This window comes from Typha angustifolia, chromosome 11 (assembly GCF_048772165.1).
Source record: "Typha angustifolia cultivar Huaian chromosome 11, ASM4877216v1, whole genome shotgun sequence".
NCBI classification, from domain to species: domain Eukaryota; kingdom Viridiplantae; phylum Streptophyta; class Magnoliopsida; order Poales; family Typhaceae; genus Typha; species Typha angustifolia.
Genome location: NC_133249.1, coordinates 12,630,007 through 12,692,398, shown reverse-complemented (window position 1 = coordinate 12,692,398; position 62,392 = coordinate 12,630,007). Strand labels below are relative to the sequence as shown.

General features: G+C 35.5%; 7 protein-coding genes across 7 annotated transcripts; all 7 read left to right on the top strand.

The window, feature by feature from the left end:
• Window positions 1-1,931: 1,931 nt before the first annotated feature.
• LOC140769571 (protein DWARF AND LOW-TILLERING-like) lies at window positions 1,932-5,000 on the top strand. The gene has a single exon (XM_073110308.1). The coding sequence runs from the start codon at window positions 2,702-2,704 to the stop codon at window positions 4,730-4,732; it is 2,031 nt and encodes a 676-aa protein (XP_072966409.1). The 5' UTR covers window positions 1,932-2,701; the 3' UTR covers window positions 4,733-5,000.
• Window positions 5,001-6,928: 1,928 nt separating this feature from the next.
• LOC140770613 (uncharacterized) lies at window positions 6,929-7,885 on the top strand. The gene is made up of 4 exons (XM_073111867.1): window positions 6,929-7,115; window positions 7,247-7,311; window positions 7,411-7,455; window positions 7,736-7,885. Exons 1-4 carry the CDS (start codon window positions 6,929-6,931, stop codon window positions 7,883-7,885), a joined length of 447 nt encoding a protein of 148 aa, XP_072967968.1.
• A 6,310-nt stretch (window positions 7,886-14,195) lies between these two features.
• Window positions 14,196-17,921, top strand: LOC140770003 (F-box protein PP2-A13-like). The gene is made up of 3 exons (XM_073110945.1): window positions 14,196-14,877; window positions 15,091-15,209; window positions 17,232-17,921. Exons 1-3 carry the CDS (start codon window positions 14,557-14,559, stop codon window positions 17,626-17,628), a joined length of 837 nt encoding a protein of 278 aa, XP_072967046.1. The 5' UTR covers window positions 14,196-14,556; the 3' UTR covers window positions 17,629-17,921.
• A 1,829-nt stretch (window positions 17,922-19,750) lies between these two features.
• LOC140770001 (lysophospholipid acyltransferase 1-like) lies at window positions 19,751-27,209 on the top strand. The gene is made up of 8 exons (XM_073110944.1): window positions 19,751-20,108; window positions 21,337-21,392; window positions 23,718-23,938; window positions 24,052-24,460; window positions 25,207-25,292; window positions 26,175-26,238; window positions 26,450-26,568; window positions 26,791-27,209. The coding sequence occupies exons 1-8, from the start codon at window positions 19,819-19,821 to the stop codon at window positions 26,932-26,934; spliced, it is 1,389 nt and encodes a 462-aa protein (XP_072967045.1). The 5' UTR covers window positions 19,751-19,818; the 3' UTR covers window positions 26,935-27,209.
• A 5,613-nt stretch (window positions 27,210-32,822) lies between these two features.
• On the top strand, window positions 32,823-34,558 carry LOC140771361 (BAG family molecular chaperone regulator 1-like). The gene is made up of 4 exons (XM_073112870.1): window positions 32,823-33,278; window positions 33,359-33,615; window positions 33,704-33,850; window positions 33,969-34,558. Exons 1-4 carry the CDS (start codon window positions 33,047-33,049, stop codon window positions 34,266-34,268), a joined length of 936 nt encoding a protein of 311 aa, XP_072968971.1. The 5' UTR covers window positions 32,823-33,046; the 3' UTR covers window positions 34,269-34,558.
• A 6,839-nt stretch (window positions 34,559-41,397) lies between these two features.
• LOC140769457 (peroxisomal membrane protein 11-5-like) lies at window positions 41,398-48,180 on the top strand. The gene is made up of 8 exons (XM_073110141.1): window positions 41,398-41,570; window positions 46,658-46,867; window positions 46,963-47,037; window positions 47,183-47,257; window positions 47,343-47,423; window positions 47,499-47,573; window positions 47,678-47,851; window positions 47,940-48,180. The coding sequence occupies exons 2-8, from the start codon at window positions 46,676-46,678 to the stop codon at window positions 47,973-47,975; spliced, it is 708 nt and encodes a 235-aa protein (XP_072966242.1). The 5' UTR covers window positions 41,398-41,570; window positions 46,658-46,675; the 3' UTR covers window positions 47,976-48,180.
• An 11,806-nt stretch (window positions 48,181-59,986) lies between these two features.
• On the top strand, window positions 59,987-62,099 carry LOC140770355 (protein DETOXIFICATION 49-like). Its single transcript, XM_073111508.1, has one exon. It carries the CDS (start codon window positions 60,388-60,390, stop codon window positions 61,960-61,962), a length of 1,575 nt encoding a protein of 524 aa, XP_072967609.1. The 5' UTR covers window positions 59,987-60,387; the 3' UTR covers window positions 61,963-62,099.
• The last annotated feature ends 293 nt before the right edge of the window (window positions 62,100-62,392 follow it).

The following is a 62,392-nucleotide window of genomic DNA, read 5'->3' as shown; positions in this document are numbered from 1 at the left end:
ACTCCCACTATTTTCTCTTATTTTCTATATCCCTCCATCATCTTTCCTACCTCTCTCTTCCATCGTCGTTGTTGTCGTCGCAACAACCTTTCTTCATCTTCCGCTCTCCACCTCCTTCTCCTCCTCCTCTTTTTCTTCTTTTTCTATTTTGGGAAGAGAAAAAGAGGATGAACAAAATAGGGATAATTTAGGTATTTATAAATTATTTTATATATTATAACATAATATATCTTTTTTAGTATGGTCTAAGCTAATCTAGTGTGTTAAATGAGAATTATAGAGAAAAAGGAGGAGTCAAAATCCACAAAGACGGGAGGCATGAATCACAAAACAGGTAAAATGTAGGGTGTGATTAGTAAAAGCCCATATATATACAATGTATATATGGTCGACCCGTTTATGACCCGAGGGTCAAATTTTGCCACCCCTAATATACATCCATTCAATATTAAGAAAATGTCAAATTGCATTAATTTCATTAATCTTCAACATTGGATTCTATTTTACGGATAATTCCACTTAGACATCTGAATTATTATTGTTTTTCACATACACTCTAAAAGAAGAAAAATATTTATATATACCCCTTTCAATCAAGAAAAACAATAATTATATGGACCTCCGAATCAAAAACTTGTTGGGGAGTGTATGCGATAAAAAAGAAAAGATTAGAAAGTGTACGTAGAAAATAGTGATAGTTTAAGAGGTTTACGAAAAACTATTTTTATATTTTAGTACAAATTCACGGGAGAGATAGAGTGACTGACCTAGTAGAGAAAGTCTACCAGAGCCGGCTACAAAAATGCGCCGAGAATTTAATCCCGAAAAACCATCACAAAACTATAAAGCTACAAACTCTAATTGATTTATATATCATTTGTAATTAATTAATATAATAATCTTGGATATTCTGATTTATTTGGCCTTTAAACTCATACAAATCCATAATAACATTTAACAAGATAACACTATCAAAATCCTAAACCAATTAAAGATACTACCTATCTTCCTTGATATCAGATAATGAAATAGTAGAAATTATTTTTACCACCACTATTTGTAGGTTCATTTTTTAATTAAAATAAATTAAAATTTATTGAATATAACGTCTAAGAGTAGACAAAGGTGAAATTTAAGTTTCTTTCTAAAGTTTGGTAAGCTTGTATTAATGACAAAAAAGAAAAGAAAAAGTTTTAAGTTAATTAGTTTCTCTACTCTTTAAAAGGGTATTTTAGTAATTTCATAATTGTGGGCCAATTAATATAAGGTGGTCTATTGATAATACTCAAATACCACCACTAAATCTAGTAGACGATTCCTTTTCCTCTTTCATTATTAGATTTAGATTTAGATTTTAGAACGCATAATAATAATAATAATAATAATAATAATAATAATAATAATAATAATAAAAAAAATAATAATAATAATTATTATTATTAATCCAATTATACGGACGGATAATTACTCATGAGGGTCCTAACTCCCTACGAAAGCGCCGAGCAATGACCGGCTTCCGTCGGATCGGCCACTCTACCACGAACTCGAAACACCAGATACACTGTTTCAATTACGTTACGTGGCGTCCTTTCAGTTGTAGAGCTAGACAGCGTAGTACAGTAGCCGTGCAGCTGATCCGGTCCTAGTATCTCGGTGGGAACCCAACGGTCACTAGGAGGACAACCGCCGCAGGACGTCACGTGCGAGTCACGGCGGGTTGGGGAAGTTTCCCTCCCTCCTCCAACGGTCATATTGACCGGGGGGGGGGAGTAATTAAAGCCCAACGGTCATATTCCCACCGTACCCTCGCCGTCGGATCACGATCGCACGGTCCGGATGCGAGGGCAGGACTGTCCCAGGATCTCCCCCTTTCTACCGTCATCGTTTTCTTCGTGCTCCGCATCCGTTCCGTGGCATTACTCGACCTTACACAGGAGAGGAGTAGTGAGGGTAATGGGAGGGGAACCTAAGGAGGACGAAGAAGACACCAAGATCTAACCTTTTTCTACTTAAAATTCCATTCTTTTAGACTAGTAGCGAGAGGACCCATCCCCTAGTTTGCAGCGTTTCCCCATGAGACCTCTCTAAAGAGTAGCATAGTGGTCAAAACGAAGCTCTAATGGAGGTTTTGCGTCTGTTTTGGAACGGTTTAGAGTCGTCGGTAACCGAGGAGACCGTGCGAGCTTCGGCGTGGGATGTCCATGGCCGTGTGCTCGAACAATGCGGCTCTTCCCGGTAAAGTCTTAATTTTATTTTCTTTTTTTTTCCCTCGTTCGTTTCATTCTTTGATTCTTTTATAGTCGTCTTCAATTTCTTTAAACTTTCCTCCATATTTCAAAAAAAGAAAAAAGAAAGGAAAAACGATTCTTTGGCGCGCTTTTAAAACTTTGTTATACATACATCAAAGCACTCTTCTTTCTATCTGGTTTTAATGAAAGCTTGAAAGGAAATTAGATCAGCAATAGGAGTGGGAGTGTGTGGGAGTTGGGTGGGTATTTTTTTTTTATCTGGATTTTTTTTGATTTTTTTATAAAAAAATTATAAGGGAAAGAGAAAGGGGAGAAAGAGAGTGTATAGAAGTAATAACAAGAAGATCTAGAGCAGATACATATAAGAAGGAAGCAAAGAGAAGAGAAGATATAGGAATAATTGCGTGTTGGGGGGAGGAAAGAAGAGATCAAAAGTTGGAAGAGCGTAGAGGATGTTGGCTGGGTGCTCTTCGTCGCTGCTGTCGTCGAGGCACCACCACCAATTGAGGAGCGATTCATCCGCCGTGCAGTTGCAGGAGAAGCATTGCTCTTTGCACCAGAAGATGGGCACCCAGCGCTTTGACCTCCCCTGCGCCTTCTCCAAGCGAGACAACCCTCGGGTCGCGCTCTCCCTCGACACCGCCGGCGACGCCAGAAGTACTACTAGTTGCTCCTTTAGGCAGAGCAACCCCGTCGGCCCACCTTCTTCGCAGTCCTTAGTAGCCCAAGCAGCGCCGCCGTGGGGAGCAAAGATCGAGGCCGATGACAATTGCTTGATCTGGGATCGAAGTCGGACGTCCAAGAGATACCGCGAGAGGGTGGAGGAAGGGGAGGAGGAGGAGGAGACGTACCTTGTTCGCGCCAAGAGGACAAGGACAAGGACAAGGTCAAGGACAGTCGTAGGTACTAATCAGTTCGTTGCAGGTGGGGATGATCTCTGGTTCCCTCAATCCATCGAGAGGCCTCCATTGGTGGAAGAGGAGGAGGAGGAGAAGGTGTTTCTCGTGCCCAATGCCGCGTCTTTTCCATTCTTAGCGTCGTCGAGCAACAACACACTGGTAGTAGGATCCTTTGAAACAGAGAGGGACCTGGATAACAACAACAACAACAACAATAATAGCAAGTCGCAGTCGGATTCGAGTTCGTCGTCTGGTACTAATGGTTTCTCGTCATCCAAGCCTGAGATTGATCCAGAGACAGCCGGGTGTGGAGTGCATTACTCGTCTGCGATTTCCGAGGTAGGAGGAGGCTCACAAGGCCGCCACCACAGCGCCGAGCAAGGGGTGGAGCTGGTGGATTTGCTTACGTCCTGCGCCGAAGCCATTAGCTACGGCAATCACGAAGGTGTTAACTATTTCTTGTCTAGATTAGGAGAGCAGGCGTCCCCTACTGCTGCAACCCCGATTCATCGAGTCGTTGCTTACTTCACAGAGGCACTAGCTCTTCGAGTTGCGAAGCTCTGGCCTCACATCTTCACCATTACCACCCCACCGAGGTCAAGGGGGGAGCTGCTCGATGACGACGACGGTGACGCGTCTGCATTGCGGCTTCTCAACCATGTCAGCCCAATACCCAAGTTCCTCCATTTCACGCTCAATGAGAGATTACTGCGAGAGTTCCAAGGCAAAGACCGGGTTCACATCATAGATTTCGACATCAAGCAGGGACTCCAGTGGCCCAGTCTGTTCCAGAGCTTAGCTTCTAGGCCCAATCCCCCGAGCCACGTCAGGATCACCGGCGTCGGAGAGTCGAGACAGGACCTTCAGGATACAGGAGTTAGGCTAGCGAGGCTGGCGGAGGCCTTGAACCTTCCCTTCGAGTTCCACGCAGTGGCTGACAGATTGGAGGATGTGAGGCTTTGGATGCTTCATGTCAAGCGGGACGAGTGCGTCGCAGTGAACTGCGTCCTCGTCATGCACAAGGCGCTCAGCGATGAAGACAGTGGAGGAGGAGGAGGAGGAGCTTCGATGACGGATTTCCTGGGACTTATACGGAGTACAAAGCCATCTATACTTGTTATGGCAGAGCAAGAAGCTGATCATAACAAACAGAGCTGGGAGATGCGGTTCGCCAATTCACTTCAGTACTACTCCGCCTTGTTTGATTCAGTGCACTACTCTTGTCTTCCAGAGGATAGCCAAGCGAGGATCAAGGTCGAAGAGATGTTCGCGAGGGAGATACGCAACTTAGTTGTCTGCCAAGGGAGTGATAGGTTCGAGAGGCATCAAAGCTTCAACAAATGGACACAGCTCTTGGAGGATGGCGGCTTCAGAAGCGGCGGCGCCATTGGAGAGAGGGAGATCACTCATAGTCGCATGATCTTAAGGATGTATTCATCGTCGTCGAACAATTACAGCGTCGAGAAGGTAGGGGAAGGCAGTGATGGCCTTACTCTCAAGTGGCTAGATCAGCCTCTATACACAGTCTCAGCATGGACACCTACTGATGTTGCAGGAAGCTCCTCTACATCTCAACCAAGTTAACAATCTGGCTATTCTGCTACTACTACTACTACTACTACTATTACACTTGTTTCAGATTATTTTCTTCATACCTTTCTGACATTCTTTTATACCTTCTAAAGAAGAAAGATCTAGTAGTTTTCTTTTTAGGAAAAAGATAGGAGACACTGTTCTTTTTCATTTAATTTACTTTAATTTTTTTCATTTTGTTTCCCCCCCCCCCCCCATTTGTTGTTCTGTAATTCTTTATTCTTTCGCTGCTGAGACACTGCAAGAATTATGTTAGACAGAAAGGTTTATATATGAAAGATTCAATTTAGTCCTTAGCAGATGGCTTGCAGTCTTGAGTTGTTACTTGTTATTACTCTTTCTTTTGTTCTTGTTTATGCTCTTAGAGGGAACCAAGATTAGATGGCATTCCCTTCTTCTGCTTAGACGATGTTATGATCCTTTGCGGCGGATTGTTTTACATGAGAAATGGCTTTGTTTCGAAGATGTCTGCTCGCACTTTAACTGCCTCCTGCTCTATGAAAATTCTGTAGTCTAGTCTACATTCTTCAGCACACTGCAATGATCTTCTTGCCATTTGTTCCATAATGTACAGCAATTTGCTCTTCACTAGTGATTCCATCAATGTGAACCAGAAACTGAAATTTGTTTAGAATTCGAGCAAAAGAATGTTTCAAATATAGGTTAGTTCCAATAAGTTTCCATCCAGCTTTTGTGACAAAGCAACCTACAAATCTCCAATTGCATTTTTTTGTCGCAATTTGATTAAGGGACTCATCACAAATCATGCTCAGCTGTGAAGAAAACTATATCTACAGCATGACCAATAAAGAGATTAGACTAAATTAACTTCTCTGTCTATATTCCATGAGCTGAATCTTATAGGTGGAAGTAAAAGATCTATTCTACAACTCAACCATCATAACTAGTTTTATGGAAAGAAGCATCATTGTTGAAAAGATTAAAGTTGCCGTTCTTTAATAATTTAAGCTTTTTGAGTAACCATTAAGTTTTACTTCTCGAATCCCCGCTAGAGTTTTCTATCATTTAAAATATAAAACCTCCACTGATATAATTAAAATTCATTTGCTAAGCCTAGTAAAAATGTCTCGAGACCGAAATAAGGAATGAGTGATGAGTTAACAAGTATGAACTCAGACACATTTACTTATCTACAAGACAACAAACTATGTTTTACTAGATGACTACATAGTCTTTTGCCATTTCTTAAGCTCTGAACCTTTCCTTTGAGAAATTATCCTAATAACCATTCTGTAAGTAGAAAATCTGAATCAACAAGGAAACTATGTGAAGCTGATGCAGGAGTTGTTTAGTGGAGTAGATGGCTTCTGAGTTAACATGGAAGAAGCCCACAGATTCCAAATTTTTAGAAGGATTTGAGCTATCACCCTAATAATAGCATGGCATATATTTTTTTAATCTCTAAATCTCGAGGATAAAAACCTTTCCTTACTTAATAAAATACTCATCCCAATCGTATAATTATGCTTTTGGCAATTAAAATGGTTCTATTTAGGAAGGAAACTAATGATTTATGGAGACGATTTTTTATCTCCAAAAGTGACCCAATTAGTGATTTTAATAGAAGGATGTTCATAGAATAATAGAAGAATCTTTTTTCTAATCATCCTAGCCGTCAATCATGATCAAGAGAATCACAACTTTTAAAAATCTCAAGATTCTCATTTAAATTTTAGAGCCCACCCGAGCTTAAGAAGAAGAAAAAGAGAAGAGGAGGAGGAGAGAAGAGGAAGAAGAAAAAGGTGCGTTCCTTTGTTATTCTTTCAGTTTAGTCCTTAATAATTTTAAGTTAGAATTTTTAATGTTTGCCTTTTCCACCTTGAGATGTTGTCTTATATTTGATTTGGGTAAGTATTTAGATATATTGGATTATAAACATCCTACAATCTTACATCTTTAAAGAGAGTTTTATGTTTGTCAAACTCCTTTACACATATTATACTTGTTATTAGCATTATACTTGTTATTAAATATGTCTCTGTTAGGAAAGATGTTCACAAATAACATGCTAAAGCCTAACATGGATTCAGGATCATAGCCATTATTCTGTGTAAGATTAAAATTACCATTCTTTAACAGCTTAAGCTAGCCTTTAGAGCTTCTCATTGTGAGGCTTAATTAACTTTGTGTAGCAAATCATCACAGGGAAGTGTCCATTGGTCACCAATGGCAGAAGGTTGGGATTGGCTTGACATTTTCAGAGATGATTATGGCCATGAATATGGCAACGATGGCGGTAATATGACAGGAGTTATCGACGTCAAGGAACAAATAGCATATGATGAAATTTTAGCTGAGGAATTGCAAGAGTTGGAGAATTTACTTATTGATTCATCTTCCCATGAATTTACTGGTATTGCCAAAGAACATTCTTTTCCTCTGTGTAAAATTGGAAGTAGAAGTACAAAGAAGAACATAATCTGGCCACTCCTTTTACTTGCATTGCTGATATCATACTTTCGAATGGTTTAACTTCAAATTTAGATATGGCATACATGGGTTCTTCCTCAATGACCGGCGAAGACGCTACTCATGACTATGAAGAAGAGGTAAAAGATGCTATTTTCCAGTGTATTCCTACTAGCTTCTCTGCTGCCACAATTGTTCTGCACATCTGAACTCAAGGCTTCTGGGACTTTGCAATGTAGGTCACAAGGCAAGATCAGGTTGATCCAGACAATATGACATATGAGGTGCATAATTCAAAGATAGCATTTCAGCCTTCTTCTAAAGAATACTGCAAGATTATGTCTTGATCATTCTAAATCTACCTTAAATAATGAGAAATATTTTTTATTTATGTCGCAGAATCTTTTAATATATCTTAAATATAGGCAAAGGATTCTTAGGCATTGATTAGTTGTATTCTATGTGCCAATTATATGTCTAATTCCATAGAATTTATATATCGTATCTTTTGTGTTAATATTCCTATACCATATTTCTTAGCTTAACTATCTTCCTATAATGCAGGAATTGCAGTCATTAGAGGAAAATGTCGGTAATGAAAGCAGAGGATTATCTGATGAGGTTATCTCCACTCTACCATCATCAAAGTACAAATCTGGTTTCTTTTCAAAAAAGAGGGATCATACGAAGTATGTCTCGATTCTGTCCCTCTAGTTTTCATGCTTTTATTTTTAAACAGAAAATTAGATAGAGATATTTCTGTCTTTAGATACAGCAAATTTTATATATGTCTTCTAAAATTCAATCATATAATAGTAATTGCCGTTGTCTTAATTGATTTTGTGAATGTTTTATGACATCCACTTGTTAATACTTCACGGTTTAGGGCAGAGCTTGGTAGAAGCTGATGTTTCCATATTGTATTTTATCAGCATTTCTATAGTTCAAGTAAGCTGCATTGTTCTTCTGAAATATCAATCAGCATCATTAAATGGAAGTCAGCTAACTTCGATAATTTCTATTGTCAAATTCCAATCTCCATCACTACACCAGCATTCAGCTAAGTATTATCCTTTCTATCCATTTCAAACTGTAAGAAATGAAACCAGGACGTTTGTCCAAACTTATTTACAGAATGATATTTAAATGCCTCTTCATCTACCGGTTTTTAGATATCAGTTTTAGTCAGCAACGACGAAGCAAGAATGATACTGAAAGAACTCATCTGAACTGCCTATTTCTTTGTAGAAAAGCCGATCACACTATCCTACTTGAGCATTTTTTTTATTCTAATCATTCTTTCATTCAACATTCAAGGCATTTCGGCATATATTAGGAATGACATTCTTAAAAGTAACATTTGATTCTTGAAGAATTGTTTGGCTCTTTCATGGTTTCTAGTTTTCTCCCTAAAAACTTTTCACCTTGCTTGCATACCTTGATCATCTGTTACCTATTGGTAACCGATGATTGCTTGAGAGCATTAAGAGATAAGTTCTTCTGATGATGAGATTTTCATGATTTGCAAAAGTGAAAACTATGAATGATTCTCCTATTTGCATACTATCCACTTAAAATTTGACATGTTGTTCCACCCTTTCTGTTTTAGAAAAACAGAAGCATGTCAGCTTGATATGCAAGCGACTTAGAAGTGTTATATATATTTTTAGTTAGCTATCAAACCTAATCAAAATAAAGAGCATCTGATAACCTAGAACTGATTCCTAGGTTGTTTTTTGTTTCAAGTAATGAAAATATATATTCTTCCTAGTAATAATGGATCTTTTCCTAAATGCAGTTGTGTGATTTGCCAAGCAGATTACAAGAACCAAGAAAAGTTGATAACTTTGCCATGCCAGCATTACTTCCACAAAGATTGTATAACTACTTGGTTGAAGATCCAAAAGGTGAAGTTCATTTCTCTTACTAGTATGATTACTACAAGAAGAAAAGAATGGGAAACATCTTGTAGTTTAGATACACTTATGAACACTATCAAAGGAATCTAAATTAAATTGCCAAAATCTAGAACTTTTAAAATCAATTGATCTTTGGATTTGACACCATTAGAATGGTTATGAAGATAAGACAGCAAACAATTTAAATTTGCGTGGAGAATTGATGCAATGAACTTAACTATACGGCACAAGAACACTGAACCTTGGTAAATTTCACTGTTAATGGCTAAATAAAGATACAGAAAAGATGAAAAGTTAATCAATTATGCTAACGAACATACTAATTATGCAGTGGCTTTAATGCAAAATCTTGACCCCCAACTAATTAAAGGATAATAAAATCATAAGTTACCTTCTGCACTCTTTCAATATCATGACTATCTTTAAATGTGTCTATTTCAAACCACACTCAACTGTTTGATAGATAGTTATTATAATTTATCCCTACCAGTAGGTTAACTTAATTACAGAACCAAAATTAAGCCTCTAAAACAAACTAAAACACTGGAATTTTATAAAATAGAATTAAGCCAAGCCTTTCAAACACCAAAATCGCATCCAAACACTGAATCTCACAAGATCAATGAATCCAAGAATATTGTCGTTTAAATGACAGAATTGAAAATTCAAGAAGGAAGATACTCTAAATTTTGGTCTAACCACATATGTTTAATTATATTTTCCTGCAAATATTTACAGCCATTTCTTAGCAGATGAGAGCTTATTAACTCTTGTTCTGAATCTTTTTTCTCATCAGACATGCCCTGTGTGCAAGGAGGAGGTATCTGGGTCTTAGACAATGCCTGGAGTTGTGAGTGATCATCAGCATGCACACATCCTGGAGTTTTATTTAAGATTTACTGATGCAGCTTAGAGAAATAATCTTCATTAGAGTAGCACTAATCTCAGTTTATCTGAACACTACTTTTCTTGTAATAGTATGAAATGAATAGTCTGCATTTAATCATTTCTAACTTTTTTTTATATCTTCTACCTGCTTAGAAAGAATCACTGATGCTTTTCTCTTACATTTTGTTTGATCAATTAGCTTGTTCATTGGGCTTCTCTTGTGTGCATGTATACTGTTCTAAAATTGATATTTGCATGTATATCTTCCTTTAAACCCTTATTATTATTTACATGCATAATTTCAGTTAAGAGTATTAATGTATTTTTCTCTGTTAAATTATTAAGATCTTACTTAAAATTGTGAAAATTAACCTGAAGAATTATGAGTTTTATTTTAACTAAGAAACTTTTAAGAATTTTCCCATAGAAATATATGCATTGGTCCCTTGTTTATAATGAGATATTATGGTCCTTAGTTTGCAGATGGATAAATTTACTAATGGATTACACTAATTTAGATTGATAGATTAAAGGAAAAGTACTTGAGATAATCACATTGATTCCCTTATGATCTGTTCCTCAACTTATCCTACTACTTGACAATGTACTTATTAATTGTTATTATGCTAAGCTAATCACAACTAATCTTGGATAGATGAGTACAAGGGTACCCATGTGGCATTATCCCTTGCTGACTCAGATCCACATTACTACATCTGGATCCTGACTCAGCTTACAACTAATCAAGGGCTGCCAATTAATCATATATATATATATATATATATATATTGGATAAAAGAGCTAATGTTGTTTGATACATAGGTTGGTCAACCAAGTCAATCCTTATAGAGGCGGTCATAACCCAAATTACACACACACACACACACACACACACACGAGTGTTTGTGTGAATCTCTTACAACATAAGAATCAAACCCATGGTTTTTGTCGCAGATCGGTATAACTCTAGACTTCGTTTATTTTGAGTTTATAAACTCTCTGAACTGGTTCAGAAACTCTTAAATTGGTTCAGTACCCAGACATCTTTTTATTTTTTTTATATCTAATCAAGTTTACACTCTAAAATATCAAGACTAAGAAATGAAACTAACTAATCGAGCTTGAAGCTTAGTCTCAAACCAAATAATGCCCTAGCGAATATATATTCGGTATAAGCTAATATGTGCAAGTTTGTTCTAATACATTATTACTGCGTTGCAGCATCATCAATCACACACATCAGACCACTATGGATACCCAAAAGCACTATGTGCAGTAACTAAGAAAGAATGATCTTAGCTCCACCATCAAGGTGGAATACCCATAGGCCATAGCAGTGCTCCAAAAAGATTTATTCCTTGCCTTTTTTTAACTCTTATAATTGGAGTTGAAAGCTTCATATGGCCTACTTGATTGATCATTGAGGAATTCCATGCCATCCTATCTGAGAGGGCACAAAGTAGAGTGCAATCTTATTGATTGGCACCCATAATTAAAGCAATAATGCCTCTTAGCCAACATCCTTTTGTTAACATAACAGTGGTTTGGTTCTCTGCTATAATTTTTGTGATGACAACTTAGTCTTAAGAAAAAATAAAGGGGATAATTATACTTAAACCCTTTTAATTATTGTCCATTTTTATATCTGGCCCTCTTGTTTATTTTTTGTGGCTCATTGAATCCTTTAATCATTCAATGTATTAATTATTTAATTTTTTTATTAAAAATTTATGTGATTAACTTTAGACATTCTGGTTTTAGAAAAATAAGATAGAGAGAAATGTTGATGATAACATAGTTATTTGATATATTTTTTTTGTTACACTACGAGAAAGATGAGAGATATTAGATAGTTAAAAGAGTCGAAGTATAAAAATAAATAAAAGAGTCTATATGAAAATGACCAAACAATTTAGAGATCTAGATGTAAAGATTAATTTGGGCTATTATTTTGTTCTAATTTGCAACTATTTTCACCAAACATAAATCAACACGCTCTTTTAAAAATATCATCCCATTAGCTAAACCTAAATAACCATGATTAAAACCCAACTTATATTAAAAATATATATATTTTTTCCTTGCATAAATTATTGAAATTGATTTAAAAGCTCTCTAATATTTTATCTAATATCATATTACAATGGAAAAATATATTCTTTTATGCAAGACAAAATTCGTTGATAAATATTTTACTCGCAAAACTTCTAGAAAAAGAAGGTATTTGGCTCATTTATTTGTGTTTGTTAACTTTAATAATGCACACCAAATAATATAATTAGGTATACAAGTTCCAAACTTAGCTATACATTATTAATTGAGTTTGTAATTTAGCTCTACCATCATCCTGAACTTGTTTTAGAGATAGAATGTTGTCAAATTATCCAATCCTAGTTTACAAAACTAAAAAATATAAGATTTGTATGTATAAATTTTTATAATTAGAGATTAAATTCTCATACACATTCATGGTAGGTATTTAAGCTTTTGTATAGTCTAAAAATATAGGGAAGTCATAATAATGCACCAAATATTACTCATATATACACTTATTAATGCAAATTTTAAGAGCATTTCACCTTCGGAAGATTAAACGTAGAGGAGATTATCTTGGTGGGACCTCAGTATGGTCTCCTCTGAGTTTGCGTGCATATGTGATCATCAGATATGCACGATTAATGCATTAGTTTGTTTGTACTAACTCAAACATATTAATCGCTAGCAAGTACTTGTTTGGAGTAACTACTCGATCCAAACCACATCCCTATCTAAAATCATGCTCAAACTCATTTTTCTAAAGTGTGAGATTCAGTTTGGGCCGATATATGCTGATTGGTCTATGCTAAAAATGAAATGCAACGAGTTGTAGGATTTGAGCGGTTTTAATCAAAGCTGTTGGATGCACTTGATCAGATATTAGTATAAGGTTGGTTCACACCAAATCTCAAATACGTTATTGTGCTAAGTGGTCAGCCTAATTTTCACAAACCTTTGAATTCAAGGGTTTTTCATTGTCAAAAGGGTTCATGTGCTTAAAAAAGATAATGATGTTTTTACGTGAAAATAAACATTACTTCGAAGAGTCTAGATATAATTTTTCTTGAATTTTGTCGAGTTTTTAATCAAACTAGGTCTCCTCATAAACCTATTTATCAAAATAGTTACCTCGAAAACTTACTATCTATAATAATTTATTTTTGGCAGGTCAACCAAAAAAAAAAGGTCCCATAGAAAAATGTTGCATTCTTTAGAATTTCATATAAAATATAAAATATTGATATAGTTTTTAACATTTTATTCCAAGTATAAAGTATCAATCATATATATATACGTGCGAGAAATATATGAATACATAAATTTTTTTGAAGAGAATAAGAAGATACAATTCGTATTTATTTTATTTAAATCTAAATACAATATTTTCTCTAATTTGTCTAATTTTAACATGATAAAACTATCTAATTTGTCTCTAGTTTATCAAATTAATAAATAAATATAAATCAAGATATGATCTTCTCACTTCTATATTTATATTAAAGGGCTAAATATATTAAAATTTCACATTTAGAATAAAGTGCTAAACTCACAACTCAAATAAAACACCTATCAATTCAAATTATATTTTACTAATGGTGGTTAAGCTTAAATTTAATTCACCTCTCTATAATTTTATTCGTAACTTAGAATAAAATAAAATAATTATTTTTTCATCAAACAATTCATAGATTAAATAAAATATTACATAAGATTGAATTAAATTTTCCAACATATCTAAATTTATACCGTTCAGATTTTAGATAATAACTATATGACAGAATTATATTTAAATATTATTTTTTTAAATAATAAAAATAAAAATTATAAATAAATAAAATAAAATTTTTCATAAAAATATTTAGGTACCTCTTCTATGACCAAAGAAGTTATTGGTTCGACTCCAACTATAAATAATATTGTGAAAAAAATTGTTTAATGGTTTGGTTACTTGGCTCAATTCGATTGATGATTCAGTAGTATGGTTAGCTTGGGGAACAGCTCGGCAGCGCAACGACTCGGAGCAAATATATGATTTGAAGTCTAGATTAGACAGCTGAAAGCTCGGTGAAACTTAAGTGTCTCTGTATCTATGGAGGGTTGGCACTTTGTTATGCCTATATTTAGCCTTCGGGACAATGAATGATAAAAAAAAACTAAATTAATAATTGTTCACCTTTCGGTTGCCGGTGGGGTGATTTGACAGCCACCAGCAAAGTAGAGAGATTGGAATGGAAATTCTCAGGATTCAGAGCCGTTTGGTGGGTGCTCTGCTCCGTGCTCTCCTAACACCAACAAATCTAAGCATTAATTTTCAGGAATAAATTTATCCCACCGTCCTCCTCTAGCCTCTATCCATATGCCTCCACACTCCCACATCTAATGCTTATGCTTATCCACGAAGAAGAAGAAGAATAGAAGAGAACCCAAAACCGCACCCTTTATCGTGCTCCCCGAATCTAAATGGTTCGATCACCACCAATATATCTGCCTCGTCTTCAGCGCCCTCGCCATCGCCATCTGGCCTTGTAGGATTCGTCCTCCATGGGCGCCGTCGTGTCGAGTATCGTTGGGTCGGACGCCGACGGCGGGGCCCGCGGGACGGCGCTAGGGGACCTGCCGGAGAGCTGCGTGGCGGAGGTGCTGATCCACCTGGATCCGCCAGAGATTTGCCGGCTTGCGAGGCTCAGCCGCGCGTTTCGTGGGGCGGCGGCGGCGGACGCCATTTGGGGCGCGAAGCTGCCGAGGAATTATGGCTACTTGATCGTGAAGGCGTCGGGGGAGGCGGATCTCGAGTGGGTTGTTAGCAAGAAGGAGATTTATGCTCGGCTTTGCCGCCGCAACCCGTTCGATGGGGGCACCAAGGTTAGTCGATGCTTTCTGGTGGAAAGGATAGGGTTTTTGTTTCTTGGGCTCGTGTTTCTCGTATGTAGTTAAAGCTGTGATTTTTAGTAGTCAGGAAGGAACAGAGCCTAATAGGATTCGGATATGGTAGTTAGAGAATAAAATTGCCCTAATTTTAGGGTGATTTGTTGTTCAGCTTGATGATGGATGGGGATTTCGTTGCTGATGATGTAGGAATTCTGGCTGGAGAAACAGAAGGGTCGTATCTGCATGTTGATTTCTTCTAGGGCATTATCGATTACGGGGATTGATGATCGGAGATATTGGAATTACATTCCTACCGAGGAATCCAGGTATTGCCCCTCTTCTGTCATTCTTTTCTAGATTTTGGATTGTCTTATCTAATGGTATCTTTTAATGATCTCTAGTTTAATTATCCAATGTTAATATTAGACAATTATTGTACTGATCATGTTGAGTATATATCCTGTTGGAATTTGGAACTCAATAACGAATAGAAATAAGAATTTTGTTAGTTAATTATGTGCCATTTTATGTATCCAACTTATGTAAGCTTCACTTGATTTTTCTTATTTTGGAGCATCTCAACATTTCCGAGCATCGATTAATGTTATTTTGTTTCTAACTTTAAGACTTAACTTATTTGTGATATTCTGCTTTTTTTTCTACTGATATGAGTTCTTTTTTTTCTCTTCTATTGGTTATGTAGTTTACTTATTACTTTAAAGATTCATTAGGAACTTAAAAAAAAAGATGCGAAATGCGTAATTGTTTGTGATTTTTGCCAAGATATTCGATGTATGCATTATATGCAGGTTACCTATTTGGACAAGAAGTGTAAAGTGGCACTTTAGTATTTGTGAGCATACTAAAATTAAACAGATAAAGTCACGGCATTTGTTTACTTCTTTACAAAAAGTAATGTAGATTGTGTAGAATTTGGTTATATGTTGCATCCGGAGACTCTCTACTTCAATTCCCTTTATAATGAAAGGTCATAATGACACCAATATTTCAGTTACTCTTGAAGAGCTATAAATATTAGGAGCTGCAGTTTCCAAATTCGGAGCCTTAGATGCTTTTAGTGTTCTTTTTGTTCAGCAAATTCTATCCCTTGTTGCTTCCTGATTCTCTTGATGCGATCTCCCTGTCTCCCCCCAAGCACCCACATTAATCCTATATGCTTCCTTTGGCAAACAACCTACCAGTCACTTTTATTTGGTCAGACTTATTGTTTCCTTGCTATATTTGTTCTAGGGTCTTCCTACTTACAACAGTTTATTTATTTCTAAAGATCGTTCCAGGATCTACGTAATCATAATCTTAGGGGCGCTTATGGATTGGTGGATGAGTTAGAAATGAAAGAGATCAAGTGTACTATCTTTGTTCAAACATCACCATCTAAATTGACCTGTTAAAACAAATAATAATAGCCCATATTTCCCATATGGCCAGACTTATAAACATATTGCAGGCTTGCAGCATTCCTTAACTTTTTAATCATGAGATTCTGTGCTTGTAAATTTCTTTGAGAAAGATGTTTCTGCATAAGTTAACACCAATTTTCATATATCTCCTGAACATTAAACTAGCATGCATTTACGAGTCAATGATTGAACTTTGTATTTTGTAGGAAGAGGAAGTTGATGTGTGTGCATTTCAGTTGTGTGTGCATTTCAGTTAAGAATGGTACCATGTATTTGATGAACGTTATTAGTTGGGAATACAATATAACTTAGGTTTGTGAATGTATGCGATCTTTAATATTAATAACGAAATCTGTTTACTGTTTATTTGAAACAGGATATGCTTGTACACGTTACAGATCAAGCATTTTCTTCTGATTGATTTTTATTCAACTGGTGAACATTATGGAAAATAATTGAATAAGCAACTGATGAAAATTTCTAGCAGGAAGATCCCCATTTGGTTGATTATCATAGAAAATAATATGATATTTTCTGTCAGGATGATCCGTATTTGGTTGATTTATGTAGTAAATAACATGGTTTTGTCTGCCTGAATAAATGTTTTTGTAGTTAAATCCCTTTATTAAATGATCGCATTGAGTGTCATGCAAATGTTTGAAAATATTTTGTTGAACTTGTGTTGGCTTATTGCCAACCTGTTGACCTGCTGGAATCCAGACTCATAACCTTCTTTACCAAGGAAACGTAAGCGGTACAGGAACTGTTGAGATAACTTACTGTTGTCTAACTGGAAAAGAATGTGCATCAATTGATTCAGTCTGGCTTTTGTTTTGAAAAGTCGTTCTTTCTACGATGAAGTCACCCAAGGCCCTAAAGGTTTTGTGGAAGAGGGAACTAATATTTAACTCAAAAATGTTCTTGCAGATTTCATGCAGTTGCATACCTCCAGCAGGTCTGGTGGCTTGAAGTCAGAGGAGAGATTGACTTCTTGTTCCCAGAAGGTACATATAGCTTATTTTTTCGGCTTCATCTCGGTAGGGCCTCTAAGCGACTGGGTTTACGAGTCTGTAATCCTGTGCACATCCATGGGTGGGATATAAAACCTGTACTGTTTCAGTTATCTACTTCAGATGGCCAAGAAGCCCAGTCAAAGTGTTATCTAGATGAGCCTGGGGTGTGGGTCCACTATCACGTTGGTGATTTTGTTGTTAAGGACTTTGATGCACCATTGAATGTCAGATTCTCAATGACTCAGATCGATTGCACACACACTAAAGGGGGTCTTTGTGTTGATTCTGTGTTAATACAACCCAAGGTTTGACAGCAAAAGAGATCTTCCTTTTCATCTTTCTATCAAGTGAAAGAAAGTTATCAGACAGCAAACAGTTTATACAGGAGATAGCTTTTTTTTTTTTCCTTCGTTTTTTTTTTTTGTATATCATTACTCAACCTTCTAGTATATGTACATGCTTTTTTATTTCATGTAATACGAGGGAGTGAGTGTTGTTGAGGTTTCTTTTTCTCCTCAACAATATGCTTGACATTGTAGGGAAACATATGTGTGTTGATCTGAGGCTTGACATTGTATATAAATTTACATTGCAAATTGATCAAGCTGCACAGTCTAAAGAGCTACTTCTGGGTATATGATTCTTCTTTTCAGCTATTATACCAACCTGACTATTGGTGAACACTTGCATGCATCAGGGAGAATTCCTCTTGATGGTTTCGTGACCCTATCGAAATAATGACTTGTTAATGTCAGTATGGTCTCTTTTGTTGTACATTATCTTCTTTACTTGTAACTTGGAACTCTTTTCCTCAAGGTGGAAGTAACTTAAGAGGCAGATTGGACTCCTTTACCTAAATGGCTATGATTTTCTTAAGAAATGCTAGCTAGCAGCAGGATGGAAGGTAAGGTTGTTCACAATGGTTGGTTGGCTTTTCTTTTGCTCATTTTGATTCAACCTGATCGTATCATCTGTCCTTTGACAAAAGTATTGCAGAACTTCTAAAGACTCAATGTAGAATTTTGTTCATTCTTTCTACTGCAAGGTTCTTTTTTACTTAATAGAAATACTCCAGAGGTAAGAGAAATTATTCATTCTAATCAGATGATTACAAGTCCCAGTTTTTGGCTTAAAACATCAATACAAGAAGAAAAGTATTATATCAAGCCCAGAAAGCACACAGAAATAAAACTAAAGCAGAAAGAAAGAGCAAAGAAGAAGAAAGAAAATAAGGGAGGAGGAAGAAGACTAGTTATCCATTTTATAACAGTAGTAGTTAAATTAATATTATTTTAGGTAAGTATAAGGTAGAGAGAAAAGAAATATCACAGGATTTACACGTTGTGAATCTCGAGGTGCATTTAATGGTCACTATTATCAAATATAAATATAAAGATAAATTATATTCGTCTTGAAAGAGATGGAATAAATGAAAATAAATATAAATCCTTATTAAGCCTTTATCAATTATTGACCAACAAAACGAATGCCATAAAGCTCTTGAAATGGCTCCTCATTAAACCATTTTCAATGAGTTGGTAATTACCTTCCTCTTAATTAAGGAGGATGACGGGTTCGACTCCAATTCCAAATAATATTATGGAAAAATTGTTTGGTGGTTTGGCTTGATTCGGTTGATAGCTCAACAGTACGATTAATTTTGAGGAATAGGTTGACAGTGCAATGGCTTAGAATAGATTTTGACGGTATTTGATTTAGAGCAATTGTTTGGTGACGCATACAGCTGGAAAATTAGACTAGATAACTAAAAGCTTGATAGAACCTAAGTGACTCTGTATCTAGGAAGGGTTGACTATTTGTTAAGCCTCTATCTAGCTTTCAATTTCATAAATGATTAAAAAAAAAAGAAACTAATGCCATAATTGTTATTATTAGTGGACTGGACGTGTACAGGAAGCAGAGAATTTACCTACCAACGAACCAACCTAAAACTAAACAAAGCTAACATACCAAATCCAAGAAAAAAAGAGAAAATTTGGACGGAATCGTACCAAACCATTCGTACAGCCCCTTCTTAAATACCCGTAATCCCAACTACACACCTGCAAACTCCAAAGAGGAGGCTGCCGAGTCAGCGTATGTACGGAATTCTTACAATCTGGGAGGCAGACGTTGGTATCGTCTTCCTCGGCCTCATTAAAGACAACGGCGGGGAACGCATTGCCCGTCACGTGCTAACCTGCCTCTGCTGCGGCGTTGTCGTCGAGGTTTCTTTTTTTTTTACTATGTTTTGGGGAAATTTTGAATCTAGCACCCTGGTGTTAATGAATTTTCTGTTTTAGTCCTACGTTTCTATTGTTCACAATTGTAGTTTGTGAAAAATGATAGGGTGGTCTGTGTAAATAAGCCGGAAATGAACTTAGTTGGGGTCTTTTATGCAACTTTCCCTTGTTCTAAAGTTATGTTGCTTGCGGTCGAATCATTCGTAACTTGAAGAAACCCTTCTCTCTCTCTCTCTCTCTCTCTAGATTAAGGTGGAGATGGAGACGATGGCGGCGGCGATAGGGGTATCGGTGCCGGTTCTCCGCTTCCTCCTCTGTTTCGTGGCGACGATTCCGGTGAGCTACGGATGGCGGTTCGTCCCCGGGAACCAGGCGAAGCACCTCTACGCGGCAATCTCGGGGGCGTTTCTCTCCTACCTCGCCTTTGGCGCCTCTTCCAATCTCCACTTCTTGATTCCTATGGCGGTTGGGTACGCATCGATGCGGCTCCTCCGCCGCTACGCCGGCGTCGTCACCTTCTTCGCCGGATTCGCGTACCTCATCGGATGGTAATTGGCTTATTCTCTTGTTCGAATTGACGTAAAGTTTTGTCATTTTATGGATCTTAGGTTGGTTTCTTTGGTGGATTTTTTTTTTGGTTAAAGAAGTGATTTTGATGAAAGATGAGTTTATGGACTAAATTGGTTTGCATGCAATTGGACCTTTCTCTGTTTAAGCGTGAAATTCACCTGTATTTCTAATATTGTGATTCTCTTTATATTCGTAGCTTTCCACTTTTTACTACAATGTTACTATTTTTATACTGTTCTCTGATCTATTTTGATGCTACTGTTGCATGCTATGCCAAGGGATAGTTGAAGGCAGTAGTAACAAAGGAGAGGAAGCTTCTCTAGTATTCCCTCGTGGTAGCTCTCTCTTATGTGAAGAAACCTCTGTTTATGTAATGCTCAGTGGATGTATTTTGTGTGGATGTCGCATGGCATGTTCAAGTTTTGATCCAAATTTGGAATATTAAAGCTGTCCAAATTAAATTGCATGTTGTGATGCATTTGTTATTTGATTTAAGATTGATGGCTTTTGTGTAATTTGAGTATGAGTTTTTGGGCGGTTTCAATAACTTAAAACAACTAATAAGTTTAACCAATGATGTTATCTATAAACAATGAAAAAATTAGAACAAATGATAATTTTAACAAATGAATGCATGAATAGAGGTTGAGGTTGTCTAATAAGTTGTAATCATGGTTCAAAATTTTGGTTTGGAGCCATGGAAAATGAATATCTTGGCTGAGAGTGATCAGTTTTAGGCTTTTAGCCAATTGCATTTTGAAACTAGGGTTGAAAGATTGCTGATTTTGGCCTTAAACTGTGAGTTTTGGCCTTGTTTCTGGATCGGGCGTGTTGGTTGAAACCTGAAACAATACTTACATGACTATTAAGTGTCAGCTTCAGTTAACACTACAATAGATGTCAGCATAAGTGGAGTGTATGTTTTGCTTGGTTGGATTCATATTCTATTTATCTACTTTACTTTTGTTCATGCTTCAATGTCTAGTATTGCTTGGTTCGCTCTGATATGCTTTCAAGCTTCCAAGATCAATTTAAATAAGGGATCCAATATCCTGTACATTATCTTACTGTCTTCTTTGTGTAATGTAAAGTCTGTGTTGCAGTTTATTTTGTCCAAGCAGAATTTTTAACTTCTGCATTGTGTAGTAATGGCACCTACAATTTCCAACACATATATTCTTATAAAATTTGGTACTCCTTTTGTAGCCATGTATACTATATGAGTGGGGATGCGTGGAAAGAAGGAGGCATTGATGCAACCGGTAATATATATATATATATATATATATATACATATTATATGATTTTTTTTCTTCAAAATGGTACATTTATAAGCAATAATTGGATTGCTTCTGCAATTGTCAATTTTTAGATGCATATGTTATTGGGTTTGTTTCTACATGGTTTTGCTTGCTCTACTATTTTAAACTTTTCCATCTTGGTGCAATTGTGATCATAATTAAGACTTTTGACTCTTAACTCTTTATATTTATGCATTCAAATATTGATATTTTCTAATTCATATTTGTTACTTTCTTGACCTCAAAGATGATACTTGTCTCTCACATATTTGTAACTCTTCTTGCACTTCGCTTTAGTATGATGGATATTTGCTTTGCTTTTCAATATTCTTAGATATGGATGGAGCCTAGTCTCCTTTTGACCAATGATGGTCGTGCCACAGGCACGGACTGTGTCGACAACCGACCGGTATTGCACGAGCTGCGGTACTTGCCGGCCGTGTCATAAGAGGAGAGAAAAAGGAAAGAGATATTCACCTTCGTCTTTGTAGTTGCCGTTGCCATCACTCGCCGCTCGTCGATCGCTGCTCGCCGCTCGTCGATCGCTGCTCGCCGCTATAGTCGCTTCGTCAGATGCCCTAGCCCGAAAGAGGAGATTAAGAGAGAGAGGTTAAAACTTAAGTTATGGATCTGGATTCGGCGAAGCGACGACGACGGTGAGCGGCGATCGGCGATAGGTAGCTCAACGACGAGGTCGATGGTGAGCGGCAAATTATTAAGAGGGGTGCCGTATGGCACCCCCCGTGCCACATGCCAGTAGATCGCCGGCATGGCCATCCATGCTTCTGACACATTAGTTTTCTCTGCGATATGAGAAATATGGAAAGCATAATAAAATTTTCGAAAGATTGGAGTTTTTGTCAAACTTCCTTTATAGCTTTGAATATATGATGTTTAAGCCAGCTTGCTATTTTAGAGTCTCCAATCCAATTATTTGAGTTGAAAAGGAACTGTTGTGCTATGGGTTTTCCTTTGTAGATGTTGCTAGATTTTGGGTTCTAATAGCTTACTATGGTTGGCAGTTGACATGCAGTAATTTATTTTATTGATAGAAATTATCAATTTTAAATATTTTAGTTATTATTTATTTTATTTGTTTATTTTTGAGCTGTGTTGATTCTGGATATTTTCCTATGCACGTACCTAGTAGGCATTTTGTGGCGAAGGATATGTTTAAAACTTTCACATCAGCTACTTCCCTCATTATATATATATACACACACATAGTGTTTATATGTTGGTACTGTAATGTAAATTTATATTTTCAGATTAAATCATGATAAATTTGAAAACTAAAGCATAGTTGAAATTTTCTTTGAGGGGTGATCGAACACATTGAAATTCTATTTGCAAAAAATGAGCATATTGTACTTACTGTTTTTAAAAAGAGATCCATGCACCCACATATGTGGCCACCTATGTGTTTGCAGCTCCTGTGCCGTGTTGCATAGGGCTAAACCCATATACCCTAGATATGCCTTATTGGTTATGTTTCTTTTTCTCCTTTTCCCCTTCAATCTAATGCTAGACATACACAATAACTCCTTTACCCCTTTTATGGGGAAAAAGGTCTAACTTCCATGTTTCTCATCAAAATCTTCTGTTTCTCTATATTTCCATGTTACTTGGCATATATTTATCAACATAAATAGTGTTAAACGTCATATGCATATGCTTCCACATTTGTTTGCATAATCCTGGGTATACTGCGAATAGGAGAAGTAACATGAAAAGAAAGAAAAGTGGTGATTTGATGGAAGTGAATTTTCGATCATTGAGAGCAGGATTGAATTGTTATCAAGTTGTTGGTGTTAAACTTAATGTTCATGTTTCCTTTTTCTCTTTTTTGTCATGGAATTTTGGATGTGGTTTTTCATATACTGCTCTTTTAGGTTATGCAGTTATCCTTGTACATTTGCCCCCTTATGTATGCTTGGACAGAAACAAACTGCAAGTCATTTCATGTTTTCTAATATTTTGATCTTGGATGAAATGTTATGCACTCAGCTAACTGCCAGTCTATCCCTCTCTACTGGAAAGTGTGCACTACATCCTTTTAACTGTCTGTATGATCTAAAACCACATAATCTCTTTCTGATCCATCTAGCATATTTGAGATCTTTAGCGAAGACAGTAATTATTTAACTAGATATTTATTTGTTTTCTTATTGTGCCTATCTTAGGATCTTGTCAATATTATGGTTTTGTAATCAAACATAAAAAAGTTTTCTTCTTACAACATATATTTATCTAAGTCCTGACAACTGGTTAATTTTCACATTGTAGGGGCTTTAATGGTGTTAGTTCTTAAAGTCATTTCATGTGCAATAAATTACAGCGATGGATTACTAAAAGAGGAGGGCTTGCGTGAAGCGCAAAAAAAATATCGGCTGGTCCATTGTCCCTCTATAATTGAATATGTTGGTTACTGTCTCTGTTGTGGCAGCCACTTTGCAGGACCAGTATTTGAAATGAAGGATTATCTTGAATGGACAGAGAATAAAGGCGTAAGTGCATTACAAAATCACTCATTATACTTTATGAATGTTGTCATAGATATCTGTTGTATATTAAACTGCAAGTTTCTTTTTATCAATTTTCTCTTATCTTTATTATCAAGATTTGGGCTTATTCCAAGGATAAATCATTACCATCACCTTATGTTGCCACATTGCGTGCTCTTGGTCAAGCTGCAATATGCATGGGATTATACTTATACCTGGTTCCACATCACCCACTTTCACGGTTTAATGAGCCTGTATACTCTGAATGGGGTTTCTGGCAGCGGTTGCGCTACCAGTACATGTCTGGGTTTACTGCTCGTTGGAAGTATTACTTTATTTGGTCAATATCAGAGGCTTCAGTTATCATATCTGGTCTGGGTTTTAGCGGCTGGTCAGATTCTTCTCATCCTAAACCAAAGTGGGATCGTGCTAAGAATGTTGATATTCTTGGTGTGGAGCTTGCAACAAGTGCAGTTCAGTTGCCTCTTGTCTGGAACATACAAGTCAGCACTTGGTTGCGATACTGTAAGTCTGTATGCTGCTCATATAAATATTCTCTCATTGTATGCCTCTCCTTGTGTTAATGAGAATTCTGACCTGTTTTGTGAACTTTGAAGATCTAAGGGCTTAATTAGTCCTTAAGATGTGGAGCCTAGAATGTCATCAATGAAAATGATATCCTTATGCTTTTCATTTTGCACAGCCAGTTTTATGGTTTGTAGACTCCAGATATTTTTTTACATTTCTGCTTTGTCTTTGTCTAGGTAATGACATATAGCGCAATTTGAGCTGCTTATGCGTGGTGTGATGTGTATTTGTCCTATGCCCATGTGCTTCTTTTGCATGCATCCAGTGCTTTAGTGATGGCTGGTGTTTTTCCGAGGTCACTTTTTCGATTTTAATTACACTTTTGGTTTTGGTAGCTTATGAAGGCAATTTAGCATGTTTTGCACTGAGGCTTCTATGAAATCTAGCAATGTTAACTGGCCTTTCTTGAAGCAGTTGTCTTTTCTATTCTGTGTAATTTTTTCACATGGTGTTCGGGGTTGCATGTTAATACCAATACTGATAACCATAAGTAACATGAAGTTTGTACATTGATTTTCACCAGTTTAGTTCACTGGGTTAAGAAGGAAAATCAAATTAGTCTTGCCATGTTCCTGCAATTTTTAACTTGCAGATGTCATTACTGTTTTGAAACTTATGAGTTCTGCATGACTGACAATTTTATTTGCTAAACTTCCTTTATATGTGGGTTTTGTTGTTTTTAGATGTCTATGAAAGGCTCATTCAGAAAGGAAGAAAACCTGGATTCCTTCAGTTGCTAGCTACGCAGACTGTCAGCGCTGTTTGGCATGTAAGTATATTGTTGAGTTTCTACCAATTAAAATATTATATCTGTCTATCTGGTATTACTAGCAAGTAGCGGTTCCTCTATTATTAATGTTCTAATTAAAATTTTGCATGGTATTATAAAATTACTAATTTTCTTGTACTCTTCTATAAGAAGATTTTTCTAGAAATTGTGACAATAGTAGTACCACTCAAGAATTGCCGTGCCAACAACTTGTCGTCATCGACCCATGGCTCATGCTGGTCGGAACGCCCCATGCTACTTGGGCACTCCCCAATATGCCACTAGCACACTTCTACAATGTTTTTTATGATTTGTATAAATATTTTAGGTTCTATTATATGTATTAAATCCTAAATTAGAGTGTTTTATCTCTAAATAATGTTCTAAATGACATATTTTGTTAGAGGTTCAACATATTATATGATTGAACACATTCATTAATTGATATAGTTCAAGAATTTGGAAAAAATAATATTATCAACTCATATAGAGTTAGTTTAACATGTTCTACATCTATTTTCACCCAATTTGAATGAATTTGATATATTAATTTTGAATTTCTTAAACTTTGGGGTAAAATTGAGGGAAATCAAATTTCCACTATGATTGCTTCATTTTGAAGAGGCATGGCACATGCCGGTCAGGCAATCCTTGGTACACTAGCAATTTAAATTTAGGTATATCAATCTAGTAATTCCTTACAGAATAAATATCTCTGGGTTCTTTCCGTCAGATTAGTCCATCTCTCTCCGCTGCTTATCCATCTCCTCTTTGTATCCTAAATATTATACAAGGATTGAAATAATCTTTTAGATGTGCATTTCTCATATTTCTATCTCAGTATTGTGTTGTGCATGTAATGACTCTTCAATTCTATAACAGGGATTATATCCTGGATATATTATATTCTTTGTCCAGTCGGCTTTGATGATCTCTGGCTCACGAGGTATTTTTCTCTGAAGTTCTATACTTCTATTACAAGCTTATCAAAGTAACTTTCTCGGATTCTTGTTTATTCATTCTGCTGATATAATATGCTCTGAGATTATGTAACTGATGTCACCGCTTCTTTATACTATCTAAATAAATGTTTATGGAATGCCTTGTCTTTTTCTTTCTATCTTCACTCATATCTTTCCCTCCCTATTTTTGAGCAGTTATCTACAGATGGCAGCAAGCTGTTTCTCCCAATAACTTCTTGCTTGGGAAGATACTAACGCTGGCCAACTTTGCATATACGTTACTCGTTCTTAACTATTCCTGCATTGGCTTCATGGTTAGTTTCTCTTTGATGCGGTTTATCTGCTTGTTTTGATTAATATTATCTTATAAATTGCTTGGCTTATTTCATGTTTCTTGTTGTCATCTCACTCTTTAATTTTAGTTATTTTAACATTCATGTGGTTGTTCTTTGAGATATGATATTCGGTGCTCATTTATCTTCTCCTAGTTTCATGGAACATGTTGATTTTAAGTTCTTTTCTTGTTTTTGTTTTAGGTGCTAAGCCTGCAGGAAACCCTGGCTTCCTACAAGAGTGTATATTTCATTGGCACCATTGTACCTATTGTATTTATTCTACTAGGCTATGTCATAAAGCCTGCCAGGACCGTCAAGCCTAAAACTCTTCAGAAGAGCCAGTGAGACGGCGGCTTCTACTGTATCGGATAAAAGAGGTGGAAGGGTTAATCGCTGAATTTTCACTGGCAATTTCTCCTTGATAAATTTCAATATGTCCTCCAATTAGTAGAAGTGATCCTTTTTTATATATACCAAGTGTATCATCACTCTCTTTATGAAATCTGACAACTAGGTGAGGCATTTGAGGCTAATTTTTTTTAACCTGTAGTAGCTATCTAATGCTTTTGCCGATTTGTCCTGGTTATTGGCTGAATGCAAGTGATTATTAACTCGGTCTTCTTAGCAGTTCACACCAATCTGAAAATTGTCATTTGATTTGGTAGCTATAGGCTATCAGGAGAGGATTATCAAGATTAAAAAGCTTGTAGCTGACTGGAATATAGGATTGCTGTTGAATATTGAATGATGTAAACCATATCTGCCTAATTCTTAAGCAAGCAAATGAGTGTGCCCTCAATCTTTCACTATGAACGCATTGATCCTATGACTTGCTGCTGATGTTTACTTGCTTTAGATATGTGCTTCGACTTCTTAACCACCATTATCATTTTCTTTTGCAAGTTTGGTAGGTGGAATATCTACTATTATATGATGTTTTTGCACCCATGCTGCTAACTTGCTACTTCATTGCCAATTTATCATCTAGTCTCGTTCCCTCTTGCTCATTGTTGCTTTCCTTTGTTTATTCTATGGAAATTGATAGTTATTGAGCAACTAATACTTGGACCAGAGTAGAAACATGTCATTATATATAGGGATAATTACATCTAGACTCTTGCTCGTTGTCTTGTCTTCTTTTTTTCTAAATGTTCTTTTCGTTAGTTGCATGTGTGATTTGGGAGGTCAATGTTTGATGGACAGAGGTGAAAGATGATTAGCTAACCTTTTTTTTAATTAGAAATGAGGGGATGTATGTGAAATCGGACAATAATTTAAGCACAAATAATGCCCTTGCCATATCTCGAAGGATGGGGATGTTCACTTTGGGGGATTTATACTAAAAATTTCTTCAGTTTTTTAATCGGTAGAAATATGTCTCTCTATTATCGAATTATAAATTTAGGTATTTTTTTAATTTACTCTTTCTCTAACTGAATATAATTGATTAATCTCGATACATACATCGTTAAAAATTGGAGCATAGTTTTAGCATGAGTGATGCATATAAATTATATAGGTGATGCCTATTATTTTCATTAACAAAAAAAACTTAATGCGCACGTTGTTGAAAATTATAGTGTACATTTTACATAAGTGATGTGTTAGTTTTTTTTTTTGGTGAAATCTCGACATGTATATTGTTAAAAGTTAGAGCGTATATTTTATATAGGTGATGCATATAAATTACACAAGTGACGCGTGACGTTTTTTAGGACACAACGATCTTTTTAAGATTTGTTAGAGCTTAATCATTAAAAAAAAGATTCAAAATTATAATTTGATAATATATGATAGGTGATACATTCAAATTACATAGTTGATGCCTAACTTTTTTTAGGACACATCGATCTTTTTAAGATTTGTTAGAGTTCAATCACTAAAAAAAAAATTCAAAATTATAATTTGATAATATATAACCTATTTCTACGAATTAAAAAATCAAATAATTTTTTATTACAAATTGCCCGTCCACTTGTGGAATAACTTTTACATTAATTTAGTTATGCTCATTTTTAAAAATTTATATAAAACCTTATTTTGGTTTAGATTGTTATGGTGTTCGATTGTAAATTAATATAATTGTCTAATTATTATACTGATGTGATAAAGAGTAGAAATATTTTAGCAAATAACTAAAATATCTTTTTATTATGGATAATGATAAGTTAATTAAAGTGATATTCTATTAAGAGTAAAATAGTTATCGATAAATATAAAAATATTAGACGAAAGAGAAAATAATAAAAAAGTAGGTATTAAGAAACTAAGTATTAAGACAAACAATTATTTAATTACTATGCTAGTATAAAAGAGGGTTATGCTGAAATGAAATAAACATAAGCTTATCTCCCTCCCAACTGCTTGTGAGTATAAATTCTTTTCACCCTAGTAAAGTGTATACCTTCATTTAAGTCAAATGCATTTATGAGGCATATCAGACTTGTTCCTTCTTCTCCTCTCTCCTTGGTCCATAATAGAGAGAGGAGATCCTAGTGTTTCTTGTCTCAAATATCCTTAAACTCAACATGCATGATCTCTTTCTTCCATTATATCCCACCCTTTACCTAACCTTCCCATGGTTTTCCATCACTGATCAAGATGGTCTACCAAATGAGATGAGAACTCATGCCAAATAATTTTGTGCCTACCTAACTTAATTATTCTTTTTGGTTTTATGTTTTTGAGTATCTTTGATTCTTAATTAATTAAATCATTATTATTTATCACATTGTAGTACAACTACATTTTTTTTTTGAAGGAGTTGTATAGTCTTTTCATTTTATTTAATCATTGTTTACTTGATAATAAAGATTAAAATATGACTTCTAAATCCTTTCTTTTATCTCTAAGTAGGTCCAAAAATTGACTTGCTAACATCCTCCTCTCATTATCATATGTAGTTCCCCTTTCAACTCATACATATTATCTAAGGTTAATTATTTTTACTTTATTTTTATATACACAGTTTAGATGAATTTTTTTTAAATAACTATTCAATCTTAAGTTTCTTTCCTCCTTCTTACTTGGAAACAAAGATAAAGTATATTTTAGAACATCTAAGATTGATTATGTCACAGAAATCTCTTTTCAAATCTGTACTAATATAAGTCAGTGATTGTAATGATGGATTAATGCAAACATTATATCAGCTTTCATTCAATTTGATCACTTTACATGGTCGCGATCGGTCATATTTCGACGGTCATTGTGAGTACCAATAATTTACGTGACGCAGGATCCAATAATCTCGAAAGAGAAAGAGAAAAGATTAACTTTTAATTTGCCCTTTTATAATGGAAAATGATGCTTGATCCTCTAATGTGGACAGGGATTAGGTGACTTATCACCGGCATTAACACTGGCTACTGATATCCCACCATCCACCAAGAATGAAGGTTATTGAAAAGGACTTGTGATCTTTGGACCAAGCAAGGGTGATTAAGCTTAATTAATCTTGTTGCTTAATTATTTGCTGCATGACATGCTCGTGGGTTTAGATATATATAATAATAATAATAATAATTAAGATTTGAATTCATGATCTATGAAGAGTAATTTGTCACGTAAATTAAGTTTTTCTAATTAATAATTATTTTTTTCATCTCTTTTTATTTTTAAATCATTTTCTCAGATTTTTTATTTCAACATTTATTAGAGCGTCACATATGGCCTGATAAGGGCCCCACGTAGTTACCGCATCCCTTTCCCGCCACGTGGCCATGACGGATCGTCCGCGCTGGTGGCGCCACGTGGAGGCCTCTCAGGGCTGTCGGTGGAGCTTGGGTTAGGCCGTCCCGCCCGCAAACCGACCGCGGAATCAGCGTAGGACACGTGGACCCTTCCGTGGGCCCCGTCTCTGAGCGGTCACTGTCGGCCGACACGTTCCGTTCTGGTGTCGGTCGCCTTTCTGGTCTCCCTCTCTTTCGTGGTCCGGCAGCTGTGGAGGAGTCGCGTCCGCATAGAGAAAAGTATGCGGAGTCAACGCGTTGCGAGATATCACGAGAATGCCATCCGTGGTCAGCGGAGTTGTTAATAGAAGGAACCGCCAAACGACGTGGTTGGTAATTAAGACGATGGAATAGAATTTAATTTAATTAATTTTTTTATTCTTTGAAGGATTTAAAATTTTAATTATACTAACGCAAGTCCATTTATTAAATACATTATATAAGTTAGATCTAAACAAATTATACATATTACATGAGTTGACATAAAATTAGACTCTGTTTAATAATTTAATTTCGATTATAATGATATAAACTTAATTAGATCATAAATTGCCACCCTTAATATTTTTAATAATATAAAATGGACTCTGGATAAATTAATCTAATCGTAGCTAATAAAATGATAATCTAGTTTTAACCCAATATTAATCCATGGACTTCCTAAAAAAATACTAAAAATTAAGAGAAATCCGAACTAATTTTAACGGCATAAAAGGGGGAGAAAATGGAAAAAGAAAAAGAAAAATAAAATAGTGGCATAATAAATGATAACGTAACGGCGACGGACAGTATAAATGAAACCTCGTTACTTTGTACAAATAGGGAAATAATTATAAAACACGCTCACACCCGCATGATGCTTTTTGGGGGCCTTTTTCCAAATCGGGAAATACGTGGAGGTGTTGGTGTGATGAACAGAATATTATATATGAGGAAAGAATAGGGAATGGAGCAAAATATATATATATATATTTTTTAAATAAATAAAAGAGTAATAATATATCCTGAGATAAATCTCAAGTATGACTAATAATTTAGGGTACTCTTAGATACTTTTATTTTTATTTTTATTTAGAGAAATGAGAATTTAATAGTTTTTAATTAGATCAATGCCGCTGGGTTTGAATAAAACAATATATGCTTTTTTAACTATTATTTTTAAGGTTACTAAAAAAGAGTAAAAGATAAGGGCAATACTTGTTTGAACTTATCTTAATACATCACTAAATTATTTTGAATTATCTTACTACAATATTTATTTATTTATATATTATGAGAGGCTAACACTCTAAAATCTAAATACATATATTGGGCATCTCGATCATTCATTCTAAGTAATAGTTCGGAATGAAAAAAAATTCAAAGGCACTATCTCGATTACTTGTCGCGGGGTAGCATATTCCGCTACCATTGCCCTGCAGCGATGATTAAGAATACATATTTATTTAACAAAAATAAGATCATTTAAATCATATATTTGACGTAATATTTCAGTTAAAAGTTCAAAGACACGTGGTGAAATAAAATACACATAGTAGATTTGCTCGTGTAAAAATAAATCTAAGTAACAAAATAAACAAGTTAATAATAGATATATAAAAGTTCTTGGGTCAAAAAAATAACATTATATTGTCTATGTCTAAGATTAATAGTGCTTAGATAATTAAAGGAGATAAAATTCTAACAAAATTAGTTTAATCAAGATATTATTAAGATCTCATTTCCCTCTATCTCTCTCTCTCTCTCAAAAAAAATAAAAATAAAAATAAAAATAAAAATTAAAAATAAAAAGAAAAAAAGAGAGAAAGAAATGGTCCATGTTGTGTATGCTTGGCTGGAATCTCATGGTATGCTAGTATTTATGCAAGATCTAATGGTTTAGTTGAGCTGCCACAACTTCCAACTTGCTTAAAACAAAAGGAAAAACATTCACCAAATTAGCCCATAAAAAACATTTCGTACACTGAGACCCTGCAACCAATATTTCATCCCCACTAATTAAACTTGTCTTCTTTTCTTCTTCTATCCCAAGATTAAAATTATAAAGAGATAGTTGAGTTTGGAAATTATCTAGAGAAATAAGTGAGTCATTATATATATATATATGTAATCATTTTCACTGAAAGTGATTGGGTTTAATCGACTAAAATTTGAGACATAATTATATCATTCTCATCATCTTTATTTAGTGCATTAATTTGTAGGCAGTTTTATATACTAATTCTTTTACGTGGATTTTTAATATAATTATTAGTTTTGAGCTTGGATAAAAAGGTGATGGGGTTGTCTAAAATAGCTTGGGAATCAGATTATGTAACATATGATATTATAATTACTTCTTCTATAGAAAAGAATTATTCTACAAAAGAAAAATTAAAAAAAAAAAAGATTCTTTTTATTTTTTTATTTTTTATTTTAACTTTTGGTTTTATTCCGTAATTTATTCCACATTTGCTGTTTAATAATCGACGTATAAATTCGCCTGTCCCCCAACTGCTCCCCTTCGCCTCTCTCAATTCTCTTCTTTCTCTTCCTCCAATCTCGTCCTGCTCTCCTCTTGATCCTCCGTCAAGAGAGTAGAGGGAAAGGAGAGGAAGAAGAAGGGCGAGTCAAGCTTGGATTTTGGATCTTGGGCAACGGTTTGCTACTTGAATTGATGCGCCGAAACTGACAGATCTCGAGCTTCTTGAGGTGGGAAAAGAGCAAATTTTTGAGGAGAAAGATCGATGCTTGAGAAGAATATGATGCGATCGAAGCCGAAGGCGGCGGCGTTTGTCCCGGCGGCGAAGGATCCTGATGCAGAGAAAAAAGAGCTGGAGGTCAGGCCCGGCGGCATGCTCGTGCAGAGGAGAGACCCCGACGCCGACGCCGACAGCGTCCGCGTCCCCACCATCCGCGTCAAGGTGAAGTATGCTGGCGTCTACCACGAGATCTACATCAGCTCGCAGGCCTCCTTCGGTAAGCTGACGAGTTGGAGGGTGATTTGTACTACCTACTAGATGCTCGATGAAATGACTGAACGAGCGGTTGCTTCGCAGGTGAGCTGAAGAAGGCGCTGTCGGCGAGGACCGGGCTCCACCCCGATGACCAGAAGCTAGTCTTCAAGGACAAGGAGAGGGATTCCAAGGCGTTTCTCGACATATCCGGCATCAAGGATCGATCCAAGATTGTATTGCTCGAAGACCCAACAGCGAAGGCCAAGCGCCTGCTTGAGATGCGCCGGACCGACAAGTTGGAGAAGGCGGCGAGATCCATCTCGCGCATTAGCCTCGAAGTCGACAAGCTGGCTTCCAAGGTAACACAAGGTCCTTTTTTTTTTTTTCTCTTTTTGCTTAGCTAAGCGAATTTGGCCATGAAATGATTTGGTTTATGTGAACTAGTAGGTATCGGCGCTGGAGACCATCGTGAGCAAAGGCGGAAAGGTGGTCGAGAACGACGTGATTCATCTGACGGAATTGTTGATGAATGAGTTGGTTAAATTGGACGCCATTGTTGCCGATGGCGAGGTAAAGGTGCAATGGAGAATCCAGGTTAGAATTCATCGTCTTACTGCTCTGTTTTGCAATCAAAATTCTATTGATAAGAAGCTTTTTTGTTTAAATTTTTTTACATTTTTTTAATAAAAAAGAGATCTTTTTGTTGGTGTAGGTGAAGAGGGTGCAGAGATATGTAGAAATGCTTGACGCGATCAAAGCTAAGAATGCGACGGCAAAAGCCAATGAGCAAGCTAAAGCCAATGGGCAAGCTAATCAGCAGCAGCAGAGACAGTTCCAACCACCGCGCCAAGTGGTGGTGACGACGAAATGGGAGACGTTCGATCTGCTGTCGTCGATGCCATCCACCTCCTCGGCCACATCTACGACCTCAGCCGCCTCCATTGCCTCATCCACCCCCACACCGAGGTCCGAATGGGAGCTCTTACTAAGTGGAGAAGCTTCTCTTATATGAAATGTGCCTACTTGAGGACAGCGGCAGCCTTTTTTTTTCTGGCACCAGGAAGATGTTGGATGCCTGCTCGATCTCCTTGTTGATTGGTTTGCTTCTTCCTTTTTGCTAGTGTTACTATTCTTTTGTGTGTATATCTAGAGCTTAGGAGGGTGTTATCTGTTACTCTTGATTAAGATACATGGAGAATAAATGATCTTTGTGATCTGTTTCAATTGCAACTTGAGAAAAAGATGTAACAACAGTGTATGCCATCCATCTATACTATATTCATAGCCCTCTTGGGTATCAAATTAGGATGCTAAATCTTTATGCCAAGTATTCTAACCTCATCATTTCTCTATAATTAGGAAGACTTTGTTTAGAATATGTTTTGGTTGCTAGTATCACCAATGATTGAGGAGTAGACTTTGGAAGATTCATGAACATGGGTTTGTGACTTTTGAGTAGAGATGTGAATTCCACCTCTTTCTCTCTCTCTCTCTCTCTCTCTCTCTCTTCTTTCATGTGCAGATCTCCATAGAATGGACTTTCCTAAAGTCTTCTTAGAACACCACATGTGCTACTTTTAGCTTTAGAAATCAAGGCATGCATAACTTAGAACTTAAGATCTATTCAACTACTTTGCTCAACTCTAAAGTTCCTCATGCAATTATTAACCACTTATTGGCCTTCTAGGGTTGTTAGACTAGTTGGCATATGGAGTTGTTGTGGTTTAAGTAAGGAATCCATTGACAAGCAATAGCCAGCTCTGCATTAAGGGATGAAGAATGGCATGTACCGAGTGTGACGTATAAGGCTTCACATTAAATGCAAGCAGGCTCCTTTTCATGCTAAAGTTGTGATTTGTAATCTATATAGCAAGAAAACATTGAGACATGCTTCCTTCTATATAGACAGATCTAATGCATGCCTTGAGTAGATATTGTTGGAAAAATTATAATTCAAATATGAATTTTTAATAGCCTTGAGGAGATAGTGATTCAGCACGTTTCGTTTAAAGCCGAAAAAATCACAATAGATGATCAATGAATTTTTTTAGGGTTAGATTAAAACCCACTTATATATCTCTTAGAGATAAGGTAGATAAAATAGAATATTCTTTTCAATTTTTTTCCATCATTCTCTTAAAGAAAAGACAAGAAGCTCAACTTTCTCTATTGTAACTTCCAAGCAATCTTTAGTAAAATATTCCTTAAAAGATTATCCGCAGATTATTTTAAAGGTAAAAAAAATATATAAATACCTCTTAGAGATAAGAAACAAAAGATCTCCAAATATCTTTTCATGGAATAATGTAATATGTGAAAAATCCTGACTTATGTCTCTTTATTTTCGAACATAGTAATATCATTCAAATACCTTGACTTATGTCTCTTTATTTTCGAAAGACAGCTAGGGTGGGTTCAAACAGTAACCATGGCGCGTTCGAATATTTTAAGAATCTTTTGACTTTGAAATCAATCTTTTACTTCAATGTTATTCATTAAACACCTCGTATCTTCTCATAACTTATGCATATACTTATACATTAGATTTAGATGTTATATGAATAGAATTATAATTTTTGAAATATAATTTTTCAATTACACGTGTACAAATAAAACTTTATGATCCAATATGCCACATGGACATTCAAATTAATTATGATCCAATATGCCACGACTCAGTCTCAACCCTTGAAGGATGAAATGATTAAGAGCAGCATCTTTGCAACTATCAGAGTTGGTAAGCCATTAGGAGATAGAAAAGGGTGCTAAAACATAGAAGGCCTAATCATCTCTTAAACTAGGAAGTATGCATGCTTGCTTCATTTTGCATCGATCTTATAGTTGAGAGAAGTGATGATGGTAAGCTACCCACAAAGTTGGAGAAAAAGGGCAAGAGAATTCTATCTTCTTTTTGCTAAGATCTAAAACTATAATGACATAAAGGGAGTTAATTAAAATCTCACAACGGCATAAAGGCAAGGTAATCTTTGCCTTCAATACTGGGAAAGATTCCACGTTGCCTATTTAATTCACCTTTTGGAATAAGTATACATAATTTTTTACTATCCTCTTTAGTACAAATATTCAAGTCAATATATTATTATAATAATAATAATTATTATTATTTTCATATGCCCTTCAAAATTGGTAAAGATTCCAGGTTGTCTATTAATTCACCTTTTGCAATAAGTGTACATAATTATTTTACTGTTCTCTTTAGTACAAATATTCAAGTTAATGTATATTTATATTTTATTATTATTATTATTTCCATGTGCCCTTCAAAAATTTCTTATTTATATGTACATCATTATTCTTTATTAGAAAAGGAAAGTATATAAATTAGTTACCTCAGATACAAAGTGCGTTGGTAATATCAGTGGCCAAAAGAGCTAACAGGGAGTTCAAGGTAGGACCCTTCCTAGGTAATACCAAAGCCTATTTTCTACCTGAGTTTTATTAGCTTCGCGGTAGATATAGTTTACATTCAAAAAATGGTGCAAAGATAGACAAGTAGTGAATCGATCTCAACTTGGATGTGAGAGATACATCGATGACAGATGCACATGAGGGCCGCTCTAAGGCCATTGCTTCAATTGTGAGAATAGATATGTACAACAATTGTTAGTTATAATCGAGTAACCCAACTGGGACTGCAAGATGAAACTAGCCCCCACTATATTTATTGGGATCGAAAATGAGCCATTAATGTTAAGCTTGAGAAGCCTAAGTAGAGGATGTTCCCAGCATATTAGGTGATGCGAATTCAGACCCTTTGGAAGGGGGTGAGGGGCAAGAGTCTCAAAATACTAATATACAAGAGACAACATTCTTTCCCGAACTAGGTTATATGGATCTTTAATTGTGTTAAATTATTAGTTCAAAAGCCACAAGCAACCTGTGGAGGAGTACAACATGGCTATGGATTCTCTTATCGAAGATATCATTTCCTTATAAAAGTCCTTTAATGAAACTCCCATGGGATCCAAAAGGAAAGGACCCTCGTTCTAGCATCTTATTAATATGCATGATCTTGATAGCACCTCATCGCTCATAAATCTTATTTTTCCTTCGCAGGATGTGGCCTACCTAGATTAGCATCTTTGTTGTTGGCTTCAGAGCGACGAGTGGGGTGGGCTGGAGGAAGGTTCTATTTAAGCTTTTCTCATACACTTTTCTACCCAAATCCTCCATGTTGCCATTCTTTTGCACAGGGTAAGAAACCATTCATTATTTTTGCTATTTATGCTAGTACTAATTAAGCAAAAACTAGTTCTGGCATGAAATAAGTTTTTTGAATATTTCTACGCTCCCTTAGGTTGTTACAAGGAATTTTAATTGTATTCTTAATCCAGAGAATAAGATAGGAGTGAGGCCTTTATCTGTTTCTTATATTTGGTTAATGCTTTTCATAATGTTGTTTCATATAATGAGTTGATTGATAATTACTTTTTAGGTCCTGCTTTCACTTGGTATAATAATGACACGGTGATAATAGGATTTTAGATAGATTGAATAGAGTTTTCATGAATTTGACTTTTATAGATCTTTTACTCCATATTTTTGTGTTACATTTATCCTAGATTGTTTTAGATTACCTTTGCTAATCAATCTTGGTAAATTTGTTAAATTTAAAATATTTTTTAGATATGAACGGTTCTAGTTTGATTATCCAGAGGTGCGGGATGTTATGACCAATTTCTAAAATTCTTCTAGTCTCCTGGGTCACTCTACTTTCCTTATGGAGTCTTTACATTCTAATCTTTTGAGCATTTTCCATGACCTTTCTTTTTCAAATTGAAACCATCTAGACCGTCTCAAGATGAGTCTAGCTAACGTGCAGATCGCCTTCCTAGAATTAGAGGACATGAAAATGACTCCTTCGTGTGAGGTTGACAATCGTTCTCTAGCTCTTCTTAACTAGTGATGTGTGGCCTCCTTGAGCAAATCAGCCTTAATTAGCAGAGCAAGGCTCGAGTGAACTAGATTGGGGATGGTGATATTAATACTAAATTATTTTATTTTAGTACTAAAATAAAAAATAAGAGGAATTTCATTAAGAGTTTAGAGTTCTCTGATACTGAGTTTACAAATAATTTTGAAAAAATAATTTAAAAGTTTGTTGATTTTTATTTGTCTCTATGAATTTCTAATTCTTGTATGGTTGGGTTTGAGGAATGGCCTCCCCATCTTAGGTCCTAATCTTCTCTGCCATGATGACCTCCTTAGGCCTTTTACGATTCAAGGTAAGATCGATCATTTAGTCTATGTTGGCGCATAAGGTATATTCGTAATTGTTTCTTCTGCAAACTCTTTAGAAAATATTGGGTTATTATTGGTGTTGATGTTTCCAAAGCTATTCTTGTTTTCAAAATTGTGATTTTCTTTCGCCCAACTAGGGGCAAAATTCTTTTTACTTTCATTCCCAAGTGTCCTTGTTTGTCCAAAGTTATAGATTATCAACCAATTTCCCTTTGTAATATCATTTATAAGATTCTAGCTAAGTTAATTGCTAACTAAATAAAGCTCGTCTTACTAGATATTATTGAGCTTGAGCAGTCCGCATTTGTAGAGGGTCATCATATTCATGATAATATCATTCTGGCTTATAATGCAATTCATTTTATCTTTCCTTTGAGCATTGTAATTTTATTATTATTAAGATTAATCTTAAGAAGACTTATATAAAATTTTCAAGAATGCGATTTTTAAAGCTCTTCTCTATATGGATTTTCCAACAAAGTTTATTAATTGGATGCGAGCTTTACAATGTAACCCTCTACAAATATCAACTAAATATTTTATATGGGTATACATATAAATATCAACTTAAGAGAGTATACACACAAATAAAAGATTTTTAAGGGTATACTTGATAGAAATCTTGTTCTAAACCAAGAGAAAAGATTGAATGATAAATTGGTAAGTGTCCATAAATACCTGAATCTTTTCCTTCTGGACTAGGTACGAAAGAGATTGAGGCTAAAATACTACAAATGAATGTAGAAGAGAAGAAGAGGAATTGAGAGATGAACATTGACATGAACCAAAAACTATGATAAGAGAAAGGATGTCACAAATTGAAGATAACAATGAATCATTTATGAGTGAAAAAAATATTCTCTTCTCAGAACAAATCCCTAGCTTTTAAGCAAAAGCCAACACATATTCGGTGCAAATCCTCATTTTACTTTACAAAATTTAGATAATTTGTGTATTTTATGTGAATTGATGGGTTTTTGTAACTTAATTATATTTTATTTGTTAATTAACCAAACGAGCTTTTGTGTGCATCTCATATGTAAATTATGTTCATTCGAACATATCAGCATCTAATACAGAAAACTTTAAAGCTGCCAATTAGAAAAACATGACTTCAATTAAGTTGCAAAAAGCCTAGGAACCATCGTGTAATGTTATAAAACAATAGCAAACGAAAAGAAAAGAATCTATACTAAAGTAGTTTAGTTTGACAACAAAAAAACCTTTTAATGAGATGCTCTTCACACTGGTCAAGTTTATCGTGTAGGAGTATTTTCGAATTTGAATCTCAATAATTTCAATGAAATTAGGGAACTATTAAGTTTGCACCTTTCAAAAAAAATCATATAAAATTTTAAACAGTAACATGGTACTTTAAGAATTTTGGACCAAATTAGCCAAAACTTTTTTACCAGAATAGCCTAAAATGTGATCTAATTTACTGTAGCTCTAATAGAATTGCCTAAAATGTGATCTAATTTATTGTAGCTCCAATAAAAATGCTGAACTGATCAATGCTTCTTTCTTAGGCAAAAATACTGATCTGTTCAGCGTTTTATGTATATAAATTCCTTTTAACTTAGTATTTCAGTAATTTCGGAGAAAAATTGTCTGATGATAAAAACGCTTATCAGTTCAGTATTTTTATTAGGGCTACAGTAAATTAGACTCCATTTAGTAAATAAGTTTGAGCGTAGTCCATTTTGGCAAAAAAATTTAAAAAACAGGGCTATTTTGGTAAAAAAAAAACTCCTTTATGAATAACTAGTCTAAAATACTTTACTGCAAGTCCTCATTTAAAAAAAAAAAAATCTTATATCCTTTTTTAATGCAAAAGAAGACAAAAGAGGCAAAACCAAGTTGGCCTTTTCCTCTGTTGCAACTTGTCCTAAATAGAAATTTCCAAATTTCAAGTGGCGTGTTAGGGACCATCATTTTTGTTACAAGTACGTCACAAACCCATACAAATAAAGTGACTATTGGACAGACAGATTGGCAAACTATGTGCCCAAAAAGGTGAGGTGCAACTTTATTTTATGTGAGTAGGTGATTTTTAGGTTGATGTCTTATTAGATAATTCTACATTACTTGTAAATTTTCGATAGAGATAATTAATAATTTGGAGTTAGAGTCGTCCATGTCACAGAGGATGTATGATTGATTTTTGAGTCTAATGATATTCACTTAGTTTTAGTAGATTAAGATTCAAATCATGCACCGTTGAGCTATTGCTCTGAATTAAATATTATTAAAATATATTGTTTCAAGCTAATGCATCGTCGAATTGCTCTTCTAAGTTATTGCACCGCTGAGCTATCAACTGAGTGGAGTCGATAATTACTTGGAGACTCGACTCCCTTCCTAGGTCGCAGAAGAGTTATGGTTGATTTTTGATTCTAATACATTTTATTTTTATCATTCAAGTGCTCGAAAAAGGCGCAGACTAGATATGAGTCAGACAAAAAACTCTCTCTCTCTCTATATAAATGCATTCAGGCTCTATTTAATATAGCCAAACTATACGGATCGTTGAGCTAATGCTTCGAACTAAATACTACCGAGATAACGTTGGAATAATGAATAATTTTTAGTATAGTATTTTTTTTTGGGATTTGAGTCGATGTTGGTCCTCTTTGGTAGTAGGGCCTACCAATTTTACTAAAAGTATAGTTCCTCTAAAAAAAGAAAGAAAAACACGTCACCATTGGGATCCTTTCATGCTCCCCAAAAACTTACTAAATTAAATACTTGGCAGTGTATTATTGGCTAGTTAACTGAGTTCCTACAACTTGTATTGTAGACGATCTTATACAATCTCGTTTGTCGCCTTTAGTTGTTACAGTGCTGATGAGGCGCGGTATTCGAGGTGGGCGGAACTCTCACTCTTAAATTCTAAATCTATCCGAATTTATATTAGTAAATTTCCTCCAACTACTCTCGCCAATTTGTCTCTCTTTCCTTTCAGTTCGCGAATCTCGATCCCTTGCTCGGGGAGGCCCGTGAAGGAATCCCGTCTGTAGATTCCTGCAATCAGTCCTCTTCTTTCGCTCAGGTATGTCGTGATCTTATTTCCGTCTAGTCTAAATCTTTCGAGCTATCTCTTGTTTCTGTTGCTTATCTTTTGATTCAAGTAGTTGATAGGTGGCGACTTGGAGTAGGTTTGATCTAAAAGCGTGATTTTGTTTGAGTTTCTTGAAAGAAACAGAGAGAGAAGGATGGGTAGTAGTAGTAGTAGTAGAAGAAGAAGAAGAAGAAGAAGAAGAAGATGATGATGATGATGAAAGAATTGGATCTCAGATTTAGAGGAAAATAAGGATAATTTCATTCAAAAAGCCAATTGCTTTTGCTTGCATCCATTCGAACTTATCTTTAGTTCGTTTGCCCTTCTTTTAAGAAAGGGGCATGTGCAGTCTTAAGTCTTAACTTGCCTTATACAAATAGTTTGGTCTTTGTTTGCCTCTTTTTTTAATTGGTCATTAGTGGGAACACTAGTTATTCTGACGATTAGATCTACAACTTATAATTTTGACGAATTCAACTATCTGATCTCACCTGACGTAGTGTTCTGGTCGCAAAATCACATCACACTATTTAATGCTTATGGAGAATAAAAAAAAAAAAGAACAAAATTTGGTAAATGTATCAACTCAAAACTTTATGAACGCCAATAATCTTTATAGTTGAAACAACGTGGAATTTCTTGTTTATCTTATGGTTCTATTCCCATTCTATTAAAGTATGACCTATTTCAACATTAGAAAGGTTAAGGTGTTCATGGATGGTCAACCAGGTTAATTCTTGTAGTAGTAGGTATTGTATGATTGTAGCAATGAGTCATGAATCTGTACTTGTCCTGCAACTTCCATTTCACATGCCTAACAGGTGGAATGGGAGTACCATCATATGTCATTGTGAACTAACACAAACAAATAAAGTTGGGAAACTTACCTTCTGAAGCTATGGTTCCTTGCGAGGGTAGGAACTATATTTCCATTCACCGAGAAATCTGAGAGAAAATGTTCAGCATCTTGTCTTCACCTTATTTTGTACGAGAAGCCTTTAGATTAGACTTATGCAAAGAGGTAGAAGTAGAATCTCTCTTTCTCCAGTCCCCTCCTAGAATGATCTTTGAGAAATTAATTTCTGTTATCCATTGTTCATAACCCTCCTAGTAGTAACCTTTCTGTTAGGAAAAAAAAAGAAGATATTGTGTGGCTGCTGGCAGCTCTGTTAGACATGCTCACTTCAGTAGTATGTCAGGCTTGTGGTCTTCATGTCATTCTGCAGAAGCTCTTATCTCCCAACTTTATCAGGCTATATATTAGAAAAATGTCTTTTACATTTTTTAGATAATGAATATTTAACTAATACTTGTCTATAAATTTAAGGGTCACCTAGTAGACTTCTTCAACTGCCATAACTTTGGGCCATCGCCCTCAGCCAAACGAAACATATATCTTGGAGCGGTAGTTTCATGCAAACATTCTACACTTCACTTTTGTCCTCCTTTGGCGACATAGACACCAAGATCCATAGTTGAGAAACTTCTTATACTTGTTATTGTTTATCCTGGTCAGTGAAATTCTGATAAACATGATTTGTCAATTGTGTATATTCCTTTCTAATTTATTTGATCATACCTTTTCCATTTCTCTGAATCCTGATGGAATCTGTGCATTAAGCTCCACTGCATGTTTGCAGTTTCAAAATTATCCATCCCTTTTTGGTGGAGCATACATTTATCTCTTGTTGTATCTCATACAATTTTCTTCATTTTGTTGAGCGTTTTCACCGTTATCCATTTACCACCATCTTGTGATTGATGATTGAATTATCCAGTGGTTAACCATCCATTCCAAAACTGATTTATTGTATTGAATTGATTACTATGCAACATCAATAACTTGCTTGGACACTCTCAGTAGCATACTGCTTTTGTGACAAAGTTGATACACTACTCAAGTTCTCATTTCTTCTTGACAAACTATTTTTGCACCATGAGTTAAGGGTTGATTTAGAATCTGTGTATATTTATAATTTTAATTCACATTTTATTTAGTCATTTGGTGTGAGTACCTCTATGGAGTATACACCACATATAATTATCTGTCTCCATACTGCCAATTTACATGTAGTTGTCTCTCTTTTTTCTTCCCTTTTTGTTGATGTTTAAACCATGAGAACTTTTGAAATTTTGGTGGAGAGATAGGAATCCTAATTTGACTAGGTAAATAAGATATGAAAAGTAAAAGTTAAAATCCAAGTCAAAGTCAAACAATCAAAATTTGAATCGTAGTTGGATTAGGAAAACCGAATACCACTCAAAACAAGAAAAAATTAATACAAGTCGGAAAGTGAAAACCAGAGTAAGTCTAAGAAACATAAAGTCAAGAAAAAATAGGAACAGTAAACATGATAAACACACTAATAATTTTTTTAATGTGAAAAACCTCTCAGTCCGTTAAAAGAAGAAGAACCAGGGATCTATCCAAACCAGATCAATCTATATTAATAGTTCTTAGACCCAAGAATTACTACTATACCTTAGACAGTTTGTCGTCTGACCATTAAAGTTTGCTTCTCTTACTCGAAGCCTTTCTTGATTAGCTACTCCATGATTAGATTGTCTCCACGTCTAGTTCTCAGTTTGTCACCACGGATCACTTCTCAAACTTTTCGGTAGTTGATAGTAGAAGTTGTAGTACACAACTCAATTTAGCTTTTCTGGTACTTGATGATTGATCTCTGATGTAATCTAGAACTCAGACATATGTCGATGACTTTCCTCAGATATAATAAAATATGTGCTCCATGGGGGAACCTAAAACTCTCTAACTCTTAAAGTATTACTTCTCTTTTTATTTCCAAGTTCTTTAATAAGTAAACTAGAAGCTCTTTGAGTTCTTCCTTGGATGGATACCTCCCTCTAGCCTCTATGATCCTTTTATAACTATGGAAGATCTTTTGTACTTTGGACTAGGTGAATTATAAAATGAATTTCCAAGTCTGAAAAAAAAAATCAGTTTCTGAATTTTCTGTTCAGCACGCTCAGTTCAAACCGACCCTGGTTTGTTTGGACTGAACTTATATTCCTTAAGTGAATTTGACTGTTTTTTGTGCCGTAATTCGCATTAACTTAGAACTTGGTTCAAACAGAGTTTTGCAGAATGCTGAATTCTCTTTCTTCTTTAAATGAATCTTGGATTTCTTTGCACCTATCAATCTTCCACAAGTAATATGACCTGATCATACAAATTACCTAGATTGTACGACACATTTTACTAGTGTTTGTATTCACGAAATTGTCATTACATAAAATTGCACTTATAATCTCCCTCTTGGCAGTTTTGCGACATAACACATTTCTAAATAATCCTCTACCCAATACGTTCATCCTAGGATCAAGTCAAGATATTTATTTCAGATGTGCAAAGTTCCTGCAGCTTGATTTCAACATATAAGTCAACACACTTTCCTAAACAGTTTGCCATTAGATAAAATTGCCTTACAAGCTCTATGGCTGACCTAAACCATTCAATCAATTCTTTTTAGCACTATTAAGATGTTACATGAAAATGCTTTGATATATAAATGAGTAAATGATGTGACCGTTAGATTCTCTTCTTCATTTTGACCAAGATGAATCAATAATTTCTTTTTGTACTCTAAACATTAATTCCTGTTATTCTACTAAATTAGAATGTCCAAGACTAAAGTAATTTTATGAATTATATCTTGAAATGATTGTTATGTTCCATCTTTATCGTTATAGTATGTTTTCAGATGTTTTGGAAAGATGTGCGATATGTGGATTTTGTTCTTTCCAAGGTTTCCAATTTCAGCATATTCCGATCCAAATTGGATCAGCCATAACAAATTCCACCCCAAAACTAGTTTATTGAGTGGTTTCGATGGTGTATCGGTTTAATCAACTCATCCCTAGCCGTATCGGACTTGTTCAACTGTATCAATCAAAACCACTCTATATGTGTTAGTGAATGGGTTAGACATTTGAAGTAAACATCCATATACCTTCTCTCTATGTTATCCACCTGAGCGAAGTCCTCTGATGCAGACCCATCGAAGTAAGTGTCTGGCAAGCTCCTCCTCTGACAGACCCGGCAATACCGCACTCCGGCAACACCGCTCTCTCTCTCTCTCTCTTGGAGTGGGAGAGGGAGAGTGCGAGAGGAATAGAGATAGTGGGCGAGTCATTGTGTGTATGTGAAAGAGAGGGGGAGGCATTGTGTTTGTGAGAGAGACAGGGATTCAGAGAGGAAGAGGGTAAAAGAGAAATTTTTTGTTTTGAAGTGAGTTATAAGTCAGAGATGGTAGAGATAGGTGGGAGAAATAGAGTGGGAGAGAGAGTAGAGAGTGAGTGAGTGGGAGGGTGGGAGTGAGGGAAAGAAGGGATTTTTTTTTTATTTATGTGAGGGAGAGGAAGAGAGAGTTAGTGGGAGAAAAAGAGAGATTGAGAAAATAGTATTTTTTCATTGAAATTCTCTTACATATTCCTTTTATTTATTACGTACCATTATGTTTAGCATGTGCATGAGATCTTGATTTTATATCTAACACCACAAAATATGTAACTCTGTGTGCATTGCAAAATATGTAACAACAAAATATTTAATTGCATAAGCATAGGCTCCATGTAGTGCCATGTCTGCGGGGCCATTTGCATAAAAAAATCATTTAGTTTACAAAATAGCAAAAGTGGGCCATTGTGTGCACTTGTGGCCTCTTTTAAACTGATTATTGATCAAACTTAGGGTTTAAAATTCGCATTTTGTTATAAAAAGATGTGCATTTAGTATAAAAATGAATGCATTCAGTTTCAAGAACCCAATCTTACAATTACTAGAATTTAAGAGTTTTTTTTTCTGCAACTAGCTCCATGTCTGCCTTTAGAACATTTAAATCTTTTCTGATCTTTTGTATACTTTAATGTCAGCTGTCCACTGTTTATATGGTGCTTAGGATTATTAAAGAGTAAATTTTTGTTCTGTTAAGATATCGAGATATCTAATATCCGAAATTGTGTTTTTCTTACCTTTTTGTGTGTTTGAATTGCTATTTTTATATTAGTTCAGTTCTTTTGATCTATTTTATCATTATATAGTATCCTTGCTTTATCAGGTGTTTTTAGGATAGAAGATGAGTACATTGGATGTCACAAGAGCAGAGCTTGCTCTGTTAGTTTTATACTTAAACAAGGCTGAAGCTAGGGATAAGATTTGTAGGGCTATCCAGTACGGATCAAAATTTTTGAGCAATGGAGAACCTGGCACTGCACAAAATGTTGACAAATCAACCAGTCTGGCACGGAAAGTTTTTCGTCTCTTTAAGGTTGTCTTTGTTCTATTCATTTCTTCTTAGTAAGGTTATAAAGTGCTACTGTGGCACTAACACAATCGGCATCATCATCTCCCTATGCTCTGCAGTTTGTTAATGATCTACATGCCCTTATTAGCCCACCTGCCCAAGGAACTCCTCTTTCACTGATTTTACTTGGAAAGGTATGCTGATGCTACTTTTATTCATGGAACCAGTTTTATATCATTAAAGTTTGTTCTAATAGAAAATGGTGCAGGCCTGTTTATGTCATTCAATGGTCTTTTAAGAATGTTTATCTTTTCTGTTGGGTGGTCATGGCCTTTACAGTCCAAAAATGCGCTGCTGTCATCTTTCTTGTTTCTAGATCAAATCGTGTGGGCAAGCAGGACAGGGATATACAAGGTTTGGATCCTTTTTTTGTAATCTGGCTCTTAGATGTTACTGAACTGGACAAACTGATATAAATGCTTTAAAATGATGTTTGTAGAATAAAGAACGCGCAGAGCTAATCAGCAGGATATCGCTTTATTGCTGGTTGGGTTCTTCTACTTGCACCACCTTAATTGAGGTATGCACCTTGCTTCATCCATTATCTAACCTATTATCTATTACATGAGATATACAACTCTGTTCGCACTCATAGTTGGCAGAACTACAAAGGCTATCCAAATCAATGAAGAAGTTAGAGAAGGGGCTGAAAGGAAAAAATAAATATGAAGTACGTATTGTTACATCCTTTCCTACAAGCTTAAGCTGCCTCTATGTGATCCATCCTTTTTTGTGTACCTACAAATTCAAATATACTCATTATGGTGCTTGCAGGATGAGCAATACCAGATAAAGCTGAAGAAATCCAATGATAGATTACTAGCTCTTATTAAATCATCCATGGATTTGGTAGTCGCTGTAGGACTACTGCAACTGGCACCGAAGAAAGTCACTCCGCGTGTCACAGGAGCACTTGGATTCATTACCTCTCTCATCTCTTGTTATCAGGTTCTTCCTGAATTCTATTTTGATATAACATAAAGTCTAAAGCTACTGACTCGAGAAATTAATCTCGTTTTCTTCCTTTATTTGGCAGTTGCTTCCTACCCCAGCAAAGGCAAAAACGACTTGAAGGGAACTTCTTTCCTCTCATTTGTTAGATCATCTTGTTACTAGGAAATAAGTACAGTAAAAACAAGCATATCTGGGCTTGTTAGCTGGATGGCTAGTAGATAAGGAGGTAAGCTCATGTCTTTCTGGGAATGCTGCCTCTGCATGATCACAATATTATTTTAATTATCTAACATTTATGAATTGCTGATCTTTTCTATGCCCTACATGCTTGAACTTTCTCTATATTCCCTGTCGTACCTACCGCGTTTTATTATCATGAACTAAATGTTAGGTTAAGATTGGATTTTCAGATACTTTGCATAGTTTACCTCTAAGAACATAAGAGTTATCTTATAACAAACTACTTGTAAGTAATTAAAACTGTTACAGCAAAAGGATCAAGCAGATGATAAAAGATATATATGTTGCCTTATTGCATAAATACCTCTAGGTCTGAGCTCAAAAAGAATGACCATCTTTCAATCTTTTTTGCAGCAATGCTGCAACCCTTCAGAGAATATGCAAATCATGCAATCAGATTCATATTGATGTGCAAAATCTCAACTCATAAATCTCCTTGAAAATTTCATCATTGTGTCTATAATTAAGTGTTTTGTTGGGGTGGTCTATGCAAGCTATGCAAGGAAGAATTGAGACCAGATCCAATGCCTTTGGGTCTCAAGCTGTCACATTAAAGTCTTAGTTAAACGATGTAGGTGCGAAATTAATTTCTTTTATATGGATAGCATAAGGAAATAGCATGAATGGTCTTAATCCAGGTGAGGCCCAACAAGAGGCTAAGAATTTATATCTAAGTCCTTCACTTCCGGCATCTCGTTGTAGGATTAAATAAGAGGGGATAAGTCATTCCTAGTGTTTATACAAAGACTATATATGAGATAATTAAATAAAATTATATTATTTTCCTCAATAAAAAAAATTAGTAACATCAATTACAATTTTAAACTATTATTGATTATCTCAAACTTAAACTATATCATTAATTATCATTAAATTATACTATATCAATTATAAAAATTAATCACGTTCAATTCGAAATAATCAGACTTAAAATCAAAAGTAATACAAAATAATCCAATAAGTTATATAAAAATATTTAATAATAAAAATATAAAATTTTTAATACTTTAAATAAATATAAAAATATAATTTAAGTAATTAAGATTGTTAGTTCTGTTATTTATATATCTAAATTTATTATTTCTTATATAAGAGCTCTTATCTCTCGATATATCATCTCACTCCTTACGAGAGATGCTACATCCATTTTGCAAATATGACAACTAGTTCGGACTTCTAATTTCATCTATTAATTTCATACTAAACATAAAATTACGTGAGACCTATAAGATAACTAATCTAATCTCATCTTTTATATCCCTTAAATAAACTAATAGTTAGAAGATACCCATCTTTTCTTTACATGTAAATATCTCCATCTGGGTTCTAATTCAATATTCTTGATAAAATTAGTAGCCATATGAAGAGTTGGGCTCTTCCATGCCTTAAACTACTTTTTACGACACAAATAGATAAGTAAATATTAAATTAAACTCACGATCTTCTGCTGTAACACAATGTAAATATCTTCTTTAAAAATTTAGTGCTTGCTGTTAAAGCCTAGTGTTTTGTGTGTGTGTGTGTGTGTGTGTGTGTGTATAACCTTAAAAAGTATCTTATGTATGTGTATATCTCTCTAAAGTTGGTATTTATACGTATAAATATAAAAACCATATATTTTGAGGAATATATATATATATATATAGATATCAACATTTTTGAGAATATGTGCAAATATTAACATTAGAACGGTATACTTGCACAAAAAAACCCTAAAGCCTATGCTTGCAGTCCATTTCGTATTAGAGATAGGAAAGATAAAGAATTTAAACAAGTGAGGGTTTTTTAGGGGCTTTTGCAATTTAATTTTATTTAATTTTTTTATTTAAATTTAGCATATAATATTGACTATATATATATATATATTGTTATAATAGAATGCACATAATTTGAATAGCGCACTAAAAATCTATTATCACAAATAAAAATAAATAAATAAATAAATGAAGCTCTGGATTTTTTAGCCTAATTCTGCAAAGGGAAAAAAAACTCGATGGACCACTTGATGAACTATAGCCAACTAAGTCTATTAGATGATTTGATTGATATCTTTGGATGGTATTGATGCCTTTCTCAATCGTATAGGTCCACTGCTGCAAAATTCTAACTTTATGCCAACTTTCTCCAAGCTCCTCCATGGCAAATATATTATAAGATGCGTGTTAAGAATTCTTTTTTATTTTTTTCACTCTCTTATGAAACGATAAAGTGTCTCGTTGAACTTCATCTATGTGAAGATAACGGTATGGGTAATTTTTCCTCAATGACATAATTTTTTAAAGCTTTTTATTGGTTCCTTTTGTCTTCTCTCTTTTTAGATGTTTACAAATACCAAAATTTAGAAAGAAGACAAATTTGGAATGAAAGAAGTGCAACATCACTTGGTTTGGACTCCATTGAATCACCTCGTGGGGATATTCGATTTACTGAGTCGAACATATTTACAGTGGCTATCTTTATTAGAGGACTACAGGCCTCGGACTCGGACGTTCGATTGACGTTGCAGACCAAGTGCATCTCTTTTTGATGCGTTTGAACACTTCACCGGGCCGTTTAAATGCCCGACGTTGATGTTAGTATGGATTATGATTATTTTGAATGTTTTGTTGAGTTAGGTCAGTCTATAGATATGTGGAGAGCAGCCTAATCTAGACCATTGAAGAATAGTAAGATTCTTTCTTATTCTACCTATCTCTCGATCTCCTTCCCTCAAGCTAAGACCAATGCTGTGAAGTCGATGTCATTTTCTCCCTCCTCGACAGGGGATTAATATTTTCCTGGTCGCAAAAGATTGACTCATTTCTCCCTCTTTCTTTCTAACATCTTACCTACCGACACCATCCTTCCATGACCTCCACCTTCTAAGTCTCATCATCTCTTCCATTGTCACCACCAACCGCACCATCACTTCACCACAAATACACCATAAACCCAGTCTACATCAGAACACCCGTTGGTTTTTATAAAAAATTATTTTCTAACTAGTTCTTGAAAATTGAAAGAGACTAGTTTAACTTTTTAAATAAATACGAGGTTAAGTATCCTTAACCTCTCGTTCGAATCACTATGCCCACTTAAAATAAATATCTTTAACAGAAGGAAACACTCACAAGTTAAAGTAATTTTTATTCAAACCGACCGACCAATAAGAGATCGACACCGTTAACTCTGAATGAAAACCCTAATAACTACAAACCGATTAAAATTGCACGAGGGAGAGAGTTAGCAACACAAGAAAGGGTAAGAAAAAAAAAACAAACAAACAAACCAAATTTGGCATGAGTAAAATGTATTCAACCTAAAAGCAACATGATAGACAGTTGGGTGTTGTAAGTGTGGAAGAATCTCTAAAAAGGACATTAATTCCCTTACATTTTGTCGTCAATTCCAGTGATGCACGGGTGCAATTTTGACTGCATGCACTAACAATGATATACATAAAAAAATAGAATGATATTAATTTGTCTCATTCCCTTTGGTCTCCTCCTCCACATTACAATCAATCACAAGGACAACGTGGTTAAATGAACCACATAAATGGATCGACTCTACCAAATGTCCTCCGGACACGTTAAAAGTTATTGCTCAAAAGAGTGTTTTAATTGTCTCCTTTTCATTGAATTTATGCTCTCACTTTCCATCCAAATTATTTACGTTCACACCTTACATGAATGTATTCTATTTTAATAGGGCTGTCAAAATAATCTACCCTACTCCTCCGGCTCAGCTCGATAAGACTCGATTATATTTGATTTGAAAATAAGTTAAGCCGAACTTACTTTTGTATCAGCTCGATAATGCTCGATATATATACATATATATTTAATATAAATAATATTTACTAAAATATGTTTTTAGTAAAATATAATATTATTTTATGTCCTATTCTACTATAATAAAAATTATTTTCTAACAACTCTCTTCTCTCTCTTCTCTCTTTATCCAAATGGAATGTTACTCTTTTGACTTTTCTCTAACAACTAGGTGGACCAACAAAAGAAAAATGAATGTTTATATAATTGATCGAAAACTTTTAAAATATTATAATTGATACTAGGTTATTTAAAATATTATAATTGCCACCGAAGTTATTTATATTTTTCAAAATTATTATTCGCTAGTTAGATTTAACTAATCATAACTAAAATAAAACTTAGTCGAAAAACAAACTATATATAGTAGAATAAAATATATCTTATTTTATGTGAGACAAAAATCGTTGATAAATATTTTATATTTGAAAAAAATAAGTATTTTATTTATTTATATGTGTTTATTAACTTTAGTACTAATCTATTAGAAATATCCTATTAAAAAATAACCTTCATGGTAATTCTGAAGGAGTTAAATATTATTTTAGTTGCAATTATGATATTTTAAGAATGTAGCGGTACTTATGATATTTGTGATAATTATGTAGAAATCTTAAAGAAAAATGATAATTACATGTAACCTTTCTAAACTATCATAATTTTTCATATATATTGTCTAAACTTTTTTATTATCTATATAGAATCTCTGAACTAAAAAATATCTATATAGACTTCTAAACTTAGAAAAAAAGTAACTGCATGAGTTTTCTGAACTAATAATTTTCTCAAGTCCGACGGACGATGTGATAAAAAGGAATGCTCGGGGAGTGAATATATTTTGAAAATGATAATAATTTAGGGAAACTAAGAGTCACTATCGAAAGAAAATCTAATTTTGGAGCCACCAACCTAACATTTCATTGCATAAAGGCTATGTTAATTTATAGGTATAATAGGATAATGACCTTCATAAAATTTCAATATATCTAACTATAATTTATGGTCACTGAAAGAAGATTGGTTATTTGAACATTTTCTTCTCTACAAGTAGCAAGCAATAGTGTTTATTCTATTGCAATTCAAGATTTAAATCTTCTAAAGAATATGGATCATTAATATTAAATATTAGAGTATAAAAAATATATAAAATTATCGTTCTCTAACAACTTAAGTTTACATAGGTAAAAAATTGCTTCGGGTCATTAGTAGTGCCTTTATAATTATTTTCGACGCCCTATGTGACAAATTTATAACCGGATATAACTAATTATTTGTCTTAGATAAGGATTATTATTTTCTCATGTATTACACTTAATTTTTATCTTATAAAAATACTCTAAATAAGGATACATATATATTTTATTTATATATTACACTCTTATTCTTGTCGCATATTCTATCTTACTCATTGGCATCATCAACAAGGATACAATAAAGAAGCATTATTCTGTTAAAGATTGATTAGTTAACCTCATATTAGAATAGTTAGAATATATTCTTCCAACTTAAAACTTTTATATATCACATAAAATGTTTCTATCTTTGGGTTTTAGATCTAGATATTGTAAAAAGACAAAAGGAAAGATTTGATGAAAAGATTTGATGAAAATATTTGATTGCAATATTTCCTAATCATCCACTATGAAAACATGAGCTTAAAAAATTATGTAACTTTTGAGGGCTATAAAGTGCTACCATCCAAAGTGTATCTGGGATCATACATTAGAATCAAGAAGGTCGGTTGAACAAAGATAAGGGAGGACCACCGACTTTTTTTCGTTCCTATCTCGAATATTCATGAAAATGTGATGTGACATGTATATGTATGGATTATAAGATTTCATTGTTGTATTTATGTGAGTATTTGTTTTTTATTTATGTAATATGTTTAGATTTATTATATGAGTTAATAAAAGTTATGATATGAATCTGAGTCAAATCAGATTGTATCATGAGGACATTAGGCTCGATGTATCGAGTTTATTTATTTTTTGATTGATATATGTTTATCTCTTATGTAAGCTTTTAAGTCAAGTCTAGTTAAGTCATATAAACCACTAAAGTAAGTTTAATTATGTCAGGTAATCTATTAAGAAAAGTTTAATTAAGTCATATAAACCTCTAAGGTAAGTCCTAGTTCAAGTCATAAAAACTTTTATGATTAAGTTCGACTCATTGTACCTGATCTCTATATATATGAGGGATGGACTTATTTGTTTAATCATCCAAACATCCAAGCATTGAGAATAAATTGAGTTTAGTTATTTTCTTATTATCATATTTATCATTTTATCGTAGTCGTTACCGTTAGATTGTCTTTACCTTTCTAGGAGTAGATCATAGTCGTAGAATCTTCAGAGCTTCCAAACCCTAGCCACCACATTCCTCTAGCAACCACCCTACTATACGGCTGTCCACTACCACTCTTGGCCGTCTGCCACCATCCGACGACTGTCGTTAGGGGTGTAAACGAGCCGAGCCTTCTAATTCTGCTCAGGCTTGGCTCAGCTTAACTCGAGCCGAGCTCAAGCTAGGCCAGACCGAGCCCGAGCCTATTATCAAGCCCTCGTTTCTCCTCTCTCTCTCGCTTCTCACCACTCAAGTTACTACCCAACCCACGGCCGGCAATGGTAGAGCAGAAGAATCGATGGACGTGGGAGTTGCGCGGGTTCGAACCGAGAAGGCCGTTCGAGCACGAGGAGATTTGCACTCGTCTCCGCCATTAGGAGACTCCCCGTCGCACCGTTGTCGCCTATTTTGCTCTCCGAGACCTCAGCTCCTTGACCCCGTGACGCCAGAGATCGAGACACCGGATGGTGGAGGAGGAAGAGGGGGGGTCGACCGTGGAGGAGGAGGAGGGGGGTCGACCGTGGGGAAGGAGGAGGAGGGTCGACCGTGGGGAAGGAGGAGGTGGAGGGTCGACCATGGGGAAGGAGGAGGGTCGGTCGTGGGGAAAGAGGAGGAGAAGGGTCGACGTGGGGAAGAAGGAGGGCCGACGGTGCGGAAGAAGAATGATTAGTTTTGGTGGCTTTGAGAATTTGAGATCTGAGCGATGGAGGCTGTTGGGATTTGTTAAAATTTAGGAAATTTTAAGATTTAGGGTTTGATGACTTTATATATCTAGCTTATCGAGCCGAGCCAGCTCCAGCTTAGGCTTGGCTCAAAATTAATATCGAGCCAGTTTCAGCGGCTCGGGCTCGGCTCAGCTTTGACCGAGCCGAGCCGGACTCGAGCTTCAGCCGAGCCCAGCTCGAGCCAAGCTCAAGCCGCTTGTCAAGCTTGACAGCCCTAACTGTTGTAGCATCGGATATTTATCAATATGTTTCGTTCTAATATTCTTCTACTATTTTATTTATATCTTTTCATCCCGACCTCTAATTTATGTGAAACCAAAATCATTAGAACTCTAACTTCTGAGACCACCGTTATTTAAATTTTCATAATTTTCTTACATCTAGATCAGTCTAAATTTAGTTCGTAACAAGTTATAAAATGCTTGATAAAAGAATATTAGTGTAAAACAATAATTTTAAAGTTAATAATTTCAGTTCTATGACATTGATCAAGAATATATATATATATGAAATTTTATTGCAGTAATTCTAACCACTCGAAAGTGTTTTTAATAATAAAGTATGTTTTTAACCGGTTTGAGAATGAAAATGACTTAGAATGAGTTTTCATGAAGGGTGTTCGAACACACTAAATAAAAGTAGAAAAATAGAAATCCGAGTGAGAACAGGAAATCGAACTCAAATCGGTGAGTAAAAATTGAATAAAGTACGAAATCAAAATCCAAGCAAGAATGAGAAAATTAAACTAGGACAAAGACACGATTTTTTGACAAAGATAGAGATAAAAATTGCGTACCTACTTAAACTAGATTGATCTACCAAGTTAAATAGTAGAAATAAGTTTCATTTATAATCATTTTAACTGCACTAACATCTCTGGTTGAAGTCTGTCGGTTGCTCAAACTTCTTCTCAATGAACTACTCAATGAGTACAAAGCTTTCGATTTATTTCACCACCAAGCCAATGGTTAATTCTCTAATCCGCATGTCATGTCGTAGATGATGATACATAAGCATTTCAGCTTTTGCAATGCTCTACTGTCATCCTCATCTCATCTGAAGTACTAGTAATCGGACATATAATAAAGCTCTCATCATTTTATAACGAAATATATAATTGGTGAGGGAATTAGAGAACTTTCTAAGTTAAAACTCTAATTTCCTTGAATTTCTCTGTGATAGATGCCTCACCCACCGGCTTTAAGACTCTTAAATAGAGATGATAAACATTTGTGATTCGTGCTAGGAAAACCTTCAAAAGAATTTCTAGATATGTTTATGAGTCTAAGCTTTTTCTTTGTTGTATTGTGTGTCATTTGTTGAATGCTCTTAAATACCGTCTAGACTCCCTTGATCCTAACCAAATGAGATTTTAAAAGTTGCATGACAAAATTGAGTTCTACTTTAAATATTTTAATTTTTTTATATAATTTGATCTTTCATAAACTATGTGCTTTGACTATTTACTTGAGTTTAATTTGTATAACTCAATACATGTGATATTGTCAATGAATTATCATTACAAAATTATTGTATTTACACTTTTCAATGTAGTTTGAGGCTATCTTTGTTAGAGCTATCTAAGGACTTAAAACCTAACCCTAGATCATATATTTCAAGATCATTTTAAGTCTTTACTTTTTGAAATTTTAAGAAGATAAATATCACAACTTTAGGAGAGTCCATAATGGAAGGTGTTAATCCAATGCGACCAAAGAGCTTCAGTTTTGACGTGGGAGAGACCTAGGCACAAAATCAACTCAATTATATTGGCTTGAATCTAATGCGGCTCACTTAGGAGTGAAAACAGATTAGATTAACTCCGACCTGACCTGTTATTTAACTCGATTTGGATAAAAATTTCTATCCAACTTAGATACTAATTTAGATGCGGATAGGATTTTAAAAAAAAAATCCGAATACGAGTAAAAAAAAAATCAAATATGGATACAGATACATATCAGTTATAATTGTTCGAATACGAATATAGATGTCGGAAATCTGTTTATTTGCATACTTTTTGAATGATCTACAGTTTTTAGTTTGCTTATTAAATAGCGGATATTAATATTATTACTAATAATGTGTTGATTTTGCTAAATTTATATATATATTTGACATGTAAACTTTTTTGAAACTCTTAATATTTTCTATTATTGTCTTTAAAAGAAATGTCATAATTCGTTTAAAATTCGATCCATATCTGATTAAGATTTGATTCTTTATCTGAAAATTATTTGATCCGTATTCAAAAAATTATTCATATATTTAAATTTTACTATTCATCCAATACCCATATCTGAATCTGTATCCAGACCTTACATATGGATCCAAATATGATTTGAGCACTATCTAATTCGTATGCGATCTATTTTCACCTGTAGGCCTACCCTAACTATGACAATGCCTAAATAAAGTCATTCGAAGATGCTTCAAGTCTGATATCTTAGAGTTAGAAGCCAAAATGGATCCAAAGTATAACTTTTTAGGTCGATCACTTAGCAAAGTAATAAGGTCCTATCACTAATTGATAGGGAGTCATAGGTCTGACTAAGCGCACTATGTGTGATGAAAAAATTCGCCAATATTTTCATGAGGAAATGTGATAGCACCATGTCTAGGTGGACTTGGCCTATTGTGATTTGTGGCTTGTTTTGGGAGGGTTAGTGCTAGCGGTGTAGCCACGTATAGCTAAAAATAAGTTATGACCCTCTTTGCCTCTCCTTAGGTTTAGAGCCGGCTCCGCCCTTAAATTGGCCTCATTGCCTAACCTATGTATCGAAAAGAGTTGACCCCTTTTGTCTAGCTAATAAATTGCCTATCATCTCATAAACCATCTAAAATAATAGCATGAGTCCCCTTAGCACAAGGTTTTGAACTATTTTTTCCCCAATGCCATATCATATTTCCATATATATGCATCATATACAGCTAAAAGTGCATAATATCTTCCAACAATAAAGAGTCTCCACTACTCTCAAGTCTCAAGTTTTGATGCCCTACTGGAATAGTTCTTTTTTCCAAATTTGGGAAAGATGAGCCAGTGCACAGCTAGTCATTTTTGCATGCATTTACACTCAAACTACCAAAAATAACATCAATTTGCTTTAAACTACTGTCATTATTCCTTCCTCTGCTGAGATTAGCTTGTGATCCACTGCTCATCTAAAAGTAGAGCAAGATGGCCATTGGTGTTTGCTTTTTTTTAATAGATCAGTTGATGAGAGACTCTTATTATACCCTTTCAGAATCTTTTATTTGCGTGTATAACTCTCTGAAGTTGATATTTGCGTCTATATGTAACACTCTCGAAAAATTTAGTATCTCTGTGCATCCCTTGATATCTTTTCTATCGATATCACTTCTAAGCTAAGTAACCGTTAAAATTTGATAGAGTTAATAGTAAAAATACAAATATGCATGCATTTCAATCAGTTAAAAACAAAATCTTTCTACACTGTTGAGAACTTAGAATATCATGCAAAAAATATATATGGAATTTAGAAGGAGATGCATATAAATAATAAACTTTTGAGGAGGACATGTTCAAAAAAGAGAAACCCTTTTTAATATTAGGAAGAAATTTATCCAAAATATATATATATATATATATATATATATATATATACTCTTTTGCTTTTGTTATTGTTTATCTTGCATTTTAGTTAAAATATTTTAAAAATATCCCGTCGTTAATGTTGCCATATAGATGAGTTAAGATAACTGTAGGTGCAAAATAATCGTAATACTCATGAATAAGTTTTTTTAGGTTAGTGAAACTAAAATTTTAAAATTCAACGAGAGGTTTTTTAGGTATTTTAATTTTTTTTATTTTGAAAAGTAATGGAATACTCCCTATTATATTGACTGTTGTTGAGATAAAATTAACCTAGGAAAAGATTATAGAAACTAAAGATAGGATATTTTTAATATATTTCCCTCCATATTATTAACTTATACTCTACTGGCATAGGATTTCAACTACACATGCACAACAGAATCAGATCCCATGCATGTGGTGAAGTGCAAATATTTATCTACAAATTGTACAAGATTAGTGTTGAATATCTTTGGTAAAAGATTCAATTCATAAGCAAAGGATTCTCTCTCTCTCTCTCTCTCTCTCTCTCTCTCTCTCTCTCTCTCTCTCTCTCTCTCTCTCTCTCTCTCTCTCTCTTTTCTTTTTGAAGATCTGATGCCAATCTTACAACTAGGAACATAAACAACTCACATTGTCGATCTAGACAAGTGATTTTGCTGCTTGCCCAACTTCATCTAAGCTGTTTACTTCCTGATTGGGAACTTAGGCATGTTACATGATCATATGCTATCTTTCTTCTTCAACTTTAGTCACATTGTCTCGTTAGTTAGTCATAGGAGCGAAAACGGGTCGGACTAAATCTAACTTTACATCCAAGTTTTGATGGATATGTGTTGAATTTTTTTTAATCAGTCTAAATATTCGAATTTGTATTTGTATCCAGATAACATATACGGATATAAATATGAGTTGAAGAATAAATAAGTATCCGAACCAATACTATGAAAATGTTGATGTAAACTATTTTTTATACTTTTGTATGAATCTCTAATGTAGTTCTCATACTCCTATAGATTTCAATAATTATTTAAATTCGCTATCCCATCATTCTCCCTGTCTGGATTCGTGTCCGAAATATTTTTTGTGTGGATATGAATACGATTTTACTGCTACCAAATCCGTTTTCAGCCCTACTTGTTCGGTATTGAATCTAAAATACATATGCCCTAATGCTAAAGGTAAGTGATTAATTAATTTAGGACCACAATTTATTGGATGAGCATAGAGAGTTATTAATGTCGCTCATTTTGGAACAACTGTATTGGTATACTAGTAAGGATACCCACTACCTAAAACTAATAAATGGAGAAATTAGAGCCAACCAAAACACTTCTTGTGTCAAAGCACCACCAACCATAGCATACATTTCAGGACATCTTTTAGAAACAAAACTGTCAATTAATCAACACTCATTTTATCTTAATTTTTGGCAGATAACAAGGCGAATTTGTTGGATTATATCCAACTATTTCTTCTCCTTTGCAGCTTAATTACGTCAATCTCTAATCTAAATAAGAATACGAGACTCTACGAAGAAGACGACGGCCATTGAACTCCCTCTCTCTCTCCCTCTCTCTCTACGTAGGGGAGTTGAGAGTTACGAGTCTTTCGGAATCACAAGAAGACACAGAGATGGTAGTATGTATGGATGGATGGATAGATAGATAGAGATGCTTTTTGACTAGCTAACGTAAGAATGCATTTGGCTCCTCTCTCTCTCTCTCCACCCCACTCCCCTATATAAACTCGCTCCCTCAAACGCCAAAAAGTCCACATTTCCCCCCTTCAATCCAACACCAGAGAATGTGGCATCAACGCCAGCATCTTACCCCGCTGATTCTGAAAAGTTCCAAGCTGCCATTAGGCGAGCTTGGGCTGACTGTCGTGGAGACTCGGTCCATTCTGGGCCTGGCCTTCCCGATGATCATCTCGGGCCTTCTCCTTTATCTTCGCTCCGTTATATCCATGCTCTTCCTTGGCCGCTTGGGCTCCCTCCCCCTCGCGGGCGGATCCCTCGCCATGGGCTTTGCGAACATTTCCGGCTACTCCGTCCTCTCGGGCCTCGCCATGGGGATGGAGCCCATTTGTGGCCAGGCCTTCGGCGCCCGCCGCCACCCCCTCCTCCGCCTCGCCCTCCGCCGCACTGTTCTCCTCCTCCTTGCCGCCTCCCTCCCCATCGCTGCCTTGTGGCTCAACATGCGGCGGCTCCTCCTGGTCTTTGGCCAGGATCCTTACATCGTCTCCGCCGCGCATTCGTACCTCATCTACTCCGTCCCGGACCTCCTCCTCCAGTCCTTCCTCCACCCCATTCGCATCTATCTCCGAACCCAATCCATCACCCTCCCGCTCACCTACGCCGCTGCCGCCGCTCTCCTCCTCCACCTTCCCATCAACTACCTCCTTGTCTCCGTCCTCGGCCTCGGTATTCGCGGCGTCGCCCTCGCCTCCGTCTTCACCAATCTCAACCTCGTACTAACCCTTATGGCTCACATCTACTTCTCCGGCGTCTACGAACTAGACGACGATACGATGACCAACGATAACAACAACAACAACAGCAGCAGCGGCAAGATATCGCAAGGTTGGGATTCGCTGCTAAACCTCGCGATTCCGAGCTGCGTGTCGGTGTGCTTAGAATGGTGGTGGTATGAGATCATCATCCTTCTATGCGGCCTCCTCGCGGATCCAAAATCGACGGTGGCGTCGATGGGGATTCTAATCCAGACCACCTCGTTGATTTATATATTCCCTTCTTCGCTAAGCTTCGGAGTCTCCACCCGCGTCTCCAACGAGCTCGGCGCCAACCGCCCCGACCGCGCGCGCCGCGCCGCCAAGGTCGGACTGGCTTGCGGCGCCGCCATGGGGCTCGCGGCGCTCGCATTCGCGGCGTCAGTGCGCCGCGTCTGGGCGGGCGCGTTCACGTCGGACGCAGCGATACGGGGGATGACGGCGGCTGCGCTGCCGATCCTGGGCCTGTGCGAGTTGGGGAACTGCCCACAGACGGCCGGGTGCGGGGTGCTGCGAGGGAGCGCGCGGCCGCGGGTGGCGGCCAACGTGAACGTGGCGGCGTTCTACCTGGTGGGGATGCCAGTGGGCGTATGGCTGGGGTTCTGGGGAGGGATGGGGTTTAGGGGCCTCTGGGTCGGGATGATGGCGGCCCAAGTGGCGTGCGTGGTGGGGATGGTGGCGACGGTGACGGGCATGGATTGGGAGAAGCAAGCGGAGAGGGCGCAAAAGCTCACCGGAGGAGGAGAGGAGGAGAAAGAGGAAGAGGAAGAGGAAGAGGAAGAGGTGAAGAAGGTGGTTGGTGGAGGTGGTGGGGATGAGGAAGATGGGTTGCTTGTTTTGATCGATCCATCTACTCAGTCATCACACTAAATTGAGCATTTTCTTTTTTCCTTTCCTTCACTAAATCTTTCTTTCTTTTTTCTAAGGCAAAGGAAATTGTAATTTTTAACAACATCGGTCCAAATTTCACCGAGGGGGAAATATTAATTGATACATTTTATTACTAATATTCTCATAATTTATACAAATCGGTGGATATCTATATAAATATTTCTATATAATTGCTACTATCCAAGACTTTTTAAATATTATAATTCTCACTAAAACCACTCTCCACTTTAAAAAAGAAAATTACCATTCCATTAATTAAATTTTGCAAACTCGACTAAAACACACTAGAATTTAAAGAGAGCTGATCCCGAGCTTATAGCCTGAGCTTAGCTTTAGAGAAGGAAGAATGTGGTCTTCTCTGTCAAACAATAAGTAAATTATTTAAACTCATTTCAAAGCTATCAAATAT

Excerpts from the sequence above, each read along its gene's own strand:
- LOC140770003 (XM_073110945.1), top strand. The coding sequence starts at position 14,557 with ATGGGCGCCGTCGTGTCGAGTATCGTTGGGTCGGACGCCGACGGCGGG. Across the intron at positions 14,878-15,090 it reads CGTTCGATGGGGGCACCAAG|GAATTCTGGCTGGAGAAACA; the intron begins GTTAGTCGATGC and ends CTGATGATGTAG. Across the intron at positions 15,210-17,231 it reads ATTCCTACCGAGGAATCCAG|ATTTCATGCAGTTGCATACC; the intron begins GTATTGCCCCTC and ends ATGTTCTTGCAG.
- LOC140770001 (XM_073110944.1), top strand. The coding sequence starts at position 19,819 with ATGGAGACGATGGCGGCGGCGATAGGGGTATCGGTGCCGGTTCTCCGC. Across the intron at positions 20,109-21,336 it reads TTCGCGTACCTCATCGGATG|CCATGTATACTATATGAGTG; the intron begins GTAATTGGCTTA and ends CTCCTTTTGTAG. Across the intron at positions 24,461-25,206 it reads CAGCACTTGGTTGCGATACT|ATGTCTATGAAAGGCTCATT; the intron begins GTAAGTCTGTAT and ends TGTTGTTTTTAG.
- LOC140769457 (XM_073110141.1), top strand. The coding sequence starts at position 46,676 with ATGAGTACATTGGATGTCACAAGAGCAGAGCTTGCTCTGTTAGTTTTA. Across the intron at positions 47,038-47,182 it reads CACTGATTTTACTTGGAAAG|TCCAAAAATGCGCTGCTGTC; the intron begins GTATGCTGATGC and ends TGGCCTTTACAG. Across the intron at positions 47,852-47,939 it reads CTCTCATCTCTTGTTATCAG|TTGCTTCCTACCCCAGCAAA; the intron begins GTTCTTCCTGAA and ends TTTATTTGGCAG.
- LOC140769571 (XM_073110308.1), top strand. The coding sequence starts at position 2,702 with ATGTTGGCTGGGTGCTCTTCGTCGCTGCTGTCGTCGAGGCACCACCAC.
- LOC140771361 (XM_073112870.1), top strand. The coding sequence starts at position 33,047 with ATGCTTGAGAAGAATATGATGCGATCGAAGCCGAAGGCGGCGGCGTTT. Across the intron at positions 33,279-33,358 it reads CAGCTCGCAGGCCTCCTTCG|GTGAGCTGAAGAAGGCGCTG; the intron begins GTAAGCTGACGA and ends GTTGCTTCGCAG. Across the intron at positions 33,616-33,703 it reads TCGACAAGCTGGCTTCCAAG|GTATCGGCGCTGGAGACCAT; the intron begins GTAACACAAGGT and ends GTGAACTAGTAG.
- LOC140770613 (XM_073111867.1), top strand. The coding sequence starts at position 6,929 with ATGGCAGAAGGTTGGGATTGGCTTGACATTTTCAGAGATGATTATGGC. Across the intron at positions 7,116-7,246 it reads ATCTTCCCATGAATTTACTG|ATATGGCATACATGGGTTCT; the intron begins GTATTGCCAAAG and ends CTTCAAATTTAG. Across the intron at positions 7,312-7,410 it reads CTCATGACTATGAAGAAGAG|GTCACAAGGCAAGATCAGGT; the intron begins GTAAAAGATGCT and ends TTTGCAATGTAG.
- LOC140770355 (XM_073111508.1), top strand. The coding sequence starts at position 60,388 with ATGTGGCATCAACGCCAGCATCTTACCCCGCTGATTCTGAAAAGTTCC.